The 71,749-nt window shown below is 33.1% G+C and overlaps 8 protein-coding genes, 1 long non-coding RNA gene and 1 pseudogene across 9 annotated transcripts; 8 read left to right on the top strand and 2 right to left on the bottom strand.

Annotated features, from left to right (window-relative positions):
- Positions 1 to 9,682: 9,682 nt before the first annotated feature.
- Positions 9,683 to 11,383, top strand: LOC141704661 (glycosyltransferase BC10-like). Its single transcript, XM_074507863.1, has 2 exons — positions 9,683 to 10,382; positions 10,526 to 11,383. Exons 1-2 carry the CDS (start codon positions 9,846 to 9,848, stop codon positions 11,162 to 11,164), a joined length of 1,176 nt encoding a protein of 391 aa, XP_074363964.1. The 5' UTR covers positions 9,683 to 9,845; the 3' UTR covers positions 11,165 to 11,383.
- On the bottom strand, positions 11,303 to 14,159 carry LOC141704654 (senescence-associated carboxylesterase 101-like; annotated as a pseudogene).
- Positions 14,160 to 15,699: 1,540 nt separating this feature from the next.
- Positions 15,700 to 18,204, top strand: LOC141704662 (glycosyltransferase BC10-like). The gene is made up of 3 exons (XM_074507864.1): positions 15,700 to 16,237; positions 16,460 to 17,139; positions 17,258 to 18,204. The coding sequence occupies exons 1-2, from the start codon at positions 15,719 to 15,721 to the stop codon at positions 17,099 to 17,101; spliced, it is 1,161 nt and encodes a 386-aa protein (XP_074363965.1). The 5' UTR covers positions 15,700 to 15,718; the 3' UTR covers positions 17,102 to 17,139; positions 17,258 to 18,204.
- A 413-nt stretch (positions 18,205 to 18,617) lies between these two features.
- On the top strand, positions 18,618 to 20,007 carry LOC141704655 (glycosyltransferase BC10-like). The gene is made up of 2 exons (XM_074507858.1): positions 18,618 to 19,169; positions 19,369 to 20,007. The coding sequence occupies exons 1-2, from the start codon at positions 18,618 to 18,620 to the stop codon at positions 20,005 to 20,007; spliced, it is 1,191 nt and encodes a 396-aa protein (XP_074363959.1).
- A 944-nt stretch (positions 20,008 to 20,951) lies between these two features.
- On the top strand, positions 20,952 to 23,689 carry LOC141704658 (glycosyltransferase BC10-like). Its single transcript, XM_074507861.1, has 2 exons — positions 20,952 to 21,845; positions 22,835 to 23,689. Exons 1-2 carry the CDS (start codon positions 21,000 to 21,002, stop codon positions 23,471 to 23,473), a joined length of 1,485 nt encoding a protein of 494 aa, XP_074363962.1. The 5' UTR covers positions 20,952 to 20,999; the 3' UTR covers positions 23,474 to 23,689.
- An 8,890-nt stretch (positions 23,690 to 32,579) lies between these two features.
- On the top strand, positions 32,580 to 37,933 carry LOC141704657 (protein SAR DEFICIENT 1). Its single transcript, XM_074507860.1, has 7 exons — positions 32,580 to 32,867; positions 32,982 to 33,057; positions 33,291 to 33,837; positions 36,025 to 36,185; positions 36,600 to 36,794; positions 36,897 to 36,993; positions 37,333 to 37,933. The coding sequence occupies exons 1-7, from the start codon at positions 32,779 to 32,781 to the stop codon at positions 37,566 to 37,568; spliced, it is 1,401 nt and encodes a 466-aa protein (XP_074363961.1). The 5' UTR covers positions 32,580 to 32,778; the 3' UTR covers positions 37,569 to 37,933.
- A 9,267-nt stretch (positions 37,934 to 47,200) lies between these two features.
- LOC141704653 (geraniol 8-hydroxylase-like) lies at positions 47,201 to 49,472 on the top strand. Its single transcript, XM_074507857.1, has 2 exons — positions 47,201 to 48,151; positions 48,418 to 49,472. Exons 1-2 carry the CDS (start codon positions 47,234 to 47,236, stop codon positions 49,027 to 49,029), a joined length of 1,530 nt encoding a protein of 509 aa, XP_074363958.1. The 5' UTR covers positions 47,201 to 47,233; the 3' UTR covers positions 49,030 to 49,472.
- Positions 49,473 to 49,953: 481 nt separating this feature from the next.
- LOC141704656 (reticulon-like protein B9) lies at positions 49,954 to 51,246 on the top strand. The gene is made up of 5 exons (XM_074507859.1): positions 49,954 to 50,132; positions 50,217 to 50,397; positions 50,507 to 50,648; positions 50,787 to 50,856; positions 50,943 to 51,246. Exons 1-5 carry the CDS (start codon positions 50,033 to 50,035, stop codon positions 51,110 to 51,112), a joined length of 663 nt encoding a protein of 220 aa, XP_074363960.1. The 5' UTR covers positions 49,954 to 50,032; the 3' UTR covers positions 51,113 to 51,246.
- A 1,093-nt stretch (positions 51,247 to 52,339) lies between these two features.
- On the top strand, positions 52,340 to 54,107 carry LOC141704659 (reticulon-like protein B9). The gene is made up of 5 exons (XM_074507862.1): positions 52,340 to 52,520; positions 52,593 to 52,782; positions 53,368 to 53,467; positions 53,616 to 53,685; positions 53,927 to 54,107. Exons 1-5 carry the CDS (start codon positions 52,448 to 52,450, stop codon positions 54,040 to 54,042), a joined length of 549 nt encoding a protein of 182 aa, XP_074363963.1. The 5' UTR covers positions 52,340 to 52,447; the 3' UTR covers positions 54,043 to 54,107.
- A 99-nt stretch (positions 54,108 to 54,206) lies between these two features.
- LOC141704660 (uncharacterized) lies at positions 54,207 to 57,225 on the bottom strand. Its single transcript, XR_012568028.1, has 2 exons — positions 56,885 to 57,225; positions 54,207 to 54,608 (listed from the first exon to the last, which is right to left on the bottom strand). It is a non-coding gene; the product is annotated as an uncharacterized LOC141704660 (long non-coding RNA).
- Between the last annotated feature and the right edge of the window lie 14,524 nt (positions 57,226 to 71,749).

The raw sequence follows: 71,749 nt of genomic DNA on the forward strand, positions 1-71,749 counted from the left end.
AATCTTGAGAATTTCTTAGAGAAACAGTCATAGGCTTCCATTCCTTTGGTAGAGACCTTAGAAATTTTAAATTGGAGTCCTTGACTTGGTACACTCTCCCATACAGCTTTAATCCATTCAATAGTTTCTGAAATCTGTTGAATGTATCATTCAATGATTCTTCTTCTTCAAAATGAAAATATTCATATTGTTGAATGAGAAGCTGCATTTTGTTTTCTCTAACTTGCTCAGTGCCTTCACAGATAAGCTGCACAGTATCCCAAATTTCCTTAGCAGTTTGGCTATTGATGACATTGTCAAACATATCTTGATCCAGGCCATTAAACAAAATGTTCATGGCTTTCTTGTCCTTGTGGACCTCTTCAATATCTTCAACAGTCCATTCTGCCTTTGGCTTGGGAATAGACTGTCCAACAGCAACTGTAGCAGTAGCAGCTGTGGCCACCTTGTGTGGGATGTGAGGACCATTCTCAATGCAGTTGATGTAGCTTTCATCTTGAGAGAGAAGATGTAAATGCATCTTCACCTTCCAGTGATGATAGTTATCTCTTTTCAGGATTGGAATCTTTACACCAATATCCTTCTTACTCATGATGTTAGAAGAATAGATCTTTAAACTCTTTGTATGTTAAGAGCTTACTCTGATACCAATTGTTATTCCCAGTGGACTAACAATGAGATTTACAGAAGGGGGGTTGAATGTAAATCTCAAAACTTTTTCAAGTTTTGAGCAGTTTGTAAGACTAAGTGTTTGGGTGATCAAATGTGTGTGAATTGCTTGGAGCTGATGCAGACAGATATATATTCAAACACAAATGTTATGAACACAAGGAACTTAAAAACTTTTCTGGTGGATTTGTTGTTCCACCAGAGATGTGTTATTTCAGAAAATCTGTGATTCAAAACTAAATCACAGCAGCTTCCTAGTACAAACTAGATGATTTTCTCTCTTGATATTTCTAAACAGCTCAGGGAAAATTCACATCTAATTACTAGCTACTACTTGGTTTATATAACACCAAGTTTACAAGTGAAGACAAAGATAAAGTACAATAAGACAATAGTTCTCCACCAGTTTCTGTTCCATTTTTATCCAGTGTAATATGGAATTATCTGTTGACTTTCCATTATGAACCAGACTAAAAACGGCTGCTTTTTCTGCTGTTCCTGAAATAGGCTACCACATCTCTGTCAATCCATGTGCCTCTGTCAGCTTTGTTAACTGTCACTATCAACTGCTATGAGACTGAGCATCCGTTGAAGCTTTCATCCGTTGATGGCTTTATCCGTTGATGATCTAGCAGTTGAAGCTTTATCCGTTGAAGCACTTATCCGTTGATGGATATTATCCGTTGAAGCATTAGAGACATCCGTTGAAACTTAGTTTCTTATCCGTTGAAGGTCTTCAATATCCGTTGACACTTCTTCACTTATACAAAATTACAAGGCATGAAATATTTACAATTAGCCCTCCTATTTGTACATCCATTAGTAGTCAACATGACTGAGTATCTCCTAACAACATCTAAGAATTACATCTTGAAATCAGAGAATGAGATGTGCTACAATACCAAACTTATTGCTAAATAAGGCTACTCCTTCAACGGATAGCCAAGATGGTCTTATCCGTTGAGGCTACAAACACTAGATTTCTACTTAAGTGTTTTGCTGAACTTATCATCAAACTAATACACATATTCCTAACAATATCTTTCTCCATTTTTTTCTAAATCTGAGTATTTGAGAGTTGAAGAGCATATATCTTGAAAGAAGTTGCACAATTCAATGATAGGATCAGCTACATGCTTCGGAAGAAGGTCACGACAAACGATAGGCAACAATTTTTGCATGAAGACATGACAATCATGTGATTTCATACCACGAATGCAATTTTTTGCCCAATTGACACACCTAGATATATTTGAGGCATAACCATCTGGAAGTTTCAATGAGATAATCCACTTGAATAACTTATGAACTTGTTCCTTTGAAAGTGTATATGATGCATGTGGTTCGGTGCCATCACCTCGAATCCACAACTCACGGTGTACACCTAATTCTTGACAATCTTTTCTTGACTTTATGTTGTCTTTGGTCTTCTTTGCATCACCAAGAATTGTGTAGAAAATATTATCAAAGACATTCTTTTCTGTGTGCATAATGTCAATATTATGACGAAGGCTGAGTGTCTCCCAATATGGAAGCTCAAAAAATGGAGAAAAATGAGTCCAATTATGTTTCACCCCATAATCTCTTGGTTTTTTCTTATGTGACTTTCCCGGAGGGGGAAACTGTATTTACTCACACATCACCTTTGCACGCCCCCCCGAATGTCGAGAACAAACTGATCGCCTCTCTACACTTCCAAATTTAGTACTCCTTCTTAGAGGATCATCTGCCTCTAAAAAATATCGAGCAGTGCCATAAAAACTTGTTTTCCCACCATATTTGAGTTGTTTACCTTTTACTTCTCCCATACAAACTGGACACGATAACTTACATTTGGTGGATCATCCGCTAAGCATGGCAAGTCCAGGGAAGTCACTAATAGTCCACAAAAGTGCCGCCTTCATGATAAAATTTGTACGTGAGAACATGTCATATGTTTCAACTCCGGTATTCCACAGCACTTTCAATTCATCAATCAATGGCCTAAGATAAACATGCAAGTCTTTGGTTGGATCTGTCGGCCCAGGAATAAGAAGAGGCATGAACATATATGGAGCCTTTGTACACATAGAGGGAGGAAGGTTGTACACAATAACTACCACGGGCCATACCGTATACTCCTTCGCGTGCTTGTCGCGAAAAGGGTCAAATCCATTTATAGAGAGCCCGGGTCTTACATTTCGAATCTCTTTTGAAAATCTTTGAAATCTCCGATCAAATTGTTTCCATTCATCTCCATCCGATGGGTGACTTAATTCACCTTCAATTGCAATTCTATCATGGTGCCATCTCATACATTTTGCAGTAGTCTCGGCCATGAATAGACGCTGCAATCTCATGGTAATAGGAAAGTAACGCAAGATTTTTCGTGGAATCTTCTGTTTTTTAGGATCTTTCTGCTTCTGGTATCTGTCTCCATTGCATATATCACACTTTGTCTTGTCACCATGTTCCTTATAAAATAACATGCAATCATTCTCGCAAGCATCAATTTTCTCATACTACATATGCAATCCTTTAATCATCTTTCGCATGGTGTAGTACTTTTGGGGCAATTTATGATCATCAGGTAATACTAATCCAATAAGATGAAGCAAATCATCAAAGCCATTATTACTACAATTATGCTTATTTTTCCACTCAAGTAACTTCATTGAGAACTCCAATGTTGTAAAATTAACATTGTTTGGATAAATTGGTTCAGAAGCAATATTCACCATCCTGTAAAATGATTTTGCTGTTTCGTTTAGTTCTTCTTCAGAATTCTCACAATCCTCAAAATCCTTATCATCATGTGCATCATACATGTCGTCGTCTCTGTATCTAGAACTCGTTCCAACCTCGACTTGTGATATATCTTTCTCCCCGTGACAATCCCATATAGTATACCATTACATGATACCATGTCGATACAAATCAATTTTCACGGTATTAGACAACTTAAAATACCTATTTCGACAATCTTGGCACGGACATCTTATAAGACCATTATCTTCTTCTTCACCATGTTCTATAGCAAATTTAATGAAACGATCCACTCCGGCTTTATATTCTTCCGTTATATATTTTGCCTCATTAAATCGATTACGACCAATCCAACTACGATCGGATGCCATCTACAAATGCGGACATATACGTAATTATTTACCACTAACAATATCAATATATTGTTTATCAAACAAAATAATATCAACATATTACAATATGTATCATCATCCTATCAATAAAGTTAGTAAACAAAAATTATTTGATATTTATCAACAAATTCAAATTAATCAAATCATTTCTACATATGTTAAAGGTATCCAATTATAAAAAATAACGACTTACAAAATTCATAAAATACAATAATAAAAAAGTTGATAATTTTACTTACTTGATGATAATGGATGATTACATCAATGCAAAATGGGGTGGAAGAAGGGAGAAAATAAGGAATTGCGGCTGCTGGGAAAGAAGAGGCAGTAGGGTTGCTAAAATGGATCTCCTAAATTCAACCAAACGAAGTTGTAATAAACAAGCGGCTAAATTTAACTGCCTGCGGTTGTATTTAATATATAACCGCACGCGGTTGTATTTAATATATAACCGCACGCGGTTGTATTTAAACTTATAACCGCTCGCGGTTGTATTTAGAAAATTAGTTAAAATTATTTAAAAACATTAAAAATTAATTACAAGATATAGGATGAATATATTATAATTGTCTATTTACATATTTTAGCAATGTTTAAAAAATAAATTTTATTTTTCGGTATTTTTTTCTAAATTTTATTTTAGAAATTTGTTTTTTAAATTTTTGAGCAGCTATTTGGCTCCAATTTTTCCCTCTGATTTTTTTGGCGGGAAATTTTATTTGGCGGGAAAACTCCCTCCAATTTTTCTGGGAAGGCTAAATTAGACCGAGGGTGGTTGAATTTAGGGGGCCGGCTAAATTCAACTGTTTGTAGTTGTAAAAGGCATCGGTTGTAATTATTCGGTTGAATTTAGGCGAGGCTAAAGTTAACTGACGGCGGTTGAATTAAGTAGTGCGGCTAAATTCAACTACTAGCGGTTGTATTTGATTTCGGTGGTATTTAATCGGTTGTATTTATTTCTAAATTCAACCGCCTAAATACAACCGACCTTAAATACAACTGCTCTCGGTTGTATTTAGCCGTGCCTGTTAAATTCAACCAGATATGGTTGTATTTGATCCCGGTTGTATTTATGCAGTTGTATTTAGCCTTATTTTCTTGTAGTGATTGAATCATACTTTATTATGTTATTGTTAAGGTGCATATTTATCCATTTTGTCAACTTGTTTAGTTGTTATCCTTGCTTTTTCTACAATATAATACAGGGAAATAAACACATTTAATGTGCCTAAATTTAACTATCTATTTTAATGATCTATAGGGATGAAGATCAGGATAGAAAAGATCAGTGGGACTCATCTCTCAATCTTTTTTCTAGTTTCGGTTTCCACAAAGTAACTTACAGTACTACATTTGATTTGTTTTATTGTCCAAGGACTTTAATTTTCTAAAATATATATCTTGCCTAAAATTCAAGTCAGGTGATAATTAATTGAGATTTCCTTATATATTAACAAAAAATAAATATATGTAATTTTCCTGTTGCATGTTTAACTAGCCTAATACTTGCTCACTAGCTAGTACTAATTTAGACAAGTAGTGGCCTGATTGTCTTTTTGTTACCGTCACCAGAATGTTTAGTTCAAATTCTAGCTAGACTCAGATAGTTCTCAGTCTCAGACACTAAAAGAAAACACATATATAATTTAACGTAATTAGTTTGGCTTAACATTTTTATCATGTCACTGCAGGGAGACGACAAGACGAAACCAGTCATATATATATATAGAGAGTTGATCATTAGTAAGAAGAACTATAGATACATTTGGCTGATTTACAAACTCTAATACATAATATTTATAACTTCAAATAATAACAACATATTATTTTTAAAAAACAGATAATCATTACAGTCAAGAAATATATACCTCCACTAAGCATAAACCTTTACCAGTTGTGAAATTTTACATAATTTCATAGTAATATTTTAATCAAGCTTGCTGTGTTATTATTGTAATGATAATATTTTGATAAATTATTGTTGTTAGCTCTAGTGCAGATTTAAGTTCATACGAGAAAGACATGATTTTAATATGATTGTAGATGAATATATTTGTCATCTAACATCAAAAAATGATTTCGAGAGTCACATGAACAAAACAAAATGCAATCAAATTCAACGTTAATCTCGTAATTTATACTTTGCGTAGTTTTATTGTTGCTTACTTGCTTTGCTTGAAGATAGTGTGAAGATGCCAATAATAATTATTAACCTAAAACAATGCGAGCCTAATTTTCTCGCTCATTGTTTGGTAATTAGCCTGTAATAATTTACTTTCAATTCAACGTGTTTGCTATTTGTTTTTTTTTTATATTGACTTCGAAGTTGCAGTTGAGAGTATCAAAATTTAACCGGTTTTACTCAAATTTGATTAGAATAATTGTATATTTTGTAAGTGCTAGTCAAACATTTTTACTAAATTCCTAATTTTTGCATGCAAAAGCTGGGTAATACAATGCAAACTTTTAAACATATTTGAAAGGAGATATCATGCAACAAATACCAACAAGTTTTTTTAAAAAAATTGAAAAAATATCTATAGTATAAATACATGTAATATATCAAAATTAAATGTTCGAACTTAAATGAGTAAAAATCTTTTACTGCATGATAAAGTAAAAAAATCTGATTTTGTCGGTCATCTCCGGATTAAAAACAATTATGTAGGGTTATTGATGACCAATTCTCTAAACAAGGACTCATTTATGTATATGAAATTTTTATAATAAATATTCTTTTAATTTTAGTTTACGCTTATATCTTATTTTAATTATCTAAGAAAGTAATTAAATAAGATGCAGCTGATCAACACTTATAAGAGAGCTATATAAAATCACTTAACCTGGAGAAAAGATGATAATATTGAATTTCTATGTGAATACATTAATCATGCAACATCAAAAGTAGATGAATCATTGTACATTTGTTAATGGTTGTATAACAAATTTTATAGTCATTTGTATTATACTCCTCAAGTACCAATTTATATGTGTTGTTTAATTTTTGACAATTAAATTAACTTGATAGAAAATTTCATATAATATATAACTGAAAATATTTATAAAAATTATAAATTATATTAACATAAACTATATTAAATCTTATTTTTAATTAATTGGCACACGCATGAAATCGAACTATTGACCTCCATTATATGAGTACTGCACAAATATTTTGTTGACAAACTTTCTTTTTTCAATTAGTCAAAAGTTTGGAAAATAACACTTAATTAAATTAGGACGGAAGAAATACATGAAAACTTCCTCATTAAATATTATATATAGGAGTGAGTATTTGCCGGTTCAGAATCGAGAACCGAACCGATCAAAAATTGCGGTTCCGGTTCGGTTCTTAATTAATTCGAGTCGGGTCGGTTCAGTTCTTATTTTTCTAGAAATTTCGGTTCTCGGTTCGGTTCGGTTCTTAACATACTAGAACCGTAAGAACCGAACCGAACCGTATATAAATGAATATATATATATATATATGTATATATATTACGTATTATATTTTCTTATTTTTAATATTATAATAAATTTTAAGAAAAATATGATTTTTATTGTATTACTTGTTTCTTTAAATATATATGGAGTGTTGAATATTTTTATAAATATTTTTCTTCTTAAAAAGTAATCGAATTCAAATTGATCGATCATTAATAAAAATCTTCTTATACTAAGTTACCCTTAATAAATAATCAAAACTAGTCAAAATTTAAAAAGTTATAATATAAAGTAATATGCAAAATAAATAAATATGAAATAAAATATAAATTCGGTTCTTTCGGTTCAGAACCGAACCGAACCAAAATTTACAGTTCGGTTCCAGTTCGGTTCTTACATATAAACGCGTCCGGTTCGATTCTTGAAATATTCCTAATTCGGTTCTCGATTACTTTGGTTCCGGTCGGTTCGGTCCGATTCTGACCCGTTGCTCATCCCTAATTATATATGCTATCAATCAATCAATCGTATCCAATAATACCTCATAGGGTAGTGTCTGGGGTGTATAGTGTACGCAGTCTTACCGTTATTAAAAAGAATTGCATTACCCTTATTCCAAAGAATGAAGAGGTTATTTCCTCCAAATACCCTCAGCTTGTGTGTGCACATATATGTGTCTTCTGGATAAACAATGATACATAAAAGTAAGTAATAATACGCGAGACAACGATAAACAATGATACAATATCTCATCCCATGATTTTATTCACGTGAGACTTACATATACAGTAACATATATATGCTATGTATGTGTTAAATTGGGAAAACTATTTTTAAAGGATTCGAGTAAATTCTGAAAGACACTCTTTTCTTTTCTGAATTTCAGGTAGGCACTTTTATATTTTTCAAATAACTTAATGATGAGAAATTGTAAAAATATAATTTTATTAAAATTATTTAAATAAAATAACTATTTTATTTAAAAATTTCTTTTTTTAAATAAAATAGTTATTTTTTTAACTTTTTTTCCTAACAGTTGGTGTTTTTTTCTAAATATATTCAATAGTATTTTTTGTTAAGTTTTTCTTCCTAAATAAATATGTTGGTTTTTTTTCTTAAATCAGTTAGTTCTTTTCTTGTTAAATAAATCAACTAGTCTGTTTTTTTACGTACAAATTTCAAAAAAGAAATAATATTTTTAAAATTATCGTGTTTATTAAAATTTTAAAATATATAATTTATAGAATTTAAGAAATTTGAATAAATTTTCGTTTATTATATTAATGTATGTTAACGGCGGTTAACCAAATACAAGGTTTTATCAATTTATTGAATTGAATGCAAATTTTTGCGAGCATTGCATGATTAATTAAAATGTCATTGTCGCTCATCTCCCAAATTCAAAACAATTATGGAGAGTAATTCTTTTCACCAATTCCGCTAATTAAGGACTCCGAATTTATGTATATAAAATTTTCATCATAAATATTCTTTTAATTTTAATTTACGCCTATATCTCATTTTAATTATTTAAAAAAGTAATTAAATAAGATGCAGCTGATCAACACTTACGAGAGAGCTATATAAAATCACTTAACCTGCAGAACAGATGATTTTAATTGAATTTGTAAGTGAATACATTTATCATGCAACATCAAAAGTAGATGAATCATTGTACATTTGTTAATTGTTGTATAACGAATTTTACTCCTCAAGTTCCAATTTGTATGTGTTTGTTTAACTTTTGATTATTAAATGGACTTGATTTTTATAGAATTTTTTTTTTTGACAGTAGATAACCCGTACGTATCGGATAAACGATACAGGCTCACGCAATAGCCTGGAAATTACATGAACCAAGATAAATTGTATTTAAAAGACAAGTTCTGACTCAGGAAGCATAATCATAATTTTTTTCCGTGGTATTCGAACCTGTGATCAAGAAGATAATTATTCCCCTTTTAACCAACTGAGTTAACATTTGCGGGGAATTTTTACAAAAAACTTTGTATAATATATAATCTAAAATAATTATAAAAATCATACTAATATAAAATATATTTAATCTATTTTTTTCAGTTTTTCAAAAGAGTGAAAAATATAACATAAGAAGAAACATATCTCATTACTAAATGAAATTTAGCTTTGTGATCCATGCAAGTAAAGTGTTATTGTGCCTAACAATGTCGATCAGATTACACCTAAATGCTATTCTGATGGCTATAAAATATAATGAATCTCTGCCTAACACAAGTTCATTACTGACTTGATCATAGAACCTCAAACAATTTTATTTTAAAATACATTTCCTGTAATTAGAGAAAGTCAAATACTTGCTTTGTACTCAATTGCATGCACAATCCCACTATCTCTAGGTCTTTAAATAGTCTACTGATGTGCCCTTCAAGAAATTTGACCATTTGCCAAATTGCCATATACACCACCTTACAATTCACAAACTGCACCTGCAGTTTTCCAAAACTGGCCTATCTGCATTTTCTTGTTTTTAACTTATAACTCATGCATGCATGATACTGCTTAAACCTGTCACCAGAGCTTTATAGTCTCTAAGTTTTGGTCACATAAATATTGCCAATGGGCGAGGAAAATACTCAATCAGCGTCTACTGTGAAGCCTGTTCTTGCATGTCTGCAGTTGAGGCATGTCTTGACTTTCCTTTTCTTTGCTGTAGGTTTGTGTATTGGAATAACAGCCAGTTTAAGTTTTAACAGCTTCTCATTAGTTTTAAAATCTCAGATGTTATCTCGTTTCTCGTCGCAACCATCAGAGTTACCAATTCCTTCCTTGTCTGTACCCATACTGAACATTGCACCAGCTTACAAGAAAGGTTATGCAGTGAATTTTAAGGAAAATGTCACACACAACATGGATGACGATGAATTGTTTTCGCGGGCTTCAATGGTTCCTCAAATTCAGGATAATCCGTATGAACATACTCCTAAAGTTTCTTTCATGTTTTTGACCAAGGGACCTTTGCCATTAGGCCCTCTCTGGGAGAAATTCTTTAAAGGCCATGAAGGGTCTTACTCGATTTACATTCATTCTGATCCCTCGTATAATGAATCACTCCCAGAAGAATCTGTGTTCCATGGAAGAAGAATTCCCAGCAAGGTACCTACTACCTAGTAACATAATAACTAATTTGACATGGTACCATAGCTCCTTAGACCAAGCATTCTCCTATAATTGACTCCTACTGAGATATTAATTCCTCGTAGCAAACTAATTAAAATTCTCTTGTGTAATTCCTACAGCCAGTCGAATGGGGAAAGTTGTCGATGATTGATGCAGAAAGGCGCCTCTTGGCAAATGCTCTTCTAGACTTCTCCAACAAAAGGTTTGTCTTACTTTCTGAGACTTGCATTCCCTTGTTCAACTTCACAACAGTTTACAGCTACCTCGTCAACACCAACAAGACCTTTGTAGCTTCCTATGATGATCCAAGTAAAGTTGGACGTGGACGATACAACAGTCAAATGTATCCTACATTATCAATCAAAGATTGGCGAAAAGGTTCACAATGGTTTGAAGTGGACCGAAATTTGGCTATCAAGATAATATCAGACAAGAAATATTATCCAATTTTTGGCCAGTACTGCCACATGCCATGTTACTCGGACGAGCATTACATCCCCACACTTGTGAATGTGGTTTCTTCATCAGGTTTGAACTCAAATAGGAGCATTACTTGGGTTGATTGGTCTAAGAGTGGTCCGCACCCTGAAAGATTTGACAAGAGATCTGTGTCTTTGGAGTTCTTGAACCAGATTAAGTATGGTAATAACTGCACTTATAATGGGGATACAAGCACAATTTGTTTCTTGTTTGCTAGGAAGTTCGTTCCCAACACATTGGCTCCGCTTCTACAACTTGCTCCTCTGTTATTTGTTTGAATGATTACAGATTTATAGGGAAGAAGTTATCAACTTTGTACATGCACTCTTATTGTAACTTAGTAAACTTGAGGCATCACTGCATCAGTATCAGATCTCTTCCAAACACATATGCAACTAAGCTCATAACAGAGCATATATTAATGTCTGAGATTGATTTCATGGTTTCTCATTAAGTAGCCATGCATGAACACTCTAAGGCTAAGCGCCTTATGCATAAGCTCGGGAACTTTCATTTTTCATATAATTAGCCAAAGGGCATTGGTAAGTGCTTCCTTTCTTGCTGCTGTACATGCTCCACCATGTCCTAAAACTGCTTCCTTCCAAGAAAATCTCAGGGTCTACCATTAGCTTAGCTATTGATTCCATTACGTATTCTTCAAACTTCTCCATCTTTTTGTATACATCCGCTTCCACCACCGGACAGATTTCTTCATCCTTAAGCAATTCGAGTGATATTAAGGCCTCCTCCACATGCGCCCAAAAGCAAGAATCCTCATTGAAACTACATGCATTTTTCCTCCTCCTACTGCTTGGCTCTTCCACTTGCAGCCATTTTTCCAACAGAACATAATGCTCTGATCTTCTTTGAGACAGTAATCCTTCTGTCCTTTGTAAACTTTGTAGTACTCTGCAATATCAAGTGGTTCCACCCCAGGTGAGCCATGTTAATTTTCATATTCTTTAGCTTCTCATCCAAATCTAACACATAATGTTTGCGTTCCACAATTTCCAGCTTTCCTTCAATTCTTTTGATCAGTTCATTGTTCTTCTTTCGGGTGTGTGATATTTCCAGTCATGTACTTTGTCATTGACAATGTAACACAAATATTTGTTTTTTAACGACGATAATAATAAATTTCTGAAATTTGGCTGAGATTGGTAGAAAAGTACCTGCATTTCATGAATTCAGATTGCTTGTAGCTTCAATATGATGCCAGTACGCAATGGATTATTATTCCATTCACCTACATGCCTGTCTTTAACAATTGCCTTATCTTTCAGGCCTTCCAAAACCAATCCATAATCAGTTAACTGCATGTTCTTTGAATTTAAGGCCCTCAATAGTTCCAAGACAAACTCAGGTTCCGAGAAACAAGCAACACCTGTTTCTGAACAGAAGAGATATAATCCGAAAGGCTTATAACGCCTGCTAGGTTCAGAACTTGGCTCAGACGACACAATGGTGTTGTGGGATGAGATGAACAATCCTGGAAACTGGTCTTGCTTTGAGACTACATGCACAAAGCATGAAATCCAAGATGGTCGTCCTGATATGATTTTGTGAAGGCCATCATCACCAAGTAAGGGTGAGCCAAAAGTCAAGCAAACTGGGCGTTTAGTGTTTTTATCCATTTTCGAGTAACAGGTTTGTAGCAGCCACAATGCGAAAAGTGAGGCAACAGATCCCCCCAGAGCCTGCCCGGTAATAACTTAGGGTTTTGCAATATCAATCTGCAGTAGGATAAATAAGTATTAACATGATTAGTCCGCTCTTAGTTTACATACTTATAAGCCAATTTAGTAGTCTAGACCAGGGGCGGATTCAGAAATATATTTTTATGGGGGTACTGAGCAAATTCTGAAAAGACACTCTTATGGTTTTGAATTTTGTGGGGGCACTTTCATATATTTTCGAAACTCTTAATGGTGAAAGAACATAAAATCAGATTTTAGGGTGGTGAAAAAACGTAAAATCTGATTTTAAGGGGGACACGTGTCCCCGGTGTCCTTACTAGATCCGCCCCTGGTCTAGACTCTGAAAGGCGAAAGCCAATATTTTCTATAAAATGTTTTATAGAGGGTGAGACATGCTACCTTTTCTTGAACAAGTTGAGCATGAAGAGATTGGTAGAGATGTACAGCAGCTTTGTTCATGGAATACGATGAATCAAAGAGACGAAATTTGAACGTCTCTATAAGAGTGTCTGACGAAACTAAATCTCCATCCTCACCTTGAAGATTTTGTATATTACAAACTGGTGAGCATACAAAAGCTATAACAGTAACATCTGTTTCAGCATTAAAACGTTTGTATGTAACAGAATACGGCAAATTTGGGTGAGTTTGAGACATTTGTTTGTATAGCTCCAAAATGGCAGCCCAAGAATTTTGAAGAAGATCTGAACCAACCAGATAATTCCCCAAATCTTCTTCATAGTTGAACCTGCAACGATAATTAAACAAGAACACAGTGATCACAAGATAAGAATCAGAAACTATAATGCAAATAATCACAGCCATGCAACAATCATAACAATAAGTAATAACAAGAGATTCATATGAAAAAACAATTCTTCATTACATGCACATAACATCTGTATCAAATATCTGAATATAGAGCAAAGAAATGATATCTGTTGAAGGAAACTTAACTGGTTCATTTTTCTTAAATGAAGTATGTAAATTACTAATTACTAAGAAAGTCTTGTCCGGCAATATATCCTCGCCCTCATGGGATGTTCAGGGTTCGAACTTCATGAAATCAACGGGTGTGTGAGTGCGTTTAATTTTTAAAATAAAAGAAAGAAAAAAGCATGCTGAGTGACAACATATATCTACCAACTACATAAATTTTGTATATTTATGTCTCCATCACAACTCACAAGACTTCAAACGATAGTTTCCTATTGATTTATCCTGAAATTTTGAATATGAACTCAAAGAGGTTGGAGTACTTTTTATGTTCCACTTGACAATAATATAAAAATGAAATCAATGTTTTCGAGCTGGTACAAAGCTCTGGTGATTTTTGGTGGATCCAAAAATGGGATGAGATTATTATGTTTGCTAAGCTAGCAGTTCTTGTTAACCTTGTGTGGACTTAAGTATTTGATTTTGTGAAGGTAAATAGTTTGAATCTGTACCAAAAATAGAGCCGGCAATCGGGTCGTGTCGTGTACTTTCGTGTCGTGTAATTTTGTGTTTCGTTTACGTAAACATGAAATCCATATCCGACCCCAAATGATTTCGTGTACCCATATGTGAAACCCATATCCGATTCGAATCGTGTCATATACTTTCGGTGTACTTTTCGTGTATATTAAATAAAAAATTAATATAATATATAAAAAAATCTATTTTAATGTATATTTTAATGAAATATGGAAAGTGTACATTTAAATATATATATATTTTTACATAGTATTCTATAAAAACTTATAAATATTTATATTATATACATAAATATATGCATGTGTTATATATATTAATTTATATATATAATTATCTCGTATAATTTTGTATAATTTTGTGTACCTAAATTGAAACTCATATCCGACACTAAATTTATCGTGTAATTTCGTATTCGTGTACATTCGTGTTTTGTGTTTCGTCTATCAAAAATTAAAATCCATATCCATATTTTTCGTGTCGTTTCGTGTCGTGTACCAAATTGTCCGCTCTAATCAAAAGGTGTAACCAGCTTCTTACCTTCAGTTCAAAGATCACATTTTACGTTGTCGAAGACTATAAGATCATGTCGAGGCTTTCCTCTACCACCATAATATTTTAATGTGACTAGTTATGGTATCAGAGTTCGGTTCAGGAAGGGACTCGGGATTCGAGTTCTCCCAACCCCATTTGTTTAATTTAAAAAGTATAGTAACAGGGAGTGTTGAAATCATGTTCTCTAAATGATTTGTAGCATTATAAAAGCAACCAGCGTACACAACTACACACAACTAAAAAACCTAAAAGCACTAGTTGCTCCTTATCTCATGGAGAATTGACTCTTCCCGTGACAACTGCAAGTGTTGAAGCAGTTCATAAACTGCGGTTTAAGTTTCTGAAAACTTTCAGCCCCATTTATATTTTCCTATATGACAGTGCATGAACCTCTCACCAGAGCTCTGGAGTCTATATGCTCTGGTGTTTCATCCCCGACCAAGGCACGTAAAGCACATACATTTCGCCTTTTCACATTGTCATTCATTTTAATTGTTTAATTCGGTATACATGTGAAGATAGTCATTGTTACAACGGTAGACGAGCCGGGTTGATCCGAGCATTCTAGTCGAACGAAAAGTGATGTTCAAGATCGGTGCTTAATGTTAAAGAGTATAAGATCCTGTTCGGACCTTCCCCTGCCACCTTAAAGTTTTAGATGAATTGATTCTTAACATGATATCTGATATCAGAGCTCGGTTTCGGTTTAGGGAGAGAGTACTTAACACTTAAAATGTTTAATGTTAGTTCATATAGTACTCTGTGTTTTGCTTAAATCTACACAAATAAATTAAGACATTTTTTCCTTTCGAAAATTGACTATTAGTTTGAAAGGGCTAAATTATTAGTAATAAGTGTCCTTCCTCAGAAGAATATGCTAGGAGGGAAGATCAGGCTTATTTGTAGTTCATTAATATCTATCTCTTTCTCTCCATAAATATCTATTTTTATACAGAGAGAGGCAGAGAGAGAGAGGAAGGGAGGGAGGGAGAGAGAGAGAGAGAGATCAACTCTCCTCCATAAATTAATTTTATCACTTCTTAGACCTCTAATATTCATAGCTATATCTCTCTCTAAATGAAGCAGCATGAAATTTCCCTCCAAGTTATGAACTCATATTTTGAAACTTCTTTTCAAATGTATCTCCACACCTTTGTAATTTTTTCTTTGATTGTTGTTTCTTGTTTTATCTTCGGAATCATACTAAATTTCTCGAATAGAGACGTTCCCTTTTATTATCGAATCAGCCACTTTGTCACCGAGAAGGAGGCGAAAGAAAGAGTTGATCTGCCTGAAACCATGCATATCGACCCAAATGGTACTCAAAAGAACACGATTTTAACGTTTGATCAAAACCCGAGTCATATTCAAGTAATGCATAACATGAGTGATGTTGAATTGGCCTCAAGGGCTCTCAGCGCTGATCATGAAAATGATCAAACTGTGATCGTCCCGAAAATTGCATTCATGTTCCTAGCAAGAGGAGATCTGCCTTTAGCTCCATTGTGGGACTTGTTCTTTAAAGGCCATGAAGGGCTTTACTCCATATATGTGCATACTCAACCAACTTTTAATGGAACCTTTCCAGCAAACTCGGTGTTTTATGGTCGCAGAATCCCAAGCAAGGCAAGTACATTTTTTCTCGAGTAGTGCTACATTCACAAAATTTGTAATTGTTAGAATAATATAAGATCCTGGAAATGGTCATTCTCTAATACCTTGAGGTGACATGGTATCAGAGCTCACCCATAGATGGGCTTTCGAGTGAGGAGGAGTGTTAGAATAATATAAGATCCCGGAAAGGGCCATTCTCTAACAGTAATGAGTTATCTTGATTTAATATTGCAGAAGGTAGAATGGGGAAAATTCAGCATGATAGAAGCTGAAAAACGCCTACTAGCCAACGCCTTACTCGACGTCTCAAACCAGAGATTTGTCCTCCTCTCTGAATCATGCATTCCACTCTTCAACTTCTCGACAGTATATTCTTACCTCATCAATTCCAAGAAAATCTTTGTTGAAGCTTATGATTCGCCAGGCGCGGTTGGTAGAGGACGATACAATTACAGAATGAAGCCAGAGATAACGCTTGAACAGTGGAGAAAAGGATCTCAATGGTTTCAAATAGACCGTGAAATTGCATTGGAAATAATCTCCGATCGCAAGTACATTGCTCTGTTCAGGAAGTTCAGGAAGCCTGCATGTTACTCAGATGAACATTATATTCCAACTCTAGTTAGCATCAAGTTCTGGGAGAGGAATTCTAATAGGACTCTGACATGGGTCGATTGGGCCACGGGGCTCCCTGCACATCCAACTAGATTCGCGAGAACGCTAGTGACAGTTGAGATGTTGAAGGGGATGAGGGATGGCAAGAAATGTACTTATAATGGTAAGGACACTAATATCTGTTACTTGTTTGCAAGGAAGTTTCTCCCTAATGCACTGGATAGGTTACTTAAAATGGCGCCGAAGATCATGAGGTTTTAACTCCCCATGTGAAGTTTTTCATGTAGATTCATCACTTAGTAAGTTTTTCATTTACATCCATCTGTTAGTAAATTTAACACAATTGGTTGATGTATCTGCTTTTCTTGACCTTTGATTGGAAGGTTAGCTAAAATTTGCGGTTACTACATGATGCAGGGAACTCATTTCAAGGTTTTGACTAGAATCAGAGTGAATAGAGATGCTATGATCAGACATGAATCCTAACTATGTCCAAGAACAAAGACGAAATTAGGATGTTCTTTTACTGAATTAAGGAACCGGAGAGCTAGTTGGTACCGAGCAACAAGGTAGGCACTAGAGAACTTCAATGGAATCCACTATGAACATGCCTTTGCTGCTATACATGATAGAAAGTACTATTATGTGGATCATGTCTCTGAATTCTGCAAAAAGGATGAGTTTTTCGCATCTTATAGCTTCTCTCTTGAAGCATCGAAAGCAGAGTAGTACTGGAAAGTACATTCATCAAATTAGTACTCCAATTGTCACTAGATTGTCCTGAAAAACTATGAGGAAGTCTTAAAAGAATGAGGTGAAAGAAAGATTGGAAAGCGATTTTGTAGATGATCAAGAGAAAGGACACGAGAATGAAGATCGTGTACTAAGAACATGTGAGACACACAATGACAGAGCCAGAAGATCCTGCAGTGACACAAACTGAACAGACAGTCAAAGCAATTAGAAGATAATTTAAAGGGAGAGGTGGATTTGAAGCTCTCTTCATGCCAACACTATCTTCATCTCCATACAGAACCACCTAGCAGCACTCCACGCGATTAAAACCAGTGAGCTTCTCAGTAATGCTTCTGTCATTCTTTTCTCCTTTACGAGTTCCATATGTAATACTCAAACAGGCTGAGACCTTATGTAGGAATTGTGGCTAATGATACAAAGATTGTCACAAAAAATGACTCAAAATTAGCTAACAGTACTTGTTTTGCTTGTCAGTGCAGTCTTTGACTTTGTAAAGCTGTAGAATATGTTAAGTACATCTTTACAAAAACATGAAGGATTTGACAATGTAACCTGTTGCTTTGCTATAACTAGAAGATTACTATTTGACTTCACTTTATATTTTGTTAAGAAAACGAATACGCACTCCATGAATGATCTGTAACTTGATTATCAATCCAAATTCAGATCATATTATAATCGCGTGGATTGAGAAAGTCCAGTTTTGATTGGTTAGTCTACACTCCACTTCATGCAGAAAGCAGAATCCGATTACTTCTTAAATGTTGCTGCAAATGAACGCCCGTGGCATCATAATCAAAGCAGTTCATAATCTGTAGTTGAAGTTATTGACATTTTTAAGCCCCTCTTACAAAAGCTTATTTGAGAGCATCTATAAACCTCGACCTCAGCAGAGCTCTGCAGTCTTTAACACTCCAAGAAACGGGGCCTTTTACGACGTGAAACAGGTGATAATACCGACTGGACTTGACAGTCAGTCGTAATTCCCAGCCAAGGCACGTCAAGCGCATATTTGTCTTAGATGGGCGAGGAAAAACAACAATCAGCATCTACTGCAAATTCTGTTAATGGAAGTTTGCAGTTGAGGCATGTCTTGACTTTCCTTTTCGTCGTTGTAGGATCCTGTATTGCAATAGCCAGTTTAAGCTTAACAAGCTTCTCATTTATATTAAGATCTCAGATGTTATCTCGTTTCTCGTTGCAACCATCAGCTTTATTTCTTCCTCAACCACCACTCCCTTCATTGCCTGTACCATTAGTGAACATCCCACGAGCTTATTACAGTGATTATTCGGTATCAGATAAAGAAAATGTGACACACAACATGGATGATGATGAATTGTTCCTGAGGGCTTTGACGGTTCCTCAAAATCAAGAATATGCGGATGATTATACTCCTAAAGTTTCTTTCATGTTTTTGATAAAGGGGCCTTTGCCATTGGCTCCTCTCTGGGAGAAATTTTTTGAAGGCCATGAAGGGTTTTATTCGATTTACGTTCATTCGGATCCATCGTATAATGAATCATTATCAGAAGATGAATCTGTGTTCCGAGGAAGAAGAATTCCCAGCAAGGTCAGGTTTCTCATCAAATTTTCCTACATGTTTCATAATTCAGTGTTTCATGCTTTAGTACTACTTACTCATAGTCGGATTAAGGTGGCCTTCGTCAGACACCTTAAGGTTTTAGACTGACCGGTTATACTTAACACAACTAGCTAGACATACGATATGTAATAATCGTTAATGAGTTTATCTGGATTTTACATTGCAGAAGGTAGAATGGGGACAATTCAACATGATAGAAGCCGAAAAACGTCTACTAGGCAACGCATTACTCGACGCCTCAAACCAACGATTCGTCCTCCTCTCCGAATCATGCATTCCACTTTTCAACTTCTCAACAGTTTATTCATACCTCATCAACTCCACACAAACTTTTGTCGAATCCTATGATCTACCAGGCTCGGTTGGCCAAGGACGATACAATCCCCTAATGCAACCAGAAATAACGTTGCAACAGTGGAGAAAAGGATCACAGTGGTTTCAAATGGACCGCGAACTCGCACTGGAAATAATCTCTGACAATAAATATATGCCTTTGTTCAAGAAGTTCTGCGAGCCGCCATGTTACTCAGATGAACATTACATTCCGACTGTCACGAGCATGAAATTTTCTGTCAGGAATACGAATCGGACTTTGACTTGGGTTGAGTGGGCTAAGGTGAGCGCACATCCGACTAGATTCGGGAAAATGCATGTCACAGATGAGTTGTTGAATGGAATAAGGAGCGGTGGGAACTGCACATACAATGGTAAAGAAACTAATGTTTGCTGGTTGTTTGCAAGGAAATTTCGCCCTGATACATTACATCGGTTACTTAAAATGGCATCAGAGATTATGAAGTTTTAAGTAGACATGTGAAGTTTTTTCATATAGATTCATCAATTAGTAAATTTTTATATGTGATAATACTTGAGAATTCTTTGATGTTATGAACATCTATGAACCCTAGGGTAGTTCTTGACCTTTCATATATTTTAGCCATAACATTTTCTTTTACAACAATACAGTTGAACCTTGATAAATGAATACACCAGGAATGAAAATATTTTATTCATTAATCAAAATACATTATCTCAAATATGTTGTGACCGGAAAAAAATATTCATTTGTCGAGATTATTCATTTATCGAATATTTATTTATCGAGATTTTACTGTGCTAGCTAGATTTAAATTTTTTAAAAGAGATACTTCCAAATTCAATAAATTTAGCTAAGTTTAAAATAATTATTCATAATGGACCTGGAACTTTTTTAAATTTTTTTATAAATTGACTATTTTCAAAACAATATATTAAAATCTAAATCGGCAAAAGTATTATTTTACCCCATTATCCAAAATTTGAATCTTAAATACTCCCTCTGTCCCTAATTACATTTATATTTTAATTTTCTAGGACTCAAACTGATCAATTTTTGACTCAGTATTAAAAATTATCGATTAATTATTTTTAAAATCTGAAAGTTACATTTGAAAATAGATAAAATACTTTTTAATGATATATTCTTATATTATATTTTCAATTAGATAGTACGTGTAAATTAGTCAAAATTTGGTATAATTGACTAGTCAAAAGTTAAAAATGTACATAAAATACTTTTTAATGATATATTCTTATATTATATTTTCAATTAGATAGTACGTATCAAAAGTTAAAATGGACTTATATTTAGGCACTTGGGAGTAATCATTAGCTTAACTATATTATTTTTTTATCAAAAATGAAATATGCAGTTTATAAATATCCAAAGGTAGAGGGAGAGATGCATCAACTCCCCTCCATTAATTTTTATCATCACTTCTTAAACCTCTAATATTTCCCACCAACATCTCTTTCTAAATGAAGCACAATGATAATCCCCTTAAACTCCATTCACAAATGAATCTTCACAGCTTCATTATTCATTTTTTTGTCTTCTGTTCTGGTTTTATTATCGGAATCACCCTAAATTTAAGTTTCTCGAATACTGACGTTCCCTTTCATTCCCATTTCACTCAATTTTCCTCAGCCATTTCATCTCCTCCAAGCTCAACATCTCGTAATGTTGCCGATGATACGAAAATCGTCACCGAAAATGAGTCGAAAGAAAGCACTCAGTTGCCTGAAACAATGCATATCGAATCAAATGGTACGCAAAATGATGACTCGAGAGAAAGCAGTGAAATGCCTGAAACTGTGAATATCGAACAGAAAGGTTCGCAAGACAATGGCTCGACAGAAAGCATTGAAATGCCTGAAACCGTGATTATCGAACAGAAAGATACGCAAAACAATGACTTGAGAGAAAGCAGTGAAATGCCTGCAACTGTGATTACTCAAAATAATGACTCGAAAGAAAGCAGTGCATTGCCTGGAACCATGCCTATTGAACAAAATGATACGCAAAACAACACAAGTTTAGACTATGATCGGTACCCGAATCGTATCCAAGAAATGCATCATTTGAGTGATTACGCGTTAATCTCAAGGGCTCTTAGCGTTGATCATGAAACTGATCAAAACGAGATTGTCCCGAAAGTTGCATTCATGTTTCTAACAAGAGGAAATCTGCATTTAGCTCCATTGTGGGACTTGTTCTTTAAAGGCCACGAAGGGCTTTACTCCGTATATGTGCATACTCAACCGACTTTTAATGGAACGTTTCCAGAAAATTCAGTGTTTCATGGCCGCAGAATCCCAAGCAAGGCAAGTACATTTTGTCGCGTTGTCTTAATTACTTTCGTTAAATTACAGGCTTGTTAATCTGATATTGATGTCCTATTAATTAATAATCTAATTGCTTATTGAGATCTGCATTTGGTATTGAAAGCATAAACAAATGTGCTTATCAGATGTGTTTTTATATTGTTTTAGCAAAACAAGTAAAATTCTAGGTATATTAGTTACCATATCAACGTTTTTGTTATAGCTGGATTTGAATCATATAGTTAACACTCCTCTGCCAGCCTGAGCTCTGATACCATGCCATGTTGAGTAACCAGCTTATCTAAAACTGTGTTAGAGGAAGGACCCAATAGGGTCATATAGTTAACTTATGGTTTAGAATGCTCAATAAGACTTCAATAGATAGCTTTCTTTAACACTAACATATCAAGCTTTCTTGGATCAAAGCTAGCTATAGTAATTTTATGTATATCTTACGTTTCTAATAAACTATAATGTTTCTTAAGCCTTAACTTACCCTGTTATAATGGAATGCATGTGCTGTTAAGTCTCTGGGAAGTTATTCAATAGGTCTTGCTCTAATTCATAAACAAAATTGAAAAATACTAATCGATCTGGAATAGCTTTGATTCTACTTCTTTAAGTTTGCAATCAAAAGTCTACACCTGTTTATTCTATTCCTGATCAGCCTTTATATATTCTTTTCTTCCTCCACAGTTCCTTGTCTTATTTATCTATGAATCAATTGTTAGAAACTAGAAAGGGTGACTTTGTGTGCATAATTTTGTTCTGACAACTGACAAGCGATGATTGTAACCATCTGTCCACTGAATTTTAGTTTCATACAATTATCGTTTAACAAAAGTAATCACTTCTTAACTCTTGAAGTACAAGGATTTTAAGGGGACACAAATCACATATAAATGGTTCAAGCAAAGCAAGATAGCCATGTTTTTCATTGATACACACATCATGCATTGAGAAATAACCTAGCAAGTGCATTATTGCAGAGAGTAGAATGGGGAAAATTCAACATGATAGAAGCTGAAAAACGCCTACTAGCAAGTGCATTACTCGACACCTCAAACCAGCGATTCGTCCTCCTCTCCGAATCATGCATTCCACTTTTCAACTTCACAACAATATACTCTTACCTCATCAACTCTACAGAAACATTTGTCGAAGCTTATGATTTACCAGGCCCTGTTGGCCAAGGACGATATAATCCCCGAATGAAGCCAGAAATAACGCTTGAACAATGGAGGAAAGGATCACAATGGTTTCAAATGGACCGCGAACTCGCACTAGAAATAATTTCTGACCAAAAATACATGGCTTTGTTCAAGAGGTTCTGCAAGCCTGCATGTTATTCAGATGAACATTATATTCCAACTTTTGTGAACATGAAGTTCTGGGAGAAGAATTCTAATAGGACCTTGACTTGGGTTGACTGGACCATGGGGGGTCCACATCCAACTAGATTTGGGAGAATGCAAGTGACAGTAGAATTGTTGAAGGGGATGAGGAGTGGTAAGAAATGTCTGTACAATGGTGAAGAAACTAATGTTTGCAGCTTGTTTGCAAGGAAGTTTCTGCCTAATGCAGTGGATAGGTTACTTAAACTAGCGCCAAAGGTCATGAAGTTTTGACTGCAAAAAAAGTTTCCATATGATTATTGGTATACAATAGATTTGTTGACTAGAATCACATTTATATTTAAACTCAGATATTTAGATTTCTGTAAAAGTTATTTCCCAAAAAAATTCTCAGAATAAGTAAAAATTTAGAAGAATGATGAAAGTAAAGTAAGGATAGACCATTGGAAGAAGTGGACCATTGTATTCCCATCAATTTCAAGTCTTTATACTACAATAAAGAGAGGGGCTAAAGCCTATAAGGGATTCTCTCGCGTTGGTTGAGTTTGATTCACATTTTCAAGCAAATATAGCCAATCAATGTAGTTGATCGAATTATATACATAACTAATCAAGTATCGACCCTCGGTTGGTCGGTTTTTCTTTTATTTTTTAATCGATAAAAATTAACTAATGAATCGGCTGGAAATATTATCAAAATCGACCAATTTCGATTAGTTATGTTTTTTGTAGGTCCCATCTATTGGCCCAAAAGTCATATGGCAGTCCACATCAAATTAAAAGACGACATATATCGATTGAAAAAATATTACTCGAAAACACATATAATTATAAACGACCACAATCGGTTGGAAAACAATTAGTTGGAGAAGTAAAATGTCATAAATGAATGAGTGAAATCGGTAGAAAAAAATGGTGGTTGAAAAAACATGATAGGTGCATTTAATGCGGTCACCAACATTTTAATGCAGCATCACAATATTATTGGTCCATGAAATGACAAGTCATGTTGAAGAGCAAAAGCGATCACCCAAAATCAACTATAAGAGCCCACACTTTCGGACAAGTAACTCTAAATCAAAACTAATACGAAATACAAATATTAATCCAAAATTCTATTACAAAGATGACTATTACAAAAGCGCAGCTAAAAACGGAAGTCCAAAATTCAATATACTTCAATTCTAAGTCTTCTAACTTCAGTGTTATCCAACTCGAAATCTTAGACGAAACCTAAAATATTAAAAGAATGAGCGGCGAAATCCAGTAAGCAACTACCGTCCAACGGCTTAAAATAATATTTTATATCATTTCGAAAACATAATTTAAACATGCTTGACACATAACACAGATCACATAAAATCACACATATATTCGATAACAAGGTGAATAAAGATGCACACGATATAATCAATAACCCTAATCAAACCGAAGCACATGACACATTATATAATCTACATCATAATCAAAATTCTTAATCAATCAATAAATCTTAATAACAAATTCTTATCTTTAGTCCCACAGTGCTAAATCACACCTTATCCCACACTTTGTGAATGACCGACATCTTATACTTTATGTCACACTTCTCAAGTGATCGTGTTCTAATTCTTATTCGATGGGGGACTAGTTTACGTCCCTCGTCAAGTGAAACCGAAACTTGACAAGGTATCGATATGTTCCAGAATGTGCGCAAACTAGTTCTAAGTATCACACTATCCAGTGATCAGAGAACATCTTAATAACAAATTCTTATCTTTAGTCCCACGGTACTAAATCACACCTTATGCCACATTTTGCCAGTGACCGGCATCTTATACTTTATGTCAGGTGAAACCGAAGTTTGACAAGGTATCGATGTGTTCCGGAACGTGCGCAAACTAGTTCTAAGTTCTAAGTATCACACTATCCAGTGATCAGAATCTTATTCTTATACATGACTAAGACTGGGGATTTCCGAAAATTTATTATCTTATTAATCACATATCCAGATCATACTTATAATAACCAAACAAATATTGGTGAACATCTTATCACACATAATAATGTACGTTACACAATCTATACGGAGCAATAAAGACCAGTTACGTAATCAAATAGATAATTCATGTTTCAAAATATACGGAACAACGAATAGTCACTTAAAGAACACGTAACCAAATAAATAATACATAGCAACGAAAAGTTACTTGCAGAACACGTAGGAAAACAAATAATATAGAACAACGGAAAGTTACTTACCTCAATCACGCAAATAGATAATTCACATCGGAAGACATTATCAATCATTAGCAAACCATCAAACACGACACATCTAAAATATCGATTTTCTCCACGATTCCAATTCTGATCAGATCCTTATTTTCACTTTTTGACCATCTAAACGATGTTTTCTTCGAAAATACGAAGCACGAGAGTTGTAAAGAACGAAAAGACCTTTCCGAAAAGTCCAAAATCAACGAATTCTGACTTACAATGAATTTTTTATGAATTTTACAAGACTGATGATTTTTATGAGAAAAAGCCTTACGAATTTTGATATTAAAAATGAGGAACACGAATACGGTGTATTTATAACGATACAAAACCCTCTATATTAATCTACAGGTTATTCATATTAGAATCTGATCCAAATTTAGGCTCATTAGTCTAATTTAAATTTTAAATCCTAATCTTTATCTAATTGTAATACTTTTTTTTCAATTTTCCTATTATTAATCGAATTCTAAAAATTACGGGATATTACATCAACCATTAGCGTTACTAATTGATTGATTATGATTTCAAAACCGAACGATCATAAGTGACCAAAGTAGTCTATAACCAACATACTGAATTTTTCTTTTTTTCCCTTTTAATTTTTTTTAATCATATAAAACATAAAAAAGTATAATAAATTACACTCATTTCCTCATAATTATATTAAAAATTGAAAAATTAAGAATTAATTTTTTTAATAAGTAATGTTATCTTCAATTTGTGATAAAATCTTGTAAAATTATTTAAAAAATCAAAAAATATTACGATAATAAATTTTTTATTTGGAAATGACTCATATGAGATGGAAAGATGATTATAAAGGAATAAATAAGAAACCAAAAATATCGATAAAATATGTCACATAAATTTGAAGCTGGACTATAGGGTTTAGATTTACGGTTAGAGTTTAGGGGTTAAATTAGGATTAGAAAATTTGAATACATAAATTAGTTTTAAACAATCCACCGTACGGATGTCAAGTTTATTACTAATTGTTATGTACGCCAATAATCATATCATTATAGATACAAAATGCGTATTATAAAAAATTTGAATACTCATTTGACAAATGTGTATCAAGTTCAAAGTAAAAATATTCAGTTGACAAATGCGTATTCCTAACGGTATTTTCAATCATCTATCGTCAGAATGGTATTTTCGATCATTTATTCCAAAAAAATGTTATTTTTAACCTTATTTCTTTCATCAACATATACTAGTTGGTAACCCGTGCGAAGCACGGACCCGAAATTAAAAATAATAATATCACATTATTAATTGCATAAAACTGAAACTCATAATTCGTGCAAAATAGAGATCTAACTATAATATATATAATGTTGTTAAAATATGTAGTTAAAAAAGTCGAAGTTAAGTATAACTCTAAAATTTCAACATATAGTTTTAGTTATGCATGCACCTAATTATTTACTTATATAAATCTGACATGTTAACTTACTAATACAATTATTTTAAAGTAAACCGACGCTTGGATGTTCAGTAACAAATAAAAATTGAAGGGAAATAAAACTTACAGAGAGTAAAAGTTAAGTTTTGTCAGTTGAGATTTTATTACATAAAATTTTAAAAATAATTGTATAATTTTCTAGGGAGTACCAATATTTAGGACATAAGCATGATTTTCTTATTAATAGAGATAGTTGATAACCCGTGCGACATACGGGACCGAGACTAAAAATATCGAATTAATATTTGTAGAGAATTATTCATAATCTGTGCAAAACACAAATTAAAATTAATATATTAATATAAATATTAAATTGGTACTTTAAAAAATAGTTATGCGGTTAAAAAAATCGAATCAGTTATGAAATTTTCCACTATAATTCTAATTTTGCATTGTTCTACTTGATATAGAAATCTAACATATTAGTTTTATTTTTGTGAAACGAATTGTAACTCTATCTTATGAACCAAGTATCTATTCTTTAGATAATTTAATAGTAATTAATATAAATTGATAATTATCTTATAATTAGCTTTTGCAATATAGTTTATTTAATATTACTTAGTTATCGATAAAAATTACGATTGGATGAACAATAAATAAAAAGAAAATAAAATTTACAAAGAATATAAGTCGTTTTGTGTTAAAAACAAAGTTTATTGAGAATAGAAGTCGACTTATATCAGGTAAGTACCAAATTTGATACTTTGATATTTTTATCACTAAATTATACATTGTTTCGCTTATTAATAAAGAGTATAGATACGTAGTATTTTGGTTGTTTGGTTATATTTGTATGTAGTGTTTAATTTAAAAAGATACATCACATCGACAGATAAGCTATGCTGCAAGCTGAATTAAAATATATATAAATAAATAAAAACAGGTGCCATGCCGGACACGACAATCTAATCAATAATTTACTACAACTACAAACTTGCGCATCAAGTTTCAGAATTTGTCTTCACAAAAGCTCATAAAACAGCGCATGTTTTTTAGCACTGGATCCAGAATTTTTTTGAAAAATATCAAATAAATTTTTAAAATAATTTCATATACATTCAAAAAACATTTTGTTAGAAAAATGTTAAACTTTCTTTTCAAAACTATAATTTGTCCTTGTTATGCGACAGGCCGGAGGTATAATCATAAATTCTCTCTTGATATTCGAACGTGTGACCAAGAAGATAGTTATCCTCTCTTTAATCAACTGAGTCAACCCTTACGAGCCTATACCTAGTTTTTGGTTATATTCCATCATAAAATTTTAATTTTCACCATCTATTATCGTTAAACTCGTTTCATGTTTAATTTTGTATAAAGTTATTCAACTATAAATTTATTTGTATACATATTTTTCAGCAAATAAAATGCCCCAAAACTATATTTAACATGGGACCTCCGTCACTTTCAATTGTTTACATTTTTTAGAGAGTGTCCGACACGCATTTTAAGTTGCATATAAAGTATATTTCTGTAAAAAAAATTACAATTTTATATTTCTGAATAAAAATTAGAGTAAATTGCACTTTGTACCCTACTATTATGTTTCAAAAACAAATTTGTACCAGAACTTTGGAAAATTCAGTTTGCACCCCTATACTTCAACTTTGAGATTCATTATGCACCCCTTTCCAGAATTTTGTTGAATTGAATAGGGGCAAAATCGGAAATCCAGCAAAAATATTAAGTAAATTAATTTAATATCTTTTAAAATAATGTTAAAAATTGAATTTTGATACAAAATTGTAAGTTTTTAATTTTTAAAATGAGAATAGTAATTTGAGTTTGATTTCATTTTATATTATTAATTCTAGTATTTTGTAATTCTACAAAAAAATATTTTAACAATTAATTTTGATTATATAACTAAATTTAATTAAGTAGAGTAATAAAAATTTTGAAATTGATATTAAAAGAATGATAATCGAATGTAAAATTAATAGTGTTATTTGAAAATTAAAAATTTATTATTTTATAGTTGCTATAAAATAATATACAATTTTTAATAATATTTGAACAAGCTAAATTTTATTTTGATTAAGTATATTGTTGAATTTCCGATTTTACCCCTACCCAATTCAACAAAATTCTGAAAAGGGGTGCATAATGAATCTCAAAGTTGAAGTAAGAGTGTGTAAACTGAATTTCTTAAAGTTCTTGTACAAATTTGTTTTTGAAATATAGTAGTATGGTGCAAAGTGCTATTAACCCTAAAAATTAAAACATTCAACTTTTATTCAGAAAAAGAAAATTGTAAAAATAAGTTACATAACTATACTTTTATGTACCTTACAATGGGTACCGAACACTTTCTCATAGATGTAAACAATTGGAAGGAAGTGAGGGAGTATATTGTCATTTTCTAGCCTATGCCAACAAATAAAAGATCGCAAATAGAAAATTAAAACTTGAAAAGTAGTGTAGTGTAAGATTAGAATGTTGTTTCTGAGAAATTCTACAAGGATTCTGTCAATTTCATCAAGGCAATGCAAGACAAAGAGAAAAGGATGACCAGAGAGCATAAAAGTATACTAGTATTTAGTTAGTCATCCACTGAAACTCATGAGTTAGTTCCTAAGATTTGCATGTCAACTTTTTTAGTACTAATTAACAATATTACATTTCTTGATATCGACTGATTGTTACATTGTCATTAACTAAATGAGGAGATGTTTGGATTGAAAAGGATATTTATTATGCTAATGATGTTACATTATAAACATTCGCATCATTCATTAGTGAACATCCAATGATCTAATCGGTTAGGGACGAGTAAAACTGAACCAAAATTGAACTGAACCGTGCTAATTCGGTTCGGTCCTAATTTTGTCAGAAATTCGGTCCGAATTGAATAGACCGTAATAAAATTCGGTTCGGCTCGGTTCTTTTAAAAAATATTTTGGTCCGGACCGAATCATAAATACTATAATTTCATATTATATACATTTTACATATTTCTTAAAAATTATAATTATAATTTTTAACTTGTAATTGTATTTATAAACTATTAGAACTCTACATATCACATTAATTTAATTATATTTTAGGTTTTTATAATTTGTGGTTTATTTTTAATGCAATTTTCTTTTTGAAAAAAGTTTCGGTCTGTTCGGTCCAAAACCGAACCAAACTGAATTATTTCAGTTTGGTTCGGTCCGGTCCATAATATAACTTTGGCCCGGTTCGATCCAAGAAAAAATGACTATTCGATTTTTCGGTCTATTAGGTTCGGTCCGTTTTTGGACCGAACCGACCGACCGAATGCTCTGCCCTATAATCGGTTGAGATACGGTTTAGAGTTAATCTAAAACCGGGAATTAATCGGATTGAAAATCATATAAATTTCTAGTATTAATAATAAACAAAAATAATATTATTATGTGAAATAATACCACGATAAGTAAATTTAAATCATCTAGAATATAATAAACTGAAAATAATAATATATTATATATATTTCAATATTTCTTTGAGATATATATATATATAATATTATTTTTATTTAAAATATGATTCGAGGTTAGGAAACAGGTCGGGAAGACAGCAATCCCCGTCCCCTCCCGCTTCCCAAATTTTTCACTCATATCTTGTACCCGAAAAAATCCCGATTCCCCACCACGTTCAGGACGGGAATCGGATCGTGGTCGGGACCCATCCCTAGTTGTGAACGCCATGCAAGTATTGTGTTATTTTTTTGCTCCATCAGTTCAACTGAAAACCGAATCACCCTATCGATAGAGTATTGGAGTATCTAAAAGGTAATAATATTTTATACAAATATTCGATTTGTCACTTTCAACTGAATATATAATAGAACCGAGTAGTTTCGGTTAAAAGAATAAATAGAACCGAGTAGTTAAGTCTAAGACGACGTGTCATAACACTTTATGCGCGTAGCTTAGGAGAAAACGATGGTTATTTAATTCGCAAAAGTTATCTATATATAAGTCAGAAAAATAAATGTTTTTTAACTCTCACGTCCAAATCAAGCATCGGTTTAGATTTTATTTTTTCTTGTAAATTATTGCATTGGTTCATGTTATGTATGTGTTTATTTGCTTGGAGGATCTTTTTCTTGGCCTTTAAAAATTTTAAAGAAAAAAGTAATTCGTTCCTCACGCTAGGACAGAAGAGTGAAGACAATTTGGTTCCTTTTACATGAATGCAATAACCATAGCTATATATCCGATATTTTTTGTTCTAGCGGTATCTCCATCACGCTCGGGTATTGAGAATTCAAAAAAAAAAATCTTTTAATATGTATCTTGATTAATCTTAAAGAGTGTTAGCACATCATTTTATCACTATGACCGTCTAGGGCTGTACAGTTAATCCGCTCAATCGCACAAATCGCTCACACCGCTCGCAATCGCACCGCTCTTTGTGGATAATCGTAAAATGCAGACTGAATGCGAATTGAAATTTCAGGAACCGCATATCCGTGAATTGACCGCGAATTTGATTTTTAAATAATCGTAAAAGTCGAACCGCAACCGCAAACCGTTATATATATAATATATAATATATATCATCAAACGCAAAAACAACCATATATAAGAATTAAAAGATAAAGAGTTCGGGGTTTTGAGATATAATATATACTCCCTCCGTCCCTCCCAAATGTTTACATATGGGTGGGGCACGGAGTTTAAGAAAAATGATAAAATAGTGGAGGAAAGTTAAAAAAGTGAGTAAAGTAGTAGAACCGATTAATATTATATGTATAAAGTGGGTATAGCGGAGAGAAGTAGTGGATGTAGTTATTTTAAAAATTATAAAAATCTTACCATTTTTGGAAAGTTTTGAAATGTAAACAATTGGAAGGGACATCTAAAAAAGGAAAGTGTAAACAAATGGGAGGGACAGAAGGAGTATCATCAAACACAGAAATAGCCATATATAATTTGCAGTAACCACTTGTACTCTTGTAGTACAATTTATTTTTACAAATTTCAATGATTTGATAAGTATAATTGTAATGAACTATTTTTATTTGTCATTTATCGTATAAGATTATAAGTCGTGGTTGAACCGCAAGTTGATCAGCACCAACCGCCACCGCGCGGTTGAAAAAGTCGCGATTAACCGCAACTGCAAATGTGACGGGGTCGGAGATTTAAGAAAACCTTTACGTGGTTTGGTGCGATTTTAAATACAACAAATACACCAATCAAAACACTCCAAATTTTATAAATTTTAATGCTTAGCATGTGCCCATGAGCACACACTAGACAAACCCATAAATAAATAATCAGAACTAAGAACATTACTGACAGGAATAAAAGTTTGGAATTGTGGTTACATATTTCAATATATAATTCGAAATCAGGGGCAGGAATTTTCATTTAGCGGGAATATCAGGTAAATTTTGAAAAAACGTCTCTACAAATTTCATATATTTTCAAATAAAATAATAAAAAAAACATAAAAATTTCATTTTATGAAAAACACGTGTTCCCCGTACCACCTGCTTAAGGCTTCCAAACTACACAAACACACACTTATATGTGTTGTGTACTGTGTCTCTGTGTGTGTTGGGGGTTGACTTTGATAAGAGTAACGTTGACGTAAAACAAGGAGCATCATCTCCTCATAGGTCACTCCGCAGCTCCCCCTGCCTAACTACTTCCAGCAACATTCCTGGAACCTGCTTGATTATGTCTTTTTCTTTTGTTTTTAAGTTTCTTGCCATTTTTTCCACAATACTTTTCCTCATTCTTCATATAAATACTGGCTTTGCAAAGTTGCAACTCTTTATTATCTATTCATTTAAACACCTCTCTGTACTCTCTACATAGCTCAAACTTACCAAAACACAGACCCACAGAAACACATTTCTGTTTTTGTTATGGCGGCAAAAAGATTCTCTGATCAGTTCGAGTCGAGTTCCGATCAACAGAATGAAAAACGTAGGAGGACTGGTCCTCGTTTGGCGACGTATGTTTTAAATCGCACTCTAACAATCTCGTTCATACTATCTCTGTCTCATTTTAACTGATATTTGACTTTTTGACACGTGTCTAAACTACTTTGTATCGTTTTTTTTGACAGTGTGATACAAGAGGTGATTGCTGGGAATTTCTTGCAGAACTTTTGCTCAGCTCTTGAGCCAATGATCCGGAGAGTGGTACGTTGATTTATTTATTTTTTACAAGATGCTTTCGAGAATTCATTCTTAATCTACTTATACATGATTTTATGTAAATAGTTTTTACGATCATGCTTAAATTTTTCATAACATTTGTTACACTACAAGAAAGTAAGGGTTATTTCTACCATTTAAATTCGACCGCGCCTAAATTCTACCATTTAAAGAGTATACTATCATGTTCTCCGTGTAACAATTTTAGACGTTATCAGGTTCAAGAAGAAGTTGAACATGGATTAAGACGAAGTATGAGGTCTCTAAGCAGATCAAATTCATTACGAATCCAAGCAGTCGAGCCATCACGACTCAAACTATGCTTCAGTGACAGACTCTCACTCCCTATTTTCACAGCCAGCAAAATCGTAGACCTGGAGAAAAACCCTCTTCAAATTATTCTCTTAGAGACCAGAGGTGATCGCATGATCCAAGCCTCTCTCCCGTATCCAATTAAAGTCGAGATTGTCGTGCTAGACGGAGATTTTCCTCAGGGAGATGGAGAAGCATGGACTAGTGAAGAATTCGATAAGAACATTGTCAGGGAGCGAACTGGAAAAAGGCCATTGCTCACTGGAGAGTCTCATGTCACCCTCAGGGATGGTGCTGTTGCTCTCAGTGACTTCGAATTTACGGACAATTCGAGCTGGATTCGCTGCAGGAAATTTAGGCTTGGTGCAAGAGTTGTACAAAGGAGCTGCGGAGGAGTTCAGATACAAGAAGCCATGAGTGAAGCTTTTGTTGTGAAAGATCACAGAGGAGAATGTAAGTTTTTCTATCAGCACCTACATAAGTGTGTTTTTCATTTCCCTTATGAACTATTAGTTTAATTAGCAATGTTATTATATTATACTTTATGATCTAAGCACAAACATACATGCCCCTCCCATGTTCGTTGGAGATTAGATTACACCAACTTTTACGGTATATTCATATCAATAACAAATACTCAAATCAAATAAACAGGGATGGGAGGACTCGAACTCGTGTCCCTCCCTAAACCGAATTCTAATACCACGTTAAGTAATCAGTCCATCTAAAATCATAAGATAACGGAGAAAGTTTCGAACACAATCTTATACTCTTTAACAAATACTATATGATGCTAAGAATCGTTTCTCAATAACGATCTTACATTACATTAAGCATATAGAGGACAAAACTCAAAAGCAAATGATAATCAAGTAGGGTAAGTCTTTAGACTTTTAGAAAGCAAAGCGTGACAATGGTCCCTCTTTGTTTAAAGACGATTCACTTTGCTTGAAAGAAACTTGTAAACAAAGACTTAGACCGCTATCTACTAACTATCTGCAAAATGAGTCCTTACAATAACGACACGAACCTAAAATTTCAACCAAATTGTTTCTTAATTTTGATAAAATCGTAAAGTTTTAACTGAAATTTTTCTTAATTTTTTACCGTTTAATCTAAATAAGTTTATATTATATCCCTTCCTAAAATTATATTCTATAATTCTATGATAAAATTGTTTCTATACGAACATGAACAACATAACACCACACTCCATATATTTAATGTCTTTAAATAACTACTTCCCGCGTCACTCATTTTTTTACGATTTTTTTTGGACGTTTCTCTCATTTTTACTTTACATTCGTACAGTTTCCTAAAATAGTAAATTTTTATAATATAAAAACTAATCAAGTCTACTACTTTCTTCTACTATATACACATTCCACATTAAATATAGACTGATCAAACTACTTTACTCACATTTTTTATTTTCTATTCCTGAATTATATTTTTGTTTAAACTTCGTGTCGAAACTCAATATAAAAATTAAATGGAGTAGAAGGAGTTTTTTTTTATTTATTTTTACAAAATTTATGCTTGCATGCTACACGTACACACGTATTTCTAACATTAATAATAATTAAAATAAGATGGTCTGTCGCTTAAATACGGTTTACCTTGGTTCACGTGGTTTGCAGGCTATTGCGTGAGCCCGTAGGGTTTACGCAGTGCGCACCCGAAGGGTAGCGGCTGCGGGTTATCTACAATAAAAAAAATAAAAATAAAATAAAATAAAATAAAATAAGATGGGACTGCGTAGGGTTACACGCAAAGATATACATTTACGCGTTTAATTACAAAAAAGTCCAATCCCACGCTCATTAGGTCCCAATTATTATTATTCTATAACCCTCCTGAAAATTGACATCACCAAACCATGTAGGGCACATATAAAGTCATGCATCTATCATATTTATTTCTTTTGTCCTGGCCTCCAATAATAATTTTTTGTCACTTTCAATCAAAATGCTAATTGAAATTTTGCCAAAGGACTTGAAAATGTCTTTTCTTGTCAAGATAAGATAGAAAACACAAAATATTGTTATTGTGTGTGTGCTCCTAATCAACAAGACAAGTAATATTTATATGTACAGTAGGGTTGGTACCGATAAAAAATATTAATTTTGCGAATTTTTTACTTTATCAGGTGATAAAAATATATTGTGTTCATTATATTGGACCGAAAAAAAATATTATTTTAACGAAATTATTATCTTAACAATTATTACTTAATCGAGGTTCAACTGTATAGAATAGTGGTTAAGGACTTATTAAGGATTTAGCTCTTTGATTTAATATTAATTGTAGTTGGTGAGTCATGTTAGTTGAGATTAGTTTTAGTTATCTTCTAATGGGATATTTAAAATTAATTAAAGATGTTGAATAAGCAATATATTACTACGGTGACTTAATTGATAAAACTCATTTTCGATTAAATGACATTAAATTAAATTAATGGTGTTAAATAAGTAATATATTACTACGATGACTTAATTGATAGTACAGTGACAAGACTCCTTTTCGATTAAATTATTGTCCGGTGACAAGACTCATTTTCGATATTTTCATTCCTTACGGGTGTATTAAATGTACATTTATTTATTTTGTTATAATGTCAATTTTTGTTAATATATACAGTATACAAGAAGCATCACCCTCCGATGCTTGATGATGAGGTGTGGCGTCTGGAGAAGATCGGAAAAGACGGAGCTTTCCACCGGAAGTTAGCGGCGGAGGGCATCCACACCGTCCAAGATTTCTTGAAAGTGTCCGTCGTTGAACAACCTAAACTTCGAACTGTACGTACATTTCTTCCAATTCTTCTTAATTACGATAGAGAACTCAAAACAAAGCGAACAGGGTAGCCCATTATATGGCGAGAATGCCCTGTGATGTAAACAGTTTCTGTGATTTTCCATCTCCTCCAAGTCACTTGTTGGAGATACTATTGTCCGAAAGTTTACATAATTAATGAATTTTCTTTGATTCAAAAAAAAAAAAAAACTCAAAACATTTAAGGAAATGTTATTTGAGTGAAATTATCAAACTGTTCCTGCATTCACAATAAACATCTGCTAAAAAGATTGAGACAAGGGTAATTTGGTAATTTCACGCTATGCTGCTCTGGAAACAAAAAAACGCTCTGGAAATAACATTTTCCAACGGTCATAGAGAATTTATAATGACTAACATGTTTTATTCGAATTTCGCAGATTTTAGGCGTTGGAATGTCGGAGAAAATGTGGGATGTAACTTTGAAACATGCAAGAGACTGTGTTTTGGGAAGCAAGCTGTATGTATATGGTGGATCAAGCTACACCATTATCTTGAATCCTATATGTGAAATTGTGAAAGTTGTGGTTAATGGACAAACTTACTCTAAGCAATACCTCTCAAGCTTGAATAGTGTAAGAATCTCACTGATTTTAACCTAAATTTACTGTTTTCCGAAATTTTCGGGGTAAATTTATTGAATAACATGAGTTTATTATGTTTTTGAAACTTTTCAGGGATATGTGGAGAATATGGTGAAAAGTGCATATGCAAATTGGAACTCTTTGCAGGAAGTTGATGGACAACTGAGTCAGACCCCCCTTCTAACCCAAGGTAAGCTCGTTTGAGATATCTTATAAGTAACTTATTATAAAACGCAGCTATGCAACCATGTGATATGAAGCTTCAGTGTTGTTACAAATCATTCTACTTGAGAAGAAGTCTGTGTTATAAATAAGGATTCGATTAAGTTTGTGCAAGAACTTACTTTTACAGATTCTATAATGTTGATACATGGTACTGAGTAAAAATATACAATTCGATTAAGTATGTGTACTGCCACGAGATTTTAGAAGAGTTGGTAACTTAGTAGTAAGAGTTCACTTTTACGGATTCTATAATGTTGATACATGGTACTAAATACTAACGAACCCTAATTAATATGTTACGTAGGTGATCTGGTGGATCAATACCCAAACAATAACCAGACCATTCCGAGATCCTTCCAACAACATGCATTTTTCACTGATGAGGCAACTTCACTACATATTGCACAAGCTGATCAATGTACCGATAACTGGGTCGAAACTCCGGCGTTTATCAACACTGCAGTGGATTCTGGTGTCCGTTACACCTTCCCTGACTCTCCTTCTGATGGCGAGTTATCGCCATTTTCACGTGGAATTTGATAATTCGTATTGTGATCGATGTAGATAGGCCAAATGTCTGTAATAAACCATGCTGATTCTTTGGCCGCCCTTGTGAACCTTCACAAAAGTGGTGTTTTTTCCTACTCTTTAGGTGCAGAAGGGCTACTCACGAACGAGTTCTTAACGAGCCGAGCTCGAGCTTGTTCGAGCTGTTCGCGAACAGCCCTAATACTTTACTTTGTACAATTTTTCATGCAACTTCTCTTCTGTATTGTGCAAAGAAAAGCATGGGAACAGTAAAGGTTCCTGCTTTTCGTTTGCTTTTTTGGGGAAGGTATATGTTGTATAAATGGATCTGTTGTTTGATTTTAAGCTCAAGTAATTAAAGCTCTTCTTTCCTACAAGATATGGAGTACATATATATAGAGATCACTCTGTTAGCGTTGCAGGGAACCCGTCATTCTGAAATTTTCAATCGTTTCAATTCATCACTCTAAATTCTTAAATTAAACTCTGATATTATGTTAATTAACATGTCTATCTAAAATTTGAAGGTGAAGAGAAAAACCGAACATGATTTTATATTATTATTCAAAGGTCTTAAATTTTTGAATGAAACTCGAATGTCTCTGGACATAGATAGAAATGTATGAACATATTATATAAGAGAAATGCATGTATAAATGTTAAAAACCTCTCTGTCTAGACACCTAATTCAACTGCACAAAATCATGGAAATTTCTTTAGAAGTTCAGTAATCACTAAAAGAAAAACTGATAAAAATGACCGCCTAATTCCGGTCACAAATATGGTATTAGTAACCATTTTCAGTCATTTTCTGTATAAAAATGACTGAAACCCCGGTCATTTTTAAGGCCGTCGAAAATAGATATGCGGTCGAAACTAGGAGAACCAAATGACCAAATACGGTCATTCTTGTGAAGTCCACTTATGACCGACTGCAGTCGCAATATATTTTTTGAAAATTTTGCAATTTCAGATAGTTTGAATTTTCATTTCCCCCTTGTTGAACCAGAAATTTCAGTTTAAATTTTCATTTCCCGCTTAAGGAAACAAAGTGACCAATTCCATCATAACTGCGAATGACCGGTTTCAGTCACAAGGACTACCTTTTGTCGCATTAGAAATTGACCCATATTGGTCACTTGTAAAACGTGATTTGACCATCTGCAGTCAAAACTGATATGCTAGAATGACTATTTGCTCTCATAAATTGTTCTATGTGACCAAACATGGTTGTAATGGTTGTTAAATTGACAATTATTTACTACCAAAATCAGTCACATATTTTATAATAACCCTGAATAGTTCATATTCAGGCTTAATGATACCATATTTCATAATTACCCTGAATATTTCATAATTACCTAAATCAGTCACATATTTCATAAATTTCATGAATTTAAAGTATTTACAAATAAAAGTAAAAATATACATTGAAGAGTAGATAATTCCGATTAGAATTCTTGGGAAAATACTATAAAAGCCACATAAATCCTTGATGAAAGTTACAAGGCCACATAAATCCTTGATAGAAGTACTACAAATGTTAATTAGATTATATAGTAGGTGGAGAACATTCTCCAGGAAACTCCAAAATGATTACTACAAATCCACAAAAAGATATCACAAAAGAGAGACAAAGTACACGTTCCAAGAAATAATTACAACGCAATAACTAGGATGGGCTTAGTGGAACGTTGTTGTAGCTACCCTCTTGATCGCTATATGGTTCATTCACATTTCTTTCATCATAGCCACCGTTTTCATTTTCATTTTCTTCATCAACATGGTCATCAATCTGGTCATCATCGCGCCGATCCTGTATATGATAATATGAACCAACAAAAAAATTAAACCAGACTTATGGGCCTTCTAGCAAGGTAAGTTTTTAATATTTACTATATTGTTTATTTAGCTTAGACACTTCCTGATCTAAGCTAACTTGTGAAAACAGAACTAGTGACGAAGATTATACTAAATTAAATCGGAAATTTGTAAATCACTGCAGTCAAATGTATGGGTGAGAGGGAGTCAGGAGGGACACAATTCTTTAAGCACCATTATGAATTTATTCGTGATAATATATCAAATTAAAACTTTTTATCATTTCTATTTATCATTAACAGCCTAGTAATAACTCGGGGGTAGTTTTATGGGGTTAATAAATTAATATAAGTTAATAAATAACTAATACAATCATAATAATATAATTTAATATTATAATACATTCTACTTTTTATTTCGATTAATTCTCTAATTTATGTAATTAATTATTTACCCTGCACAAACCAAAGATTAGTTAAAATAGTTCTAAGAGCCAGTCAAAATTCATGATATACATAGCACATTGTATATATCATCGTTATAAACCAAACCAAACAATACAAAGAATCAAAGGAAAGGGTCTGTAATTCTCAAAGAAACCGTTAGTATAAATTAGTCAGCAGCTTTTTTTACAGAAATAAGAAAAAAGAAACAATTATTTAGAACATATTAGACATCTTTTGTACTAAATCCAAAAAACTAGGAAATAAAAAGACTAACATCATATTCCTATATAATTTGTTAATTTGTAATAAACAAAACTAAGGACTTCCTCCTATTTTAGTCAAAAATTACAAATTAAAGGACTAAGAGCACAGCATAACCATCGAGGAAAATAATATGATTAAAACAAAAAAGTAAATAAAAGATGTGCTATGATATATACAGTGTTCTAAAATGTGTTATGATATATAGTGTTCTAATAATTTATATAAAAAAACAACATATCAGACCCTACTCCCTACAGTGAACAGAAACTATCTAGTATAAAATATAAGCAAGCTTAAACGGAGATGGCCCTGGTCACTATAATGTGCATTAAGATGATGAGTGTGATCTTAGCAAAAGTAGACACAAGTATAACATGCAACATATTATTAATGGTATCCTTAAAGTCAAAGAGCTTAAAAAAATACATCAACAATAGCTTTTTTCGATCTTTGAAATAGAGAAACAGCCAGAGTTTTGGAAATCTTGAAATATTGATTCCATAAGACTAGTTGTGAAGGGTCGTTTTTGTTTGGATAAGCACCGTCGGCTAATTTTTGCAACTCCTCATCTAGGCGGGCTCGTGGGACCTCATCTATCCCGTCCATAGTTTGTACCATATCAGTTACCTCATTCATTGCCCTCCCCATCATTTCGTATGCTTGCTCTGGAATGCGGGCTGGAGTGGATAAGCTGGTCCATTTGGCTGCCTCCTCGGGTCCAAGAAGCTCTTGAATAGTATGGTTTGGGTACATCCATATCCTTCCCTTTTTTGGAATACGAGCTTCCAATGTGACTAAAATATTTATTTTTCTGCGGGTAGCCGGAGACGAAGGTGGCTCATCTGGATCATATTGTGCAGCCATTTCCTGTGTAGCACGCTCCATAGCCTCCTACAATATGCAAGTCATAAGGAAACAAATAAATTTTATAATATACAAGAAATGATATCACAAGAAAGGGGAAGCCTGCAAAATATGATTTGTCATTTGGGTAAAATAAAATAAATAAGAAGAATCAAGAATGTATTAGAAAAAACTGTAATATAGGCATTAGGCCATGAAATTTATTGTGTATAAACTTGATTTGAAGTTTTCGCAATTTGCATTAATATATTGATTGTTGGCACATTTACAGTTTGTTCATTTTATACACAGAATGTGTATGTAAGTTTAAATTTGTACATTTATAGTCCAACAGGAAAACAGGGTGACTACTAAGTTGTATCAAAGAGAGAATCCAGTAACATAATCAGAGTCACAAGCATTTAATTATTACAAACATAATCTAGTATTACGCGAACACGGTCAGATTCAAAGATGTATAACTTATAGAGTAAGTCTTTATCATCTTATACATTTGCATAATTGTATTCATATAAATGAACAAGTAAAGAAATTAATAAAGCAGTTTAAATTTGTAATTCAACAATTTAAACAAGTTGAAAGGGCATGTCATTTAAACAAGTTGCAAACATCTACTTATGTTTTAATGGCAAGTATCCGGCATGTCTAGAGTCAACTCGTGGTTATCTAACTGTGTGTATTACAGTTGCAGATGTAAGTAGAATGTAAGTAGATTTACATGTATGATGAAGAGGTTGTTAACTTACCATTTCTAAAATTGGCATACCTAAGTATTATTGTACACTTATATTTTGATAGCAGTATACTTATTTTGACACTTCTTTTTTCTTTTGTCACTTCAGAATTTACTAAAATTACGTAATTTAATTGAATTCATTTGGTTTGTCATTTTTTACTATCCTATATTTCTAAAGTTACCTGGAATGGCTTAATTTTGTAATTTATATTTCCAAAGTTGGGGTCAACAAATTAGGAAAAATCTCACTTAGAATACATTCTTTTATTTTTTGTAAAAATTTGATATATATATATGGTTATCCACATTTAAATCCATAACCATATAAAACCAAAATCAGGAAATCTACGATCAAATTGCTTCCATTCATCTCCATCTGCTGGATGAGATAATTCACCTTCAACGACAACTCTGTTGTGGTGTCATCTCATATATTCTGCGGTCTTCTTAGCCATAAACAAACGTTGTAACCTTGATGTAAGAGGAAAGTACCGTAGGATCTTTCATGGGATCTTCTTTTTCTTTGGATCTTTCTGTACCTTGTATCGGCTTGTATTGCATATGTCACAATGTGTCTTTTTGGTATTTTCCTTGTAAAATAGCATGCAGTCATTCTCACAAGTATCAATCTTTTCATATCCCATATTCAATGCATTTGTCATCTTTTTGACATCGTAGTACGTTGAAGGTAGTTTGTGATCATTAGGCAACACCGACCCAATGAGTCCAAGCAACTCATCAAACCCCTTGTTACTACAACCATGCCTGCTCTTGAAGTGCAATAACTTGTTTATAAATGATAATGTTGTAATGTTGGCATTGTTTGGATAAAGTGGTTCAGAAGCATTGTCAACCATCTCATAAAATTTGTGTGCTGTTGCATTCAGTTCTTCCTCTATATTCTCAAAATATGCATGCGCCTCTCTAAAGTCTCTAAGCATTTCGTGGGCATCATACATATCATCATCTCTATATCCCGTATGACTAGAACTCGGCCTAGCTTGAACCCGCGGCCTATTTCTTTCCTCATGCAAATCCCATGTTGTATACGACTCTATAATACCGAATCGATACAAATGATAGGTCACTGTGTCTGGATGAAAAAAGAACAGGTTTCCACGCTCATTACATGGACATCTTATGTTACCTTTTGAATCTTTTTTCTTGAGAGCAAAATCAATGAATTCTTTTACACCGGTTTTGTATTCATCTGATACATTATTCCTTTCATCAAGCCAATGTTGCATCCAACTTCGATCAGATGCCATCTACAAAATATCCATATTATGCAATTATAATCCTATATTAAAATTTCAAAATAAATGAGTTCATTTTCAAACTATTAACAAATACACATTACGATTGAGTTAAACGCTGCCAAGTACAATAATAATACAATGATACTTACAATAACGAATCATCATACTCATTTCGTAAATTAACAATTCTAATTCCACATTCATGGACATATATTTGTTGAATAATCATGAAAAGTGAGCTAAATAATTGACTAATATGCATATCAAAAGTGATCCAAATGTCACCAAGCACACCAATTTCGTAATTATACTTACAACAACAACAAATATTCACATTAATTTTGTAAATGCAATTTCACCCCAAATGATATTAATACATATTAAGGTATAATAAACAATTAACACAAAAATAAATGATAAAAAAGAGTTATTACCTTGATAAAAGTTGCACATCAGTTGCTTGGAGGAAGAAAAATGGTGGAGGAGGACAATAAAGAAGAGGAGGCCAATAGAAAAGAAGAAGCAATAGGTTTTTAGGTTTTAATTCAGTTCTACACGGCGACCGAAAATGGTCGCTTATAACCATCCACGTGGCATATATATGTGACAAAATATGGTCGTTTTGCATGAAATACGTGCCACAAAATTACCGATTTTCGTCGCTTTAAATATCCACGTGCAACAAATATGACCACATGTGGTCACTTGTGCAACAGGTGTGACCAAATTCAGTCGATTCTACTAATATCTGTTGTTACTATATCCGGTTGTTTTGTTCCCTTAAAAATGACTAACACGATATTTGGTCATTTTTATCGTTAAAATTGACCAAATGTAGTCGCTTTAAATATAAATTTCAATTAATCTATTCGACATAGAGATGCTATGAGTTAGTATATCTTTCTAATTATTGTATTTGTTTCTTAGTTTTGTAAATTTTAGATCAGTACATTTGGATGGTCTAAATTTCAATTTAGTAACTTAAAAGTGTTAACCCTTAAATCGAACTACTCAACCCCAAACCCAGAATGGTATAATATTTGACATGATATATTATTACTTTGGAAATTTCTATAATGATCAATTACTTGTTTATATTTATAATACTATACATAATTTTTGTGATACTAACATAATATCTAATTATTAGTGGCTGCATTCAGAAGTTCAGACCATACCAGCAAGAATGACTGAAATATTTGACTAAATTTGGTCGCTTGGTCAGAAAATATGACCAAATTCAGCCGCTTCTACTAACTTGTAGCGACCATTTCCAGTTGTTTAGTCTCGTAAAAATGACTGAAAACGATATTTGGTCATTAAGTTGTTCAATTTGACCAAATGCAGTCGCTTTTAATATAAATTTCAATTTTTTTTATTTGAAAATAGAGATGTTATGAGTTAGTATATCTTTCTAATTATTGTACGTGCTTCTTAGATTTTGTAAATTCTAGATTCGTACGTTTGGATGGTCTAAATTTCATTTTTAGTAACTCACAAGTGTTAACCCGTAAATCAAACCCCTAAACCTTATAATATTTGACATGTTATATGATTACATTGAGAATTTCTTCAATGATCAATCACTTGCTTATATTTATAATGTTATACATAATTTTTGTGATAGCAAGGTAATATATGTATAATTTTTAAATTTAATTTACGATTTACCGAATATTTGATGATGAAACTATGATAAATTAAGTCTCTAAGACATCCTTGATACTTCCGATTATATTTATTAATAATTCCACATGTCGATTCGGGCCAAACAATAATTTGATTAACTTTTAAACTTTTTTTTTAATATTTATCACAATTTTCTAATGATAAAAAAAATTAGCATTTTGAATAAAATTTAAATTCTAATAAATTATAGTGTCTAAATTTAGTTTAAGAAAAAATAATGAATTTACTTTGAACATTTCTGTATTTTTTCATAATTTTAAAATATAATTAATATATATTTTAACAAAATTTTAAATCTACATGTGACCAAAACAATGGTTTCAGTTGTGACCGCACATAGTCACTACGTTATTTTGAAATTTTAAAAACCAATGGGCGGCAAATTTCCCGCTCATAGGATGAAGAACAAAAATGACTGCACAAGGTCACTTGTACAGAAGTGACCGTTTGTGGTGGTTTTGTATTTCTAATATTTTAAACTCATACTGGCGGCAAAATTCCCGCCCAGTGACAAGGAGGATTTGTGACTGCTCACGGTCATTCAGCAAAAGTGATAAAAATCGGTCATCTTTATTTCTAGATATGTATGCGACCAATGACGGTCATTTCTAACTACGGTCGAAACTGTTCGGTCACAAATATTTTTTGGTCAAAGGGCATGGCAAGTTGACTTTATATTTGACCACTAACGGTCATTTTTATTGACGGTCACTTTTAAACGGTCAATTTTAATCCAATTTTCTAGTAGTGAATAACGGGGGAGAGTTTGAACCGGTTCGGCTCAGTTTCAGGATAAAATCGAAACCGCAACTATATGTCTTTGGTTTTTAAATTCAAAATTGTAACCGCCGGTTCGGATTCGGTTTCGGTCTAAAAAACCCTGATTCTGTTACAATCAACTCGGTTTCGGTTACAAAATGGACAAATATAAAAATAAAAAATAATATACAAACGAGAAAATGGAAACATAATTTTAAATGACACAAAACATGAAATTTATAATAAAATATGGCATACTACAAAAAATAAGAATGGTTCATGACGGGTGCCATGAAGCAGAAATTTGATTAGCAAAATGAAAACTGGGTTCCCTTGAAATAACACCACAATATCATCTAAGCACACACTTGACACCCAAAATTCAAGAAAACACAAAAGCAATATGCATACTATGGAAGAAACTAACAGGTTATGGTTTTAGAAATTACAGCTCAAAAGGTTAAATCAATCAGTAATAAATTACAAATTATTTTGTAATTAAACAATAGAATTATTAATTTTCAAAAATTTATAAAATATAAATTATATATGTAAATATAATATTTATTTATTAATATTAGTAAATCGGTTCGGTTAGAGCATATAACCGGAACCGGGCCGTTTAAATCGGTTCAGTTTTTTATTTTTGAGTTTCGGTTTCGGATCTAATTTATTCGGATCGTTTATGTTCGGCTTTTTTAGGTTTCGATTCGGTTTTAGTTTTAATTCCGGTTTTTTGCTTAACTCTAGTAACAATTGCCAAAATTCTAAAATTCTCTCTGCCTAGCCACCGGTTACGTTGAGGGGCTTTCATCGATTTTCAACTATAGTTTTCGATTCGGTTACTCGAATTCATACCCATTTTCCCACGTCTAATCACAATTATTTGCATTCAGAAATTGTCTTATCTAAACTCTAATAATGACATTCAGCAGCTACTTGCGTTTATCCAATGCTAGATTAATCTTGCATTTTCAACAATATACAATCTATGAGAACACCTCATGATGGAGTCCTAATAAACTTTCCACCCCCAATCCGTATTGATAAAGATGTTTGTGTGTATATTTGAATCATGTTCTTGGCATCTCTCCATCTCCATCTCGATTTGGCTGAATTTTTCTGTTAGAAACGCTGCAAAGTGTCCCAACTATTTTTCAGAAAACTTTCCTCATGTCACGTCTTATAATAATGATTGCAAAAATTATAAAATTAAATAGACAATTTCATCGATAAAAAAATTTCTTTTATCAGTTGAGAGGAAAAAATTAAATTATTTAATATTATCTTTGAGAAATACTATAATATCCAAAATAGTTTCAAAAAACCGTTCATAAATTCTTATGAATAAGGTGCATATTTGATAATTTTCCTGATAATGAAATAGAATCTGCATGCATGCATGCATACATGCTTGTGCTTAGAGTATCTCTAATGGTTTTGGCTATAATTGGTCGGCTAAATTTGACCTGTTGTACTTCAATGATATTGGTTATATTAGTTAGTTATATTTTAAAAATAGTATGTTATTAAAATTTTATGTTCTTATAAATAGAATATATTAATTCAATATGGTATAAATGATTAAAAATTGTTTTACAAATTTCTCACGGTCTGTAGTGGTTCATATTTATAAGATTGGAGATGCTCTTACAAATTAAAAATAATATGATCCCAAATAGATAATAATACAGCATGCATGACCCTATCTATTATTAAATGTACAATCAATCACATGTCACTGAAGAATTCTTGGACATCCAATCTAGATTTTTTTATACACTTGCAAGTTAGTTGGAGCTGGTCTGACATAAAATATCACAAGTATAAGAGCAGAGAATGTGCAGTTTTTATAATAATCATCAAACTCAAATGGAATATTATCTTGGTTTAATTGCATCTTCTTTACTTTTCTTGATCTTTGTAAAATATTTTTTAGGTCTATATGCTAAAACAAAACTTCCACCAGGGCCAAGTGGGCTTCTGTTTTTGGGTAACCTCTTGCAAATTGGTCCAAAACCACACAGATCATTAGCGAAACTGGCTGAACAATATGGCCCTCTCTTCACAATTCAGCTAGGCAGAGTCACAAATGTTGTGGTATCTTCAGCTGAAATGGCTGAGGAAGTTTTTCGAAAACATGATGCTGAATTCTCCGGGAGATCGGTGCCAGATGCTGTAGCTGGAGGACTTCAGAACCATGATCTTGCGTTGCCATGGATATCGACGGGAGATCAATGGAGAACGATACGTAGAGCGTTGAGCATCTATCTGACAAACCCTAAAAAACTAGACAAGTTACAAGGGCTTAGGTTAAAAGTTGTGACACAAATGGTTGAGCATGTTAAGGAGATTAGTAAAACAGGACAAGCTGTGAATATTGGAAAGTTGGCCTTTACGACAGCATTGAATCAGATGTCGAACACTTGTTTCTCAGAAGATGTGGCTCACTTTAACTCTGATCAAGATGGGAATGAGTTTCAGAATGCAGTCAAAACTATCATGAAGGTTGATGGGACGATGAATTTCGCGGACTATTTCCCTTGGCTGAAAATTTTTGATCCTCAAGGCATAAGGCGAGACGCTAAGGCTGCGTATACTTGGCTGGATCAACTGTGTGAAAAGTTCATTAATCAGCGGCTAAGGCATAGAGAATCTAATTTTCCGCCATATGGGGATCTCTTGGATTCATTTCTTGATTTTCGACAAGAAAATCTGGTCTATTTTGATGTCAAACACATCAAGGTCCTCTTAATGGTATGTCTTTGCTCCTTATAGCAAAAACTAACATCTCTATCTTATTGTATACTAATGCTTCCCGGGAAACAGACTTTTCTCTACACTCACCTAGGTATCGGTTTTTTGAGTTTTTTACATCGGCCCTGAACTGATGTCTATTGGCTTTTTTCCAGTAGTGCCCCTTAGTTATAATATTGTAAACCAAACAAGTAAGGAAAAATATTTTTACACACCTTACAGTTTGCTAAGAAAGCCAAAATTGATGCCTATAATTCATTTTCCAGGATTTGTTCATTGCTGGAACTGAAACAAACTCAAGTACAGTCGAATGGGCGATGACTGAGCTGATACTCAATCCAAATACCATGCACAAGCTCCGCGAAGAACTCGGTGAAAGTATTGCAGGAAAAGGAAGCCTAGAAGAAGCTAAAATCCTGGAACTCCCATACTTACAGTCTGTTCTGAAAGAAACAATGAGGCTTCACCTAGTAGCACCATTTCTTCTTCCCCACAAAACAGTGACCTCTGTAAAATTCAAAGGCTATACAATTCCGAAGAACACTCCAATTATAATCAATGCTTGGGCCATTGCTCGAAATTCTGGTTCTTGGGAAAATCCTACTCATTTCAATCCGGAGAGGTTCTTGAGCTCTGATATCGACTACAAAGGTCGATATTTTAGTTTTTTACCATTCGGTTCAGGGCGCAGAATTTGCCCTGGGATTCGTCTAGCTGAGAGGGTCATGAGCTTGATGTTAATGTCACTGGTTGCACAATTTGATTGGAAGCTTCCAAATAACATGTTGCCAAAGGATTTGGACATGGATGATACTTTTGGAGTTACCTCACAAAAGGCTATCCCATTGCTTCTTGTTCCCTCAACTAGAAGTAACTAGCAACCCCCCTTGATATCGTTTCCTGATGTACAAGTCAGTGCAATGACTTCTACATGCATGTCATGGTCCTTGTTTCTTCTATTATTGTATGTGTATATCTACAAAGAAGCTATTGTATTATGGGTCCTGGTCCGTGACCGTGATAAGCGATGGTTGTAACCATCCGTCAATTTCCACGGATAAGTTTATACATGAAACTTACTTGAATGCGGAGGTCACGTACTCTATCCGCACTTAAGTTTTTAATTTTAGAGTTCTTCCTATCCGCGAAATTTTTTCGCAGATAGATGGTTTATCAACAATGGGGGAATGTTGATCAACGCACTTGTATATTTGCAAGTTTATGTCTATGCAAATAAGCTATATACATGTAAATGCGCCCTTCTATTATATTTGCAAGTTTATATCTGCCAATAAGCTATATACATGTAAATGTTTCGAGACTTGGTGGCCTATTATTAATTGATCATAATTTTATCAAATACATGTAACACATTCAAATGTCGCAACACTTGCAAAGAAAAGTAGGTCATGCGACATTTAAAAAATGTATTTTGGAAAACGTTTTGGAACCTCTAACATCGCTCAATATATCTGTCGTGACGGATTTAGATATTTAAGGAGGGAATCTTCGAGACTTCGAAGTTGGAACCCATTTGGGATCATCCAAGCTCACTACAATAAACCATACAAAAAGAAAAGGAGAAGATTCTGCATGTCTGCAATAATATATTTTCATGCAAAAAGTTGATGAACATTACATAGAAATTACATCAAAAAATTCAAAGTAACCGGCATATAAAGCAAACACCAAGAAAAAGTACATTGTAAAGACATTCTTTTCTTCTCCCTTTCTAACTTTCTTTCTTACCAAGGCTAGTATCTGTTCTGTTTCATTTTACATAACCACAATATATATACCTACAGCATAGATATCAAGGGTTTAAGCACAATCGATCAAATTATCGCGAATATAAAGCAGTCACGGAGAATACTTTGAACCATGCCGATCTTTTCATCAGACTCAGAGGATGAAGTAGCTCCATCTTCAAAGTTGTTTAGTCGCGAAAGATCAGTACATACCCTACTAGGAGGAGGACAAGGTAATCATTAGTACTATCGTTACTCGTATAATCGTGTTTATATATTGAAAAACTAAAAATGGAATGTCTGGTTTTAAATTTTAGTTGCTGATGTGTTGTTATGGAGGGACAAGAAGATATCATCTGCAATCTTGGCTGCAGTTACAATAATTTGGTTCCTTTTCGAGGTTGTGGAGTACAATTTCATCACTCTCCTTTGTCACATCTTCATCACTTCCATGCTCATTATCTTCATCTGGTCCACTGCTGCAGATCTTTTTAATTGGTACGTACTGTTAAGTTACCAGTTCTCCCAAATCTTAAAATGTTACGAGGAGTTCACAGAAACATTTATTTATAGATGCATTATAATGATCAGCTGAGTACGTTCTCAGGGCTCCCCCGCAGATTCCAAAAATGGTCTTACAAGATTCGATTTTCAGAGACGTGGCTTCAACATTTCATATCAAATTTAACAAGTTGTTATTCCAAGTCATTTACATCGCCTGTGGAAATGATCTCAAAGTTTTTGCTATGGTACGTGTTGAATAGCATAAGATCATGTTGGACCCTTCATCTGACACCTTAAGATTTTACAACGCCTGGTTACCTAGTAAATACTCATTGACACATATTTTGTTATGTGATCAAAATATTAACATGTCTGTATTTCAGGCAGTTCTTTTACTCTGGTTAGTTTCATTAATCGGAAACTATATAAGCTCCTTGAATCTCCTCTTTCTGGGTAAGAAACTCACTGCAACACACATGAATAATTTCGATAAGATCAAGAAATAACCATTAACATCGAGTTAATGAATTCTCTTATAGGTATTCTTTCTCTGGAAACTCTGCCATTTTTGTACGAACGATACGAGAAAGAAGTGGATTATCTTGTTGGTAAAGTGTATAGAAGGATGAGGAAGATCTACAGGAAGTTCGACTCGAAAGTTCTCGACAAGATACCGAGGGGACCGATGAATGGAAAGAAAGCCAAATGATGATTTTATAAGAAGCTACTACAGTCTGTCTGAATTTTTACTTCCATTCTGTACTTACATTGCCACTGCCATTGAAATTTGTACATGTACTCATCACCTTCAATATAATTACTGTTAATTTGTTCTGAGTTCAATTCTATCTGTCACTAATCAGTGATGATATCAATTAGTACTTTTACAGTAAATGAGATAGCATTATGAAATGAGACTATTAGATTTCTTAAACATACTGAACAATTGACAAATGTGTATTTTTCGGACATCCAATCCGGTACCACGCCAGACTGCCTCGGGCCTAACACGTGACATGTAAATCGGACTCACTGAATGGAAAAACCACACTGATGACCCTTCAACCTGAAGTGCAGGAAAAATTCCTCGCGCCCCCAGGGATTGAGCCTTGATTGCTTTGGTCAATAACAAAAAAAAACAATCGACAAAAAAGTAAAGATCTGCAGATTCAATTTTCCACTTGAAAATTTTTACATATTGGATGACAAAAAGTGACATGCCATAGAGGACTGAATGACCCTTATAGTTCCCCACAAGAAGAATTAAATTTGATTTTTGAAGCCACTGACAATAAAGATAGAAAAAATGATGTCAACAAAATGAGACTATTGGTAGTGAGCATAGTTGTGGTAGTTTCTTCATCACTTTCAGCCATTTGCTTTGTTCAACCAGAAGGTGAATAGAGTGTCTGCAGACTGCAGTGGTGGCATTTGTGTGGCGGAACATGCTGCAGGCTGCTACGATAGTATGATCAGACCCTGCCTCGTAAATTTTGAGATCAGACCCTGCCTCGTAAATTTTGAGAGAATCTTCAAGGCTTCGAAACAATCTGGTAGCATCTATAAGCTCACTTTCAAGTAACCAGTCTCATTAAAACCTTAAGGTGGTAGAGGAAGGCCTCAATAGGATCGTATACTCTTCAACACTCACGATAAGACCAATTGAAAAGAAACAGAGCAGATTCTGCTCGTCTGCAATAGAATATGAGTGTCATTTCTTGCATAGTTTCCTGTTAACAAACTAGATCAATCACACCCTACCTTAAACAGAATAAGTTTTATTTAAATACTTGATAAGCATTTCATGTAAATTACATAAAATTTTCAAAGTGCATATGAAGCAAACGCGTAAAAATGCCATTCTTTTCTTCTCCCTTTTTGATTTTCTTTCTTACAAAGGCTAGAATTTATTCTATATCACATAGTTTTACACATTCATATGATTTTACTTAACTACATATATGTGCCTAGTGGTTGAGATCATAACATTCATATCAAGTGTTCAAGCACAACTGATCATATCGTCGTAAAACATCATAGAACCATGCCAGTTTCTTCATCAGATTCTGAGGAACAAGCAACTCCATCAGTACATAGCCTACTCGGAGGAGGACCAGGTAATCGACATTTTCACCACTATCAAAACCATGCAATCTTAATTCTGATAACATAATCTGTGTGAATTTCAGTTGCTGATGTGTTGTTATGGAGGGAAAGAAAGATGTCATACACAATCATTGCTGCAGTTACAATCACATGGTTTCTTTTTGAGGTTGTGGAGTACAATCTCAGCACTCTTCTTTTTCACATCTTCATCACTACCATGCTCATTATCTTCAATATGGTTGTAGTTGCAAACATATGGTTTCTTGAACAGAGGTAATCAGGGCCCTGAGATATATTAAGCCTCAAGCCAAATTTACTTTCTGTGTCTGGTGACAATAAATCGAAAGAATAATAAGAAATAAGATATCGATTGTGTTTTTGTCGGTTCAACTAAGTAATTTACTTTTTGTGTCTGGTGAGAATAAATCGAAAGAATGATAAGAAATAAGATATCGATTGTGTTTTTGTCGATTGAACTAAGTGCGAAAGATACCTTATTTTTTAAGTGAAAAGTGCCCCTAAATTTATTTTATACCTACGTTTTTTTTAATTTTTTCTTCTGTTCCTTCTTGTATATAATAAAAATGTGCCCCTAAAAGTTCAATTTTTTCGGTGCCCTCATTCGTTAGTATAAAGAGTTTGGTCTCCAGGCCGGCTCCGGAGGTAATGTTATTATCCGTTCTCCAGAACGTTAAACTTTGATTAGCTTCGCCTCAGGCCGGCTCCGGAGGTAACATAATTATCCGTTCTCCAGAACTTTAAACTTTGATTTCATTTTCCAGTTCTACATTTTAATATTGCAGTGAATAACAATTGCATATTATGATTCTTTGGTACCTGATATTAATTTTTGAACAGGGATGCCCAGTCCCGGAATATTGTATCCCGGAACACCGTATCCCTTCGGACGATACTGGCCTATCTGGCCTGGTATGAGTTTTTCCGACTCTTTGCCATGGTACAACTTTAACAAAACATCTTATAATCTATATCTATGTAGACAAACATTTCGTGGATTTTGATTCACAGCAAACATATGTTACAGCATATCATACGATTGTATTTTACCTGAACATGTTACAAAACTCATTTATCATGCATTTCAGGCAGTCCTTTCTCTCTGGCTACTGTCACTGATCGGAAACTACATAGGCGCCATAAATCTTCTCTTTTATGGTAAGAAACTCAATCCAATACACAGATTATTACAACGAGATCCGAAATAAATTCTATATAAACCGTAATTTACTTGAAAACCTTGAAGAGTCTATATCATTCTGCAGAACATGTTCCCTTCTGCGACTTCAAAGTTTTCAATTAAATCGTGATCTTTACACAATTTAGAAATCATGCTTGTACAACTTAAGTACATGGCCATAACTAACGTGAGGTAAATGGATCATCAAAATTCTTACAGGCACTCTTTCTCTTGGAACACTGCCATTTTTATACGAGCGATACAAAAAAGAAGTAGATCATATTCTTGATAGAAAGATGGGGAAGATCTACAAGAGACTGTTCTTGAAAAAATAGCATGTTGTAAATGTTACGTATCTACTTCAAAATAATCAAGTAAGTCTGATGCACATAGAAATTACTATTTGTTATTGCGACCTAAACATTGATGAGTTCATTGTTTACTGAATATTGTAAATGTAATTATCTCTAAATTTATTTTATGTAACATAAAAAACAATGATAATTAAACACTAGAGATCAATTAACCCAGATATTGCAGCAAAACAGGAAGAAGCCTTACTTTCGACTTGTGTACATTATTTCAAGTACCATATGTTGTTTTAGACTAGCATTAGATTAATCACTCTTGTAAAATTCATCTGCATCCGAATCAGGAGTCATGGTACCAATTTCATTAGTATCACTGCTATCCCCATCACTTGTATCTTCATCACTCGTATCTTCATCACTGACATCTTTGTCCATAGCACTATTAATTGGAATCTTCCTAAAGTCTTGCATTAATTCATCATCCGATTCATCATGTGTTCCTGCTAACTTCCTTTTCAAAATTCCCTCGAATATATCAGGTATTGCTTCTGCATCACCTGCAAGATATCTCTCTATCTGTGCCTTCAGTGCTATACCAAACCAATGCCAAATATAATCAGCACTGAAACAGATCCTTTTATATAGCTACAAAACAATTTTTGTAATACTATATCTCTATTTCAAAACACTATAAAAGCATGCAAAAAGTTCAGTGATGATGATTAAATGCAAACACAATGACTACAAAACATAAACCGAGCATTGGCATATATCTAAATTATGTCCACGTAGGCACAATACTTTCTATAATATTGACTCATTTAAAAAAAAAGAGAAACGTAGTGAAATTATATGAGATTTTAGATAATTATCTTGCTGAAAGAAAGAAATTCTGGCTATCAGGGTTAATAGTTAAATCCAAACTTTCAGATTTTCTTTTATAATCACGGTTTTGGTTTTAATCTTGTGTTACTGTCTTGCTGTTTATTAGAGCTTACAAATTTGATCAATAAAACAGTTGGGCAGATAAATCAGGATAAACAAAAGAAAAGTCTTTAAGCACTTCTCATAGATGCTTTAGGCAAACAAACAGTAAACCGCATTCATGATAGTGCAAAAGCATGGTAGAATTTACAAGGTGTAGAAAACTGAAATTGATGATATGCTTAAGCTGATTCTGGTTCAGGTATTAAGGACATCTCGAGCATTACGTTTTACTGACAATCAATTGGCATGTATTTTCATAGCTACCTAAGCCACCAAAACACTTTTATATGTACCTGAGCATATACAGGCTCATTGTCACAGGCACTGCTAGCTACTCTACTGCTACTTTTACTATTAATCCTCGTTGGTTTGATGTATGTACTTATTTCAGTTACAGAAAGTTCATAATCTCCAATATCATGAGTACAAGATGCAGAGTCTAGACATATATATATATATATATTAGAGTACCCATTAATCTGTAAATCACAAGGCAAACTATATGATACTAACCATGATGACTAAATAGGACATGAAGTTATACATGATTAACAACGCAAACTATTTGATACTAGATATCAGGAATAACTGAATGATCTTTAACAATGTTATTAACTAAATATATGCTTGTAGCACCTTTTTGCATCAGTAATTATTATTTCATATGTGATTAATGATGATTCGATTATTATGAAATCAACATGTAAACTTATAGGCAAAAACAAAATTTATAGAATCGTCATAAATCACATACGAAATAAATTATTGATGCAAAACGGTGCTGCAAACATATAATAAGTTAGTCTCCGGAAGTTTGCATTGCGTTGGAAAAAATATATTGAACTGTAAACTCTTCAATAATTAATTTTAAAATGTATTGTTTCTTGAGCCCTGTGAAACTTCTGACTTCTGAGTAATGTTATAAGGGCGGTGGGGACTGGACCGCTGGACTGTATCATATTACTGTGGAAGGATTTATAATTTACTTGAATAGAAAGCTATTTAAAGAGTAAAAAGTTGATAATATAATTAAAAAGTGTGCTCCTATTCTGTATAGTGGGAGATATGGTTTAGGCATATTTTCATGATTTTAAGAACCAGTCAAATACTATGCTGTTCTTGCACAAAAAGGAAAAAGTGAATACTCCCCCTTAGTTTTGGGCCTCGTAAGTAGGTTAAGTTTTTAAGTCTCATCTTTCACATGGATGGAATAGTTTCTCATATTTATACCCTTTCAACCAATTTCTCTAGCCTTTCATAGACTGCTCGTTACTGCATTCTCTTTCTTTTCCTAAACAAAACATACATCCTAAATTCCTAACATAACTAATTCTGCAATGCATCAACATTTCAATCGTGATACAATTATCTATTTACTAATCGTCCTAAACATTTGCACAGTCTTCTACCGCATCCAAAAATCTCAAAGCTACAGTCTATTACGGCATCATACTTAGCAACATGTTCGAAATAATTTAGGTCAATCACAAAGGGCTAGCATTGTCTATCTCGCAAATAACAGGACACGAACCACACTCAATTTTACATTAACAAAGCTCATAAATAACAGTACACAACTCAATTAACCCGAATCTAAGCCAAAAAAGACTTGTTCACTAAATTTTATTTCCTTTACCCATACACATTCATTTCTAAACAAATGTACTTAATTCCAAAACACGTAAAATCGACCCATTTACAAACACGAATCAAGCTAAAGTAAGGCCAAACACATAAACAAAACTCAAAAATTTCACTAATCACAACACTATAATCAACATATCAAAACACCCATTTTCAAGAACCAAAAAAGATTACATTTTTACAAAAACAAACCAAAAGGGGTCAATTAAAATGCAATAAAAAGCAATAAAAACACCTTCTTTGCTAAAATCTTCACCATCTGTGCTTCCGGGTCGACCCGAACCCGAATCAGAAGGAAGCTGAACTGGGTTTTCAGAGTTCTTGGAATTAAAGCATCTGAGATTCAAGAAAGATAATGGGGTTTGCTTATAGAGTGATGAAGTTGTGTATATAGGTGTGTGTATAATTTTAGGAGTGAAGAGAAGATTGCGATTGGGGGAGATGGCTAAAGATGCAATTTTTAGTAGGTTTTTGTTCATTTTGTTTAGGGTTTTACTAGGGTTTTTAGTTGATAAATTTGTGCATTTACGGGGTTAAATGACATTTTGCTAATCTTTTTGGGGCTTCCTATCCAAAAATTTGTATATGTATTAATATTCGTATTTGAATCCGAAAATATTGAAATGATGATACTTCCTCTGTTTTAAAAAGAAAATTTTAAAAATTATTATTTTAACTATGTGGTCAACGCACTTAGAAATGTGTGCAGAAAAGTCAAACGTCATATAATAAAAAATAGAGGGAGTAAATGATAATGTTTGAATCCGGATCCGATGAATAATATCCGGATGCACATAATATCTGAATCCGACTTTTAATTAGATCTTTTATTTTTAGATCAAAAATTCAAAAAAATACAAAATAAATAGCAAAATTTTAAATTAGTTTTAAAAAATTGAGCCAATGGTTAAATTGATTTAAACCTATTTTAAAAAAATTCAAAAATTATTTTTTTGTATTTATATTCGATATAATTTTGTTATCCCTAAAATATTAAACTCAAGTAATATTTATATAAAATTATATATAAATATATTCCCTCCGTCCCATTAGGTTATTAACATTTGAAATAGAGTGATCGACACACATTTTAAGACTCTTATCTAGTATAGTTCCCTAACTCATTTTTAAAATTTTCTTTTTCTGAATAAAATTTTAATGTTTGAATTTTCATTCAAAAAAAGAAAATTTTAAAAATAAGTTATGAAACTATATCAAATAAGAGACTTAAAATGTGTGCCGAACTTTCTATTTCAAATGTTATGAACCTAGTGGGACAGAGGGAGTATTATTTAATGAATATACTTTATGGCACACACTATAAAATTATTGTATATAAAATAATATATAAATTTTAATATATATTTAATTTATGATCCGGATATTATCGGGTACGAATATGTCTATATCCATATCCACATCCGCAATTATCGGATTCTGATATGTATAATAATCCACTATGTTTCGAATATGAATAATATTTGGTCATACAAACTCCAACATTAATGACCAACCGCTCAGTCGCATTAATCGCGGATATCGCTCGCAAGTAAATCGTATTTTTACGAATAATTATGAATCGCGGATTTAGTTGCGGATGAAAATTTTAATAATAATTTATTTACATTTTGGATGCAGTTTTAAAATTTTAAAAATCGTAAAATATATTTATAATAAAATATTATATATATATGTACTAAGAGGTAAATAAATTTATGTTGTTAAAGCTTTAATTATTTAATGTTGTAAGATTAATAAATTTGCACTAGTTTGGTTATCATTTCAAGCTTATTCCATAAAATAACTAGAACCAAAGGCAGAATAACTACTTTATAAACATAATTATTTTGTAAGGGGAGTATTGATTGAAGCAGATATTGATAATATAATTTCAAGATCAAAATTTTCTTTTGTGTATCCATGAAAAAAAATTAGGGAATTTGTTCTATATACTACTTTTTTATTCTTATTTCTATTTTTACTACCCCAATTAATGTGCTTTTTACCATTACTACTTTTCTTACACGCACAAGCTTTTATTGCTGTACATACGGTCCACTAGGTTTCATTTTTCAAAAATACGGTAGTGGAGTTGGAGTACTGGAGTTTAGAGTAGTGGTTGGGGGTTGAGGTGCTCAGACTCATTGTTTCATTGCTTGCAACCAAACCTCTCATCAGCAAAGCTCACATCATCGAAGCTCATCAGAGAAGCTCTCTCTCTAGCGAAGCTCTCTCTAGTGAAGCTCTCTCTAGCGAAGCTCTCTCGTTCTCACTCCTACTCTGTTTTGCTGGTTAATCAGGTGAAGTGTTATGAATCCCTAAATACCTCTGATTTGTTCGATTTTTGTTTTTTAAAACCCTAAATACCTTAATTTCGGATAATATGTTGCTTTATAGCTTGTTAGGTTTAAATGAAGTTGCATGTGTATACCTTAATTTCTGATTTTGCTTGTTAGGTTTTGTTGATTTGGAACTGTAGAATGGGTAGTATATTAAGTAACAGATCTGTTTATATATCATTTTAGGTTAATATTTCTAGTGTTGAGGCTACTGATTTAGGATTTAATTGCTTTTGGTTAAGTGGCCCCGCAGGGACACTCATTGAAGTTGCAATCAGGATTTAAAAATATTTTGGGAGGATTTTAAAAGGGTTATTGTTAAAATGGATTAAGTTGATCATAAGATTGCATATTAGAATGTTAAGTTGCATATAATGTTGATAATATTTAAGCCACATATAATGTAACTTAAACAACTGTTTGTCATAAGTTATTTATGCACACACGATACCATTCTAAAATATGTGAATGACATGTTTAGGATCTATAGTCAGTTGGTGTATAAAAGTTGTGATACATTGCAGGGCACATTGAAAAAATGGATGAAAGAACCCTGGAAGAATTGACTGTTTCTCAGTGCATTACAGAGATATTTATCTGGGATGTTTCAAACCCTCAATATTTCAGGGTAGTAAGACATCTACAAAGGCCATTTAACATGAATCTGGATATTATAGAAATCCAGATTCGTTTTAACAATAGTCTGCGAAGAGCTCTAAGAATCCACAAATGTTGGATCAATTTCACCTTCTGGACGACTTTGACACCTTCGGTTGAGGGATTTAGATCTAGATTTAGCTTTTATGTAATGGATCATCTAGATCAATTAGGAGTTATTTCAATTAACAATGTAATTAGGGCAGCTCGATATTTTTATGTTAGATATGAAAGACATATTGTACAAGTTGTGCAAAAAGAATCAATACAATTTATACTTTAAGTATATTGTAATTGTTGAGCTTTATATGTGTTAAAAATTGTTGAGATTTTGCCTCTTTTAAGTTACATTTACGACTATAAGTGGGTATTAAGTTGCATGTAATGTTACAAATGTTAGTACTGTGTTGCATGTGTTGTGGCATTGTAGGTTTATAATGGTGCATACGAGGTTCTCTTCGGTGTCTAGGTCTCCTTTGGAGTGTGCTTATGCTTCAAAGGGGAAATCTAAGATGAGTCCAAAGGGAGTTGCAATGAAAAATTCGAAGTTAAAGGGGAAAGGGAAGAAGGCGAACTTTACAATTCAAGATAACATGATTCCACCTCCTACGGTACTGCATTTTTTTCGCATACTAGTATGATGTTGATTATATATTTGTATTCATTATTTTCTATTATACATGGGATGCAGTATGTTATTCCTGTTAAAGAGCACGGGACAGCGAAAATTAACACCAATAATAAGTATGATCTAATTAGTGATTTACTGAAAACATTATCTGTAAAGCAGCTTGACGATCTTCGTGCTTCCTGTTTTGGCCATTTTACCCATTTAAGATCTTTTAAAATCTAATACCAATTTATCCATAACCTCTTGCTTAGACAGTTGAAACAACCAAACCCTCTTGAAATTTGGATTGGTATTGCTGGGACAAAGCTTCGTTTTGGCATACGTGAATTTGCGCTAATCACTGGTTTGGGTTACGTTGGTGCTTTAGATAAGAAAAGGTTTTTTAGGTCTGAGAATCAATTTGTCAAACAATATTATCATGGTGCTAATAGTATAACCAAGAGTCATATCAAACAGTCCTTTTTTTCAAAAAGAATGGAAAACTGATGAGGATGCAATTAAGTTTGCAAATTTGTATTTACTTCACCATTTTCTTCTTAGCTCCAGTAGTGATTCTGTGATTCCTAAGGGTGACCTTGATATGATGGATAGTGGAGATTTTGATCAGTTTCCATGGGGTAGGGAAATTTATAAGACAACCTTAAAGTCACTGAAATGTAATGTAAGAACAGGTTCCAAAGACAACTATTATCGTTTGAATGGTTTTCCCTATGCTTTTCAACTGTGGTTCTACGAGTTTTGTCCATATTTGAATGGAAAGTACTGTGATGCAAATAGTGGATGTATTTCACGTATGCTTAGCTGGTCAAATGATGGTAATGCGAAGTTTGAGGATGTGTATACTACACTGTCATTGAGCGCAAAAGAGGTATAACTACTAAATTTACCTTGCTCTCGTTTTAATTATATAGTAATGTTTTATTTATTTGTTTTTATTTGTGAAGCTAGAATTGAGAAACCTAACTACTACTGCAAGTGAGATTAAGGAACTTAAGTTGGAGGAATTGTTTCCAACTTCCAATCAGCGGAGTGTTCAGGAGAATGACAACAGCGATGATGACTTTGACAACCCCCCAACCCCGCTTTTGAGGCTGTCTTACTCACATGCAAATGCACATGAAGATAGCATGTCTCTCGTTGAAATGCAGAGGAAACTTTGCACATTTGAAACTCGTCAGAATAATCTTACTATTGAGGTTAATTCTTTGAAGACAACTATCACCGAGATGTGTTCATATTTTGAATCGATCTTCTCAAACTTGCAAGAAACTATCATGAAAGAAGTACGTATCTTGTTTTTAGTTTCAGTAACCTTTTTTAAATCAATATAGTTGATCATTTTTATTAATTTGGAATACCTTTTTTGATTCAAAAACTCTACTAATGATGATATTTTATGCAAAACTAATTCAATTTCTCAGGTTAGGAGGAAGAATGAAAATGATGATGATGTTCTTTTTGATAATTACACTGGAGATGATTTGTCCAATCCCATACATGAATCATTTTGCCGTGCTAGCTTTCCTAAAAAAGATGCTCCAATTACAAAGGATTTTGATCAGGTTTGCATTATTGATTTCTTTTGTTCCTATTAAATTATTGTGATATTATATAAGTGCCTGATTATGTTATACATTATGCCATGCAGGATAAAAGAGGATGGGACCCTAGGCCCTAAAATATGGTTGCAAGAGAGATTGCTGCAAATGAAGATGCCTCAGTTAAGGTTGCAGAGGTTGCAGTACAGGTTGCTACAGTTGACACAGAGGTTGCAGATAAGGTTGTAACATCTTATTCTTTTTCCTATTGAATTATTGTGATATTATATAAGTGCATGATTATGTTATACATTATGTCATGCAGGATACAAGAGGATGGGACCCTTGGCCCCAAAATGTGGTTGCAAGAGAGGTTGTTGCAAATGAAGATGCCTCAGTTAAGGTTGCTACAGTTGACACAGAGGTTGCAGCAGTTGATGGAGAAGTTGCAGGGGACCCTGTAAAGACTGCAGAGAAGGATAAAAATGTTGCAATAGGAGATTCAATAGATGCAGGAGTTGACGGAGCTGATGATGATTTTTTTGGTAACCTCTCTGACAAAGAATTGGCTGATTTGGAGTTGGTTGTGCAAAGTTCCAGCAAAATAGGGAATCCCATATTGGTAAATGTTAATAAATTTGTCCAATGTAAATATTTCTATTTTATGTATAATCCTGTGAAATTAGTAAATTTTATTTATTTTGTTACAGGGAACTTCTACTGAACCTATTCAGCCAATTCCTGCTAATCCTAAACGGATGGTTAAGCTCCCTTCATATTTGCAGTCTCCTTTTTTGCAACATTTTGGTTCGACATCGGGGAAAAGTACTGACTCCTTAGGTATTCAAGAAGTGTTCAAGACTGTTAAAGGACTTTCTGCATTGGATGGTAAGATTGGAGAATTGCCAGACTTTAATATTACTGGAGAGTTCATGGAATGGTTGGATCATGGCATTATTACAAAGAAAAAGTAAGGCTTTTATAGTTGTTTCTGTATATGTATATTGAGTTTTAGGTTGATTTTAATGTTTGTGTCTTTTATATTTTTGTAGTGCGACAACATTCTATTCAAAACAAGACAACAAGATCAACCCGACTCTGAATTTAGGGGTTGATTTGGTATCCCAGAAAACTTGGTTTCATATTTGGGAGTACGGTAGCAAAAGTCTCACGAACTCTGTAAGTTCTAATGATTGTTGAATATGAGGTTGCATTGCTCAAATTGTACTACAATATTCTTGTTTATATTGATAAAATGTCCTTTTATTCTTTTGTGCAGCATGTTGATGTGTTCTTTTACCATTTAAGGAAGAAGGTTAAGGAAAATTTTGAACTTCTTTCAACGGATTCCAACTTTCAGAATAGAGTTTCTACCATGTATAATGCATGTGTCAAGAAGAACAATTTTACAGTTAATATCAAGCAAGAGATTGTTGGAGTTATGATGGGCGATGACATTCGTTACAATACTCATTGGGCTTTGGGTGCTGATGTCCAGTTTCCTGTATTCATTCGAGAGCAGAAATATTAGCTTCTTGGAAGACTTAGTTTTGCAAATAGGGAAGTTCATGTGTATAACACCTTAAAATGTGATGGCGTGAGGGAGATTCTTATAAAAAAATTGCGTCCATTTTGCAAGTTACTGCCTTACTATATGAGGATTACTGGCTTTTACGAACGTGATGATATTGACTTCTCATCCAAGGCTTATTTGAACAAGTCAGATGTTGATCCTCTTGGACTGGTATTGAATCATAACTGCGTTAAGTCATCATTTATGTAAGTCGCATGACTTTTTAAGTTTGTTAAATTTTGTAGAACTTGTATAATTATATTATGTTATGTTTGCTATAGTGATAGTGGTATATACATGGTTTCGTTTGCTGAGTATCTTGCTGATAAGAAGGAAATTCCCCAAGCAGACTTGGATATTGGCGCTCATAGAAGCAGACTTGCTTTCCTATTTTACTCATATGGCATGGCTAAGAAGATATATGGTTACGAGAGCGAGGGAGAGGATACAAAAAGAGATGAGAAGGCGATAAAGACTCCAACGAAGAAGAGAAAGACGAGATCTATAGAATAAATTGCTTGTGTTAATTTTGTTTTGCGCCACTAAGTACTTGAAAGGAACTGTGTAATGGTAGTTAGGGATGTAACATGATTTGATATGATGGAATTAAGAATTATGTAAATGATATGATTTGAAAACTTATGTATGAAAACTTATGTATGTGTTCGTTTACGAATTATTTTGTTTATATTCGGTTGTTAGTTGCATATCAGGCACTAAGTTTAATATAAAATCATAAATTGTCAAAGTTGTTGAAGTTGCATATTTATTTACTAAGTTGCATATGATGTTGGATATTGGATTATGAAGTTGCATAGTAGCAACTTCAATAATTTACGACTATAAGTGGGTATTTAGTTGCATATAATGTTGCATGTGTTGTTGCATTGTAGATTTATACATTCTTACAAGGATTATTATGCACTAGCATGATAAGATTGAATTCATTTGGATAGGTGGCCCCGCAGGGGCTCTTAATGAAGCTAAACTTTAAATTTTAGAAATAGAGTAAAGTTTATCACAAGGTTGTAAATTAGGTGATATTTGCATATAATGTAGCATTCATTGTTGCTAATGTTTAACAGACATTATAATGCTAATATGAAACAAAAATCAACTTCAAATGCAACTGAAAGTCACTTGATACCTTAACCTCAAAGTCAAATATATAAAACTAGTAGTTCTATTCCGTGTACTATAAAACGACAATTATGTATTTGCTTGAGAAAAAACAATCAATGTAATCATATAAAGTAACTAATTCAATCAAGTCTGAGTGGAGGATTTCGACAAGTTCTCATATTATGTCTGTATTGATTGCAACTCCCGCATTTGACTTGTTCACGTTGTTTTGCATTCATCTCCCGAACAGCTTTGTATCTTCTTCTTTTTGGTCTGCCCACTCTTACTCGTCCTTGTGGAGGATATAGTGCCATTGACTTGATATTTTCGGGTATTTCCCACGTGTTTTCGTGACCAACAGGGAACACTGTCTCTTCATATGCATGAATCATTGCTTCCTTTGTGAAATATGGTGAACAATAATCATATGGATCATGATTAGCCTTTTATAAAACAGCAATTGCATGAGCACAAGGAAGTTGGTCCAGTTGAAATCTATTGCATGTGCAGGTTCTCAAACCAATATCAACTATAGCTTTTCTATCATCATTGCGAACTTCAAACAAAACATCATTTGTCGGATGCACCTATACACATATGAATTGATAGGTCACTGCATCTCAATACTCAATATATTAAAAAAAATCTAAAATTTAAAATCTTACCGTTAAATTAATGGAGTATAGGTGATTATCTTTCAAGATATCTTCAAACTTATTGGTCAGTCTTGTCAAGGTTGCATTTGCTATATTTCTATTGCTCCAACTCCATTTTTGGATCAAAGCATGCAAACTCTCTAGCATAGTACAAATTGGGAGTTCTCGAATTGCTATGATTACAGAATTTAAAGATTCAGCAATGTTGGATGTTAAGTTTGAGTACCTGTTATTTGGTGAATAAACTCTTGCCTATTTGTCATACCCAACTTCTTCCAAAAATGTTCTTATTCTGTTGTCAACCTTATCAAGTTCTCTCATGTGATACTCAAACTTTTTAATAGTGTATGCATTTGCCGCTGAGAAGAAAGACTCTTTAACATTTTTTAAGTTCTTCTTGAACTTACTTTTAATGTTGCTCAGGAGATGAAAGATGCAAAATCCATGTGGTATCTCCGGATACACTTTGCTGACAGCTTTTATTATACTCTCATGACGATCAGATATTATAGTCATGTCTCCTCTCAATCCATAAGCATGTCTGAACTTATCAAAAAACCAGTCCCATGAATCATCATTTTCTGAATTGACCACAGCGAATGCCAATGGAAAGATCTTACCCCCTGCGTCCTGAGTTGTTGCCACCAATAATGTACCTCTATGAGCTAATTTTAGAAAGGTACCATCAACAATGACAACCGGTATGCAATGAGGTCATCCTTTCATTGAAGCATTCAATGCAACAAAGACGTATAAGAAACACCCATTGTCTCCCACTTTAAAACTAACATTTGATCCGGGATTTGTTTGATGCAACATATACAAATAAGACACCAGTTGAGCATAAGATTCGGTTGCGTTGCCTCTAGCAATTTCTTGCGCTTTTTCCTTGGATCTCCAAGCTTTGTCGTACTTCACTTGCACTTTATAATCATGCTTCATGTCTCTTATTATATCCACAACTGTGTATTTTGTTTTGATATTGGTGTATTTGTTTTTTATGATGTCTGCAATGACGGTTGCAATGGCTTGCCTTTGATCTTCAAATCTCAACTCCAGATCACAGGTGTGAGTGTCAACCAACTTTCATATTATGAACTGACTTGTTTGTCCATTTCGTGATGCTCGCATCATCCAGCTGCAGTTTTTATCGAGGCAAGCAGCCAAATACTCCTTCTGGAAAGACTTTTTTACATGAAACTGAAAATTGTTGCGAATGGCATAATGACTCATAACTATCTTCGGTGTTTCTCCGTCTTTGTATATTTGATCCAATTCAATATGTTCATGTTGCTTGTTGCTAATGACAAACTTCTTCTCAATGTGAGTTGCATCTCCAATATTTTCAAACTCATTTGAGATATCCACAAGTTGACCAGATATGAGTTCTGCATAGTCAATATAATCTGCAATCATTTCGCCATCCATTTCAGTAAGTGAACTTAATGTTGCAACTTCAGGTTGCACGGCTTCAATACACACATAATCATTTGTTGTTCCACTCCTGGGTGACGTAATAATGTATTGGGCATTACTTTCTCCGATTGTCAAACACAGAGGATATCTTGTAAAGTCTGGTTCTCTTTTCTTCAACTCAATATAAAACATAAGTTGACAATCATTAGCAATATCAAATGGAGGATAACTATCTCTAACTTGATACTCGATTTTTGTTGTAGATGATTCTGGAGACAACATCAGTTCATTGAGAATAAGTCCTACCAAGTTATTATAACTGCAGTTGCTTGGAATCAACAATCTGCAGACCTTAAAGTTGATGTAGTTCTGATTTTCATTCCATTGGCCACCATGTTGTATTATGACCGCGATATTTTCCATTTATACTTCAGAAAATAATACCAAAAATCAATATCCAATTGTAACTGCAATCAAGCAAATTCAATAATATACAACAAACAATGTATTTCATAATGGTCTCGTGTGTGCATAAAGAATTATAATGTTGATTAAACATTAGCAACACTATATGCAACTTAACATCCTAATATCCAACCTTCTGATCAACCTAATCAATTTTAACAATGATCCTTCTAAAAGCCTCCAAAAATATTTCTAAATCCTGATTGCAACTTTAATGAGTGGCCCTGCGGGGCCACCTAACCAAAAACAACTAAATCAGCAACTAAATCAACTTTAGAAATCTCAATTGCAACTGAAATCAACCGATTTGCAACTAGCAACTAAATACAACAATGGACAATAAAATTCAATAACAACTAAATACAACAATGATGAATCTAATCAGAATAAACTTCAATTGCAACTCAGAGTAACATTCGAATAAACATATATGCAACACAAACTTATGAAATCAACAACATCTACAAAACTATTGTAATCTCAAAACTGAAAATCATACTGAAATATGAAATCGTAAGCAATACATAACTTGAATCTACAAATCAAATCAAATCTACAAAATCGAATTAACTAAATGCAACTAGAATTGAAATTTTAAAAACCGAGATTATACCTTGTTAAAGCGTTTAGATGCTAGTTGATGATGACGGAGGGTTAGTTGATGATGACGGAGTGCGGGAGTGAGGAAGAACAACCGCTGAGATCGGAGCGCGGGAGTGCAACGGGAATGGGCTTCAATTGGGCTCAAACAGAAATAACGTATTTTTGAAAATGGAGAGAGAAAGAAGGTATATTTGTAAATAAAATTTATCTTTACATTATTTGTGAAATATATATATATAACATATATATGAATAAAAAAAGCCCAAAAATTTACATTTACATGTGAAATTAATTTTAATATTTTAGGCGAAACAAGTAGAGTTTCCTTATCATACTAATTTCTGTTATCATTTATAAGAGATTAATTATAAAAATAATTGAGATATTATAATAGAATTGACACTTGTACAAAATTTTGTGACTATATTATCCACTGATCCTTAGTTTTAATGCATAATGCTCAAGAGAATATCCCATATATCACTTAATCTAAAATCGGTCCAGAAATTATTTTTTATAAAAATCAGTCAAGAATAAAAAAATCAAATATATATAATTTAAATATTGGATTAACCAATAAAAATCGGTCTTAGTAATAAAATTTTAAAATACATGTAGAAAAATAATATAAAATTTGAAAAGTAGAACATATACATAATTATTATTTAAAAAAACTAAATCACAAACTTTCTTATTTTTTATTCTAAAATTGATCCTAATTCAAAAGTTCCATCTTAAAATTATATTTGCTTTAATAATGTTACATACTTTTATTTACATAAATATATGATATATTTTTTATTTCTATTTAAAATTTTAAATAATTACATATATTAATCATGGATGTATGTAAAATAATATTAAATAGTTCATATCAATGGCCCGATTAATCATTCCGATTAATCCCCTATTACATTATTAATCCCCAAACGACGCTTTCACCGATTAAGTTCGATTCCCGTTTTTTATGTACATTACAATTGGATTTTATCTTTAAGTTCCAATTGTTAATAATATATCGTTAGGGGCTCGGCTCAGAGCAGGCGTCATAATGTCGATATTGAATTAAGTATGTTTAGGAGGATTCCGGTTATAACGATTCATAACAATTTGATGAACTCACAATATGTTCTTAGTGGCAGATGGGATATCACATGTTTGGGAACTAAAGGGGAAGCATAGGGGCCTTCTAGTTTGGGTCCGGGGAAGGCAGAAAGTCATATAAATTTTCAGTACGGGTTAGGAAGGAGCTGGATCACACAATCATTCGTTGGGCTTGTTAAGTGGGCCTAATTTTACATTAGTATGATATTGTCTGTTTTAGACCGAATCGGCACGAGTTTAATTTTTCTGTAACTCCCAAAAGGCTTCGTAACGGAGTTAACTGACTGCTTGTATACTACTCTCGCTATCCCAATAGATTTTTAATATTTAAAATAAATGGTCGACACACATTTTACTTATTTGATATAATTATATAAATTATTTTAAATACATTTTTTTAAATAAAGTTAAATATTTAAATTTGCATCAAGAAATTCAGAAATAAGTTATTTAACTAGAGAAAAATGCGACTAAAGTTAATTATAGAAAATTTATCAAAATTGATTGGGATTTTGTTTATATAAGTTGAATGACATTATTGTAATAATAGAATTCACCCTCTTTATTTACAAAAATAACCTTAATTATATATTGAAAAGTGATTTAATTTTAGATAAATATGTAAAGTTAACTTTAAAAATATTAAGCGCATTTACCTTTACTCCCTCTGTCTTTTTGTTGGGGGAAAGATGATCAACACGCATTTTAAGACTCCTGTAAAGTATGATTTTCTAAATATTTTTAAACATTTTTTGAATAAAAATATAATGTATAAATTTTTATATAAAAAAAGAAAATTTTAAAAATAAATTATAAAATTATACTTTATAGTGATCTTAAAATACGTGTCGAGTAAGAGTACAAAGCATGTAAAAAAATAAGTGAGACATAGACAGTGATAGGTAAAATGTTTAAAATATTGATAGAGAAGGAGTAATGTTGTGCAAGTCATGCCTGTAATTTAACAAGACTAAGTCAAATTGACAACCCTACGTAAGTTGTATTGTAATCTTAGTTAACATTTTGTACTGTAACATTTAAAGTCTGTAAAAATGTCAAAGAAGCAGACTGGAGTCTTTTTCTTTAAACAGTATCAAGCCTAAGAATTCTATCTGGAAGAAGATCAAGAAGATCATGCCTCAGAAGAATTATGAAGAAGCTTGGAGTTGAATAAATCTATTTTGGGAAAAATGTTCTAAGTCAAGATCTCTACAAGTCACAAATTTAGTGTTATAGAGAAGTCATTCGAGAACTCCAGAATGACTTATAAAGAACTCAGGAAAGCTACTAGAGAACTCAGAGATATCGATAAGCCAAATTGAAGACATGAAGATTGGAGATATCGACAAGTCATTTCTTCACTAGAGAACTCGGAGTTATCGACAAGCCAACATTCATTAGAGAACTCTGAGTTATCGATAAGTCAAATTTCACTAGAGAACTCAGAGATATCGACAAGACAAAATTCACTAGAGAACTCTGAGTTATCGACAATTCATATTTGACTAGAGAACTCTGAGCTATCGACAAGTCAATAAGTCACTAGAGAACTCAGAGATATTGATAAGTCAAAATGAAGATATGAAGATGAGAGATCTCGATAAGCTAAACTCTCTTATAGAGAACTCAGATACCTCTACAAGTCAAATCAACTATGGAGTATTAGAGATCTCGATAAGTCAATATATTTAATTATCGAGATGTCAAGATCTCTATATGCCTAACTGGAGATCTCGAGGTAAAATCTCAAAGTACAAATTACAGACTAGTTCAATATCCAAGATTAACAATCAACAAACAATCCAACCAGTTGGATTGACAAGTCTACAAAAAGCAGCTTGAAGAGTGTGCATGATCAAGGGTGAAGATTAACTGACAAAGGAAGATCAAAGTTAACACAGTGTGCAAAGATATGCTAAGCCAGAAATGGAAGATATACTTTTCCTAAAATGGAAATGATAAGTGATAGTTTACTAAAGTGAATAGCATCTCTTATTATACACTGTGTAAACCAGTAGTTAACTATGATATAAAGTTAACACTGGTCCTTAAGTCAGTAGTAACAACAAGTTCAGGAATTCTTGTATTTCTCTCAAGACAGAAGCTAAGCTCTTTATCAACAAAGAGCCTAGAAATTTTGTAGCAAAATATTCTTAATTTTAATATAAAATTAAGTGAGTTTTGAAAGATCCGTGTTATTCATAGTTGCATGTTTAACTTCTGTTTTAACACATCTTACTATAATATTTGATTTACTTTGTTCACAAGCATAAAAGATTCAAGAAAAGCATAAAAATACAAAAACACATTCACCCCCTCTATATGAAATTCATTACCTAACAAGTGGTATCAGAGCAAAATCTGAAAGTAAACAGATTCAAGATCTTGGAAGAATGAATACACCAGAAATCAGTAGCATCAAAATCCCTACATTTGATAAAACTAACTACACTCTATGGAAGAAAAAAATGTTGTTGTTAGGAATATATGTGCATTAGTTTGATGATATTTTTAACAAAACACTTAAGTAGAAATCTAGTGTTTGTAGCCTCAACGGATAAGACCACTTTGGCTATCCGTTGATGGTGTAGCTTTACTTAGAAATAAGTCTAGTGTTGTAGCACATTTCAGTCTCTGAATTTGAGATATAATTCTTAAATGTTGAGAGAAATTATAAGTCATGTTGACTTCTAAAGGATATGCAGATAGGAAGGCCAATTGTAAATATTTCATGCCTTGTAATTTTGTATAAATGAAATGGTGTCAACGGATAACTTAAAGACCTTCAACGGATGAGAAACAAAGCTTCAACGGATGTCTCTAAAGCTTCAACGGATAATATCCTTCAACGGATGAGTGCATCAACGGATAGAGCTTCAACTGCTAACAAATCAACGGATAAAGCCATCAACGGATGAAGGCTTCAACGGATGTTCTGTTAAATAGCAGTTGACAAGTTGTAGTTGTACCTACAAACAGAGGCACATGGGTTGACA

This window comes from Apium graveolens, unplaced genomic scaffold (assembly GCF_009905375.1).
Source record: "Apium graveolens cultivar Ventura unplaced genomic scaffold, ASM990537v1 ctg8090, whole genome shotgun sequence".
Classification (NCBI taxonomy): Eukaryota; Viridiplantae; Streptophyta; class Magnoliopsida; order Apiales; family Apiaceae; genus Apium; species Apium graveolens.

Excerpts from the sequence above, each read along its gene's own strand:
- LOC141704661 (XM_074507863.1), top strand. The coding sequence starts at position 9,846 with ATGGGCGAGGAAAATACTCAATCAGCGTCTACTGTGAAGCCTGTTCTT. Across the intron at positions 10,383-10,525 it reads GAAGAAGAATTCCCAGCAAG|CCAGTCGAATGGGGAAAGTT; the intron begins GTACCTACTACC and ends TAATTCCTACAG.
- LOC141704662 (XM_074507864.1), top strand. The coding sequence starts at position 15,719 with ATGAACTCATATTTTGAAACTTCTTTTCAAATGTATCTCCACACCTTT. Across the intron at positions 16,238-16,459 it reads GTCGCAGAATCCCAAGCAAG|AAGGTAGAATGGGGAAAATT; the intron begins GCAAGTACATTT and ends TTAATATTGCAG.
- LOC141704655 (XM_074507858.1), top strand. The coding sequence starts at position 18,618 with ATGGGCGAGGAAAAACAACAATCAGCATCTACTGCAAATTCTGTTAAT. Across the intron at positions 19,170-19,368 it reads GAAGAAGAATTCCCAGCAAG|AAGGTAGAATGGGGACAATT; the intron begins GTCAGGTTTCTC and ends TTTACATTGCAG.
- LOC141704658 (XM_074507861.1), top strand. The coding sequence starts at position 21,000 with ATGAAGCACAATGATAATCCCCTTAAACTCCATTCACAAATGAATCTT. Across the intron at positions 21,846-22,834 it reads GCCGCAGAATCCCAAGCAAG|AGAGTAGAATGGGGAAAATT; the intron begins GCAAGTACATTT and ends GCATTATTGCAG.
- LOC141704657 (XM_074507860.1), top strand. The coding sequence starts at position 32,779 with ATGGCGGCAAAAAGATTCTCTGATCAGTTCGAGTCGAGTTCCGATCAA. Across the intron at positions 32,868-32,981 it reads ACTGGTCCTCGTTTGGCGAC|TGTGATACAAGAGGTGATTG; the intron begins GTATGTTTTAAA and ends TTTTTTTGACAG. Across the intron at positions 36,186-36,599 it reads AACAACCTAAACTTCGAACT|ATTTTAGGCGTTGGAATGTC; the intron begins GTACGTACATTT and ends CGAATTTCGCAG.
- LOC141704653 (XM_074507857.1), top strand. The coding sequence starts at position 47,234 with ATGTGCAGTTTTTATAATAATCATCAAACTCAAATGGAATATTATCTT. Across the intron at positions 48,152-48,417 it reads ACATCAAGGTCCTCTTAATG|GATTTGTTCATTGCTGGAAC; the intron begins GTATGTCTTTGC and ends TTCATTTTCCAG.
- LOC141704656 (XM_074507859.1), top strand. The coding sequence starts at position 50,033 with ATGCCGATCTTTTCATCAGACTCAGAGGATGAAGTAGCTCCATCTTCA. Across the intron at positions 50,398-50,506 it reads GCTGCAGATCTTTTTAATTG|GGCTCCCCCGCAGATTCCAA; the intron begins GTACGTACTGTT and ends GTACGTTCTCAG. Across the intron at positions 50,649-50,786 it reads ATCTCAAAGTTTTTGCTATG|GCAGTTCTTTTACTCTGGTT; the intron begins GTACGTGTTGAA and ends TCTGTATTTCAG.
- LOC141704659 (XM_074507862.1), top strand. The coding sequence starts at position 52,448 with ATGCCAGTTTCTTCATCAGATTCTGAGGAACAAGCAACTCCATCAGTA. Across the intron at positions 52,783-53,367 it reads ATATGGTTTCTTGAACAGAG|GGATGCCCAGTCCCGGAATA; the intron begins GTAATCAGGGCC and ends ATTTTTGAACAG. Across the intron at positions 53,468-53,615 it reads TTTTCCGACTCTTTGCCATG|GCAGTCCTTTCTCTCTGGCT; the intron begins GTACAACTTTAA and ends CATGCATTTCAG.